This window comes from Apium graveolens, chromosome 6 (assembly GCF_009905375.1).
Source record: "Apium graveolens cultivar Ventura chromosome 6, ASM990537v1, whole genome shotgun sequence".
In the NCBI taxonomy this organism is placed as follows: domain Eukaryota; kingdom Viridiplantae; phylum Streptophyta; class Magnoliopsida; order Apiales; family Apiaceae; genus Apium; species Apium graveolens.
In genome coordinates, this window is record NC_133652.1 from 301,361,868 (window position 1) to 301,433,956 (window position 72,089).

The 72,089-nt window shown below is 36.5% G+C and overlaps 3 protein-coding genes across 4 annotated transcripts; 1 reads left to right on the forward strand and 2 right to left on the reverse strand.

Annotated features, from left to right (window-relative positions):
• Positions 1-20,256: 20,256 nt before the first annotated feature.
• On the reverse strand, positions 20,257-20,692 carry LOC141666318 (protein RADIALIS-like 4). The gene is made up of 2 exons (XM_074472308.1): positions 20,421-20,692; positions 20,257-20,314 (listed from the first exon to the last, which is right to left on the reverse strand). The coding sequence occupies exons 1-2, from the start codon at positions 20,690-20,692 to the stop codon at positions 20,257-20,259; spliced, it is 330 nt and encodes a 109-aa protein (XP_074328409.1).
• Positions 20,693-38,563: 17,871 nt separating this feature from the next.
• Positions 38,564-46,651, reverse strand: LOC141668556 (uncharacterized). Of its 2 annotated transcripts, XM_074475486.1 has the most exons (5): positions 45,352-46,651; positions 39,480-39,614; positions 39,261-39,386; positions 38,992-39,012; positions 38,564-38,860 (listed from the first exon to the last, which is right to left on the reverse strand). In XM_074475486.1, exons 1-3 carry the CDS (start codon positions 46,574-46,576, stop codon positions 39,274-39,276), a joined length of 1,473 nt encoding a protein of 490 aa, XP_074331587.1. In that variant the 5' UTR covers positions 46,577-46,651; the 3' UTR covers positions 38,564-38,860; positions 38,992-39,012; positions 39,261-39,273. The 2 variants fall into 2 exon arrangements, with proteins under 2 accessions (XP_074331587.1, XP_074331586.1); XM_074475485.1 differs by lacking the exon at positions 38,992-39,012 and having other exon boundaries at positions 45,352-46,650.
• A 7,745-nt stretch (positions 46,652-54,396) lies between these two features.
• Positions 54,397-55,092, forward strand: LOC141666319 (uncharacterized). Its single transcript, XM_074472310.1, has one exon. It carries the CDS (start codon positions 54,397-54,399, stop codon positions 55,090-55,092), a length of 696 nt encoding a protein of 231 aa, XP_074328411.1.
• Positions 55,093-72,089: the final 16,997 nt, after the last annotated feature.

Below are 72,089 nucleotides of genomic sequence, written 5' to 3' on the forward strand. Positions count from 1 at the left end.
AAATCTCTTGCTAAAGAAAATAGTAGGATTAAAGAGAACAATCTGTTTTTAAGTAATAGAAATGCTATGTTAGAAGATAAGTTGATTGACCTAGAGAAAACCAAGCTGCATTGTATATCTGTTGAGAATGAACTAGCTGAATCTATTAAGAAAGTAGAAATACTTTCTAATCAATTAAAGAGAGAGCAAGAGGTGATTAAAGCCTGGAAAACATCTAGGGATGTTAGTGCTCAAATTACCAAGGTCCAAGGAATTGAATCATTCTGTGAAACTGCCTGGGATAAAAACAAAAAGAAACTGGAATTAATTGATGGGCTGTCAATGGATGTGGAATCAACGGATGATGAAGGTTATCCGTTGAAGGAAGAAAATGAGCATCCGTTGAAGGTTCCTCAATTAAAACAGGCAGATGTTTCTAATAGTGAAAATCTAAAGAAACTCAACAAAAAGTTTGGTTCAACTTCCAAGAACTTTGTTAAAGAAGAAGCAAGCACATCCAAAGATGTCAGTAAGGTGAATATAGGGCACATGACCTTAGAACAGTTAAATAATAGGCTCAAGATGGTTGAGGATAAAAAGGAAACTAAAAGAAAATCTAACAGAAATGGGAAGGTAGGTGTTAACAAACATAACAATTACACACCTGATAGGTATGCTCCTAGAAAAAGCTGTGTGCATTGTAGTAGTGTTAATCATCTATCTGCTAATTGCAAATCTATTAAGAAAACCCCCATAACTGTACCCTCTTCCATACCTAACATGTCTGCATCATCTCTACATGCTATGCCTACTATGTCTCAACAGAATCCTTATGCACATTTTGCAAACATGCCATATTTTAACAATCCTTATCTTGCTGCATTTAGTATGCCTCAAATGCCATACAATATGCCTATGTGGAATAACATGTATGCACAATCCATGCCTTATCATATTCCAAATGTGCTAAATGATTCCGTGACTAACCCTACACCTCAACCAACTACATCCAAGACCAAGGTTGACTCAAAGTTACCTAAGTCTAGAGATGCAGGAGGAATAAAGTCTAGGAGAAAGGCTAACAAGAATGGACCCAAGGAAACTTGGGTACCAAAATCAAATTGATTGATTTTATGGTGTGCAGGGAAATAGAAGAAATCTATGGTACTTGGACAGTGGCTGTTCAAGACACATGACAGGAGATTTCTCCCTGCTCACAGAGTTTAAGGAAAGAGCTGGCCCTAGCATAACCTTTGGAGATGACAGCAAAGGGTTTACTATGGGATATGGCTTGATTTCAACAAGGAATGTCATCATTGATGAAGTTGCATTAGTTGATGGTCTCAAACATAACTTACTGAGCATCAGTCAACTATGTGATAAAGGGAATACAGTTTCCTTCAATTCTGAAGCCTGTGTTGTCACTAGTAAGAAAGACAACAAAGTGGTTCTAACTGGAGTTAGAAAAGGAAATGTGTACTTAGCTGACTTCAACTCTGCAAATGCAGAATCTATTACTTGTCTCTTCAGCAAAGCAAGTTCAGTTGAGAGTTGGCTATGGCACAAGAAGCTATCCCATTTGAATTTCAAGACAATGAATGATCTAGTCAAAAAGGACCTAGTAAGAGGAATTCCTCTTGTTGAATTCTCAAGGGATGGTTTGTGTGATGCTTGTCAGAAAGGCAAACAAAGGAAAACATCATTCAAAAAGAAGCTTGAAACAACAATTGATGAACCATTACAGCTGCTACATATGGATTTGTTGGACCAGTCAATGTATTGTCAATTGCAAGAAAAAGATATTGCTTAGTGATTGTAGATGATTTCTCAAAGTTTTCATGGGTCTATTTTCTTGGATCAAAGAATGAAGCAAGTGAAATCATTATCAATCACATCAGGCAAGTCAATAATCATCCTGACCTGAAGGTTAGGAATATCAGGAGTGACAATGGAACTGAGTTCAAGAATTTATCAATGAGGCTGTTCTGTGAAGAAAATGGAATCATGCATGAGTTCTCAGCTCCAAGAACACCTCAGCAAAATGGGGTAGTTGAAAGAAAGAACAGATCTTTAATTGAGGCTGCCAGAACAATGCTTGAAGAATCAAAGTTACCAACATATTTCTGGGCTGAAGCTGTTAATTGTGCCTGTTTCACTCAAAATATCTCTTTGATCAATCAAGCTAAAGGCATGACTCCTTATCAGTTGTTCAAGAGAAGAAAACCAACTCTAAACTTTCTTCATGTCTTTGGATGTAAATGCTTTATACTAAGGAATCAATCTGACCATAAAGGGAAGTTTGATGCAAAGGCTGATGAAGGGATATTTGTTGGTTATTCAGCTGGAAAATCTTATAGGGTCTACAATCTAAGAACCAACATTGTTATGGAATCTGTGCATGTTGTGTTTGATGATAAAAAGATTGATGGACTAACAGATGAGGGACAATATGAGAGACTCAAATTTGACAACATTGAGATATATTGTGATGATAGTGAAGAGGAGACTGATGGAGATAACACTTCAAAAGGGATTCAAAACATGCCCTTGGATAATGCACAAAATACTGCATCCGTTGAAAGTCAGAATTCTGCATCCGTTGATAGAGGCAATGCAGTATCCGTTGAAAGACATGGTGTATCATCCGTTGAAGTACTAAATGAAGCATCCGTTGATCATAGTTTATCAACGGATAATCGATTTACATCATCAGTTGATAGAACTCCAAGTTCCCTGCAAAGGACCAACAACTCAGGGGGAGTTTCAACTAGTCAACACTCTGTCTCACATCATGACAATACTGAGGCCACCTCATCTAGAGCACATCTTCCACTTCAAAGGAAATGGACCAAGAATCATCCCTTTGAACTGATCATTGGTGATGCATCATCTAAAGTGCAAACAAGAAGAGCTACTCAAGATGAATGTCTGTATAGTAGTTTTCTATCTCAGGAGGAACCTAAGAAAGTGGAAGAAGCCTTATTGAATCCAGATTAGATATTAGCTATGCAGGAAGAGCTAAACCAATTTGAGAGAAACCAAGTTTGGAAGCTGGTACCCAAACCAAAGAACAAGAGTCCTATTGACACAAAATGGGTATTCAGAAACAAGATGGATGAAAATGGCATTATCATAAGGAATAAAGCCAGATTGGTTGCTAAAGGCTATTCTCAGCAAGAGGGAATAGATTTTGATGAGACATATGCTCCTGTTGCAAGACTTGAAGCCATCAGAATTTTTCTAGCCTATGCAGCTCATGCCAATTTCAAAGTCTATCAAATGGATGTCAAGAGTGCATTTCTAAATGGGAAATTAGAGGAAGAAGTCTATGTAAGTCAACCTCCAGGATTTGAAGATCCAAATTTTCCAGACTATGTATATTATCTGTTGAAAGCACTCTATGGACTGAAGCAAGCACCTAGAGCCTGGTATGAAACCTTATCAAAATTTCTTTTGGAGAATCACTTCACTAGAGGTACTGTTGATAAAACTCTCTTCTTTAGGAATGTTAATGGCTCTAGTATACTTGTTCAAATTTATGTAGACGACATAATATTTGGTTCTAAAGATGATAAACTTTGTAAAAAGTTTGCTAAGCTAATGCAAAGTAATTATAAAATGAGCCTTATGGGAGAACTAACCTATTTTCTTGGTTTACAAATTAAACAAGTTAGTAATGGAATTTTCATTAGTCAAACTAAATATATTCATGATCTTTTAAAGAAGTTTGACTTAATGGAATGTTCATCTGCAAAAACTCCCATGGCCACTGCCACCAAACTTGAATTAAATAAGACTGAAAGGTCTGTGGACATTACAAGTTATAGAGGCATGGTTGGTTCACTTTTATATTTAACTGCTAGCAGACCAGATATAATGTTTGCTATATGTCTGTGTGCTAGATTTCAAGCTGATCCTAGGGAGTCTCACTTAATAGCTATCAAAAGGATTTTCAGATATCTCAAGGGTACACCAAATTTAGGTATTTGGTATCCTAGAGAATCTGGCTTTGATCTAATTGGTTATTCAGATGCAGACTATGCAGGTTGCAAAATAGACAGGAAAAGTACAACAGGCTCCTGCCAATTCCTGGGAAACAAGCTTGTATCATGGTTTAGCAAAAAGCAAAATTCAGTCTCTACTTCTACAGCTGAGGCTGAATACATTGCTGCTGGAAGTTGCTGCTCTCAAGTGTTATGGATGAGAAATCAACTCCTTGACTATGGACTTCATGTTGATAGAATTCCTATCTTTTGTGACAACACAAGTGCCATAGCCATAACAGAGAATCCTGTACAGCACTCAAGAAACAAGCACATTGATATCAAGTACCACTTCATTAGGGAGCATGTCATGAATGGTACAGTGGAACTACATTTTGTTCCAAGTGAACAACAAATTGTAGACATATTTACCAAGCCACTTGATGAATCAACATTCACAAGATTAGTAAGTGAGCTAGGTATGCTTAATTACTCTTAAAATTCATGTCCTTATTGCAATTTGAATTGAAGTCTGAAATATATTAGTTGCTAGAACAAATTTGACTTTTAACAAAGTTTATACCATCAACGGATGTTTCCTATCCGTTGAAAGTCAAAATTGCTCTATCAACGGATATTCATTATCCGTTGAAAGACAAATACATTTCTGGAATTTTTATCTGTCAACGGATAAAACTGAAGTACCTTTCAACGGATGACAATTTGCCTTATCCGTTGAAATGTCACATCAGTCGATTCAGGTGTTTCACAGCCGTTGATTCTATTTTCTTAACCGTTGATACTCATACATACATATGTATGTATTGGTTTTAAAGGTAGTTGTTAGAATACTTACAGTTTATTCTTAAACGGCTGAAATTCACTAACATATACTTATTGATTAATCTTTTACTAATTTTTTTTTTTAAAGCATATAAGCCCTTCTGATTTTTCATTTTTACTTTACGCTTTCTTAAAATTTCAAGCATTTACCATTTTCTCTCTGCAAAACCTTCAAGTTATTCTCTGCAATTTCTACTCACAACAATGGCACCAGTCGTGAAAATTATGTCTCAATCTGGGTTCATCTATGAGAAGAACAATTTCATAGCTTTGGTAGAAAAGAATGAAGCCCATTCAGACTATCACAAAATGATGGACTTCATCAAAAACTGTAAACTTTGCTATGCAATGCTGGAAGCCCCAACGATTTACTGTGAAGTAGTTGAGGAGATTTGGACAACTGCTGAGTTCAACTCCATAGATATGACTATCTCCTTCACTCTCAAAGGTAAAATCACTGTATTAACTGTGATGATTTACAAGCATGTTTTAAATTACCTGAGAACAATGCCATGACACCACACACTGATAATGATGTATCCAGCATGTTAGATTCCATAGGTTATTCTCTTAACTCTGCTAGTTTAGGGAGTATTAGAAGAAAAGGCCTTAGGAAAGAATGGAGTTTTCTTGGGGATGCCTTTATAAAGGTTTTCTCTGGGAAAATTAGTAATTTTGATGCCATAACTTCATCTCTTGTTAATATGCTCTATATGCTTGTTTCTGATAGGTATTTTAACCTTAGCAACTATGTGATGCTAGAATTGGGTACTAGATTAGGTAACAAAGCTAATAGACCTAATAACATCTATTATGCTAGATTCTTTATGTTATTGGCTAACCATGTTGCTGAAGGTTTGGTCATAATCAATGAGAATAATAAACTCAAGTGCTGGGCACAAGAGAAAAGAGTTCTTGCAGATTTATTGAGAATGGATCTCAACAGCAGTGTGCCATTGGTATATTTACCAATCATGAATGCACCTCAGGTAGGTGAGGTAATTGCTTCTACAACTCCTACTTCTTCCAACCCCTCTATTTCTTTATCTTCTAGTGTGGCCATGAAATCTGTGACAATGCCCCAACAGATTTCTACCAAGGTCACCAAAACTAAACTTTCAAAATCAAAGACAAAGAAAACCACCTCTGTTGTTTCTCAAAAGACAACAGTTGTAACACCAACCATTAACCCTGAGGGGAGTGAACAGGGTGTGAGTGGTGAGGGGAGGGGTGAACATCAAAGAAACCCCCAGGATAAGGAAGGAGAGTTAAGTGCTTCCCAAGCTAGCCAAGCCACAGTTTCTCAAAAAGCTGTGGTGGTTGAAAAGGTATCTAGCACATCCCTAGTTGCATCCTCCCAAAAGGATGTTACTATTGAAAATAGTTCCCAACCAGGAACACAGAACAAACGAGGGAGGGACACTGAAGCCAAACACTCACCAACAAAAGCTTTTATTAGAAGAAAGAAGGCTAGAACCCAATCTTCTACACAGGGTGCACACACTGCACAGATACATCCATCTGTATCTATGCCTTCTCAAACTCAGTTTGATGTGGCTCCAATAAATGTGGAGTCACAGCCCCATTCTCTCACAATAATCACACATCAATCACCAAACACTTCATCACCATCTCTGGATGTGGATATGTTATTCCCATCAATTCCTGATTCTCCCTCTTTACAACTCAGGGAGGAGCCCCACTCAAATACAGGTGATCATCATCTCTTAGATGATTTGTTGGATCACCCGCAAATTCTTTCAGATATAATTGAAGGATCTGTGTCACCACATCTCAAATCAATCTACACAGATTCAACAGTTATATCACTTTCAATTTCAACTTCTTTTCCTTCTTCAACGGATATCACTCATCCGTTGACAAGTGGTTGCTCTTCAACGGATAAGCTTAACAGCAGTTATCCGTTGATAACATCAGTTTCACCTTCAACGGATATTCCACATCCGTTGATAGTCTCTCCACACATAACTGAATCAATTCCAAGTGTAGAAGACATGAATACTGTGCAATCACTCTTAGGATTGAGGGAAGGGAGTGAAAATTTGAGTGAGAGGCTGGGTTGCTCCCAGGCAAAAGGAGAGATTGAGAGCTCAAAAATGCATGCTATTTCTTCCAGCATGGCAAAAGTAAGTGAGAGGAGTACCACCTTGGTAGGTGAAGGTGAGGGAGTGAGTTGTGTGAGCCAGGGGGAGACCCTGATGCAAGAAAATAGAGAAAAAGAGAGAAAGGCAGGTACAGTAGATATAAGGGTGGAACCAGCCATTGCTATTGAGTCAATGATTGTGGATGATGCTGAAAAGGAAAGACAATTTCAGCAACATTACAAAGCTGTAATTGATAACATTTCCTTGGATGCTGACACTTTTACTCATCCTGTGTCAGCCTATCAAATGTTGGCTGCTCAGGGCAATGAGGAGGCAGAAAAGACACTACATCTAGTACACACAACAGAATCTCTTCAAAGGGATAAAGCTGCTATTAACAAGATGCCTTCTACAGCTGGTGAGCCATCTGAGGAATTTGGAGTAAATTCTGATGATGATGACTCTGTTTCTTTTGAGGGAAGCATGAACTTAGGGGGAGATGAAGGCCCTAGTTCAATTCCAAATCTACCTGAATGGGCTTTGACAAAGGAGTATAGATCAGGGGAATTCAATGTCTCCTTAGTCAAACAAAGCAACACTATTCAACAGGCCATTCAGAACACTTCACATGCAAGTATCAAGGCTATCCTTCAAGCTCACCTGGACTCACTGCATCTCATGAAGTTGCAGCAAGTAAAGCAGAATCTGAGTATGGATGATCTCAGGAAGGATATTGCTGACTTGAAATCCTACAGTTCTGAAAAATTGGATTCAGTCATGCCCTATGGTACATTGCAGGACTTGGTTTTGAGATTGAAAAAGGAATCAGTTACTGAGAAAAGGCTGGCCAAGTTGGAAGACAGAGTTCAAGTTATTGAAGATTCTGTGGCCACCATTCTTCACAACCAACAATCTCAAACCAGTCTCCTAATGCAGCTGGCAAAAGCACAAGGCTTAACCCCTCTCCTTGATGATAACAAAAAGAGGGAGAGTAAAAGGGAAGGGGAAGGAGAGCCATCTACAAAAATCAAAATATCTAAAGTGCTAGTTCCTGCCATCACTACTTCTCCAATCATTCAAATCAAAGGAAAGCCTGATGGAATTGATTTGATTCAGCTAGCAGCAGCTGAAATTCAAGTGAAAGAGCAAAGGAGGAGAATTGATGAAAGGTTGCAACTGTTGTTTGGCTCTACACAAGATAAATCAACATCTGTGAAATATAGCACAAAGATTGAACCAATCAACATGGAGCTCAAGCCAGTAGGGAGACATAAGGATGGAGAAGCTTCTTCCAAAGAACTACAAGCTATAATTCTCAAGCCCAATAAAAGATCCAATAAGGACTCTACAAAGAATCCTTTAAAAGAAATGGACTTTCCTCCTCCAAAAGCTGATGAGAACAAGCTTTTAGGTAGGAGTATTGCTTATCTCAAAGAGACCATGGATGAGGCTGTAAGGAGAAATAGGGCTATTATCTCTAGAGAGGGAAAAAGCATATGTGTGATGCAAGGACATCCCAAATTCTCAATAGCCAAGAAGGAAGAAGTCAAGCAACTAAAGGCTGACAAAAGAGCACAAGCAAAGCTTGAACAACAGCTAAAGTCAAGTCAAGTTGAAGAAGAGAAAGGAATTGAAGTCAGGGGTGAAGACAAGATTGCAAACCTAGATGAGGTTTTTGGGAGTATATTTGGTGAGAGTATGGAAGAAAGAGAGGAATGGCAGAAGGGAAACAGAAGAAAGGCCAAGGCACATAGAAGGAGTGAAGATAATACTGAAGTAACCAAATCTATATCTAAACCACTACCTTCCATACCTGAACCTCTTGTTGCTAATCCCACTATAAACATCCATGGTGAACCAATCATTCCAAAAGAGGAACCTATTGATTGGGACACCATCAAATTGCCTACCTTTCTAACCACTCTTCCACTACCAAAGAAACATAACAGAAAACCCAAATCTACACCTCCCATAACCTCTAAGAAATTCACTCAAAAACAAAAGCCTAAGCCTAAGCCATCCATTTCTAAAGATGATTATGTTCACATCTGTGACATAAAAGAAATTTCAGACATTGAACTCTATCTGGATGAGCTGGAGGATGTAAGAGGAATAGCTGCTTACAGACAGCTACCAGAGAGATTAGTGTTCAGATACAAAGGAGCTGGGGAAAGAACATGGCCTCTCCACAGGATTCTGAATGAAGGCTACTCTACCTTGATTAGAGTCTTTTCAGCTATACAAAAGGATTCTGGCTTTACCAGAACTGCCAAGACTGAAATTCTCAACAAGATTGCCAATATAAGGAAAACTTGGAGGGAGCCCAATGCTTTACCCAGGACTTTACTCATTCAAGAAAGGGGAATTACAATTCACAAATCACCTCATTGGTTGATGGAATTTAGAGATGATAAAGGAGTCAGAAGATTTTTCAGACTTGAAGACCAACTCAAGATTGCCAGCAATGAAACTCTCAAGGAAATGCAATCTAAGTTGGATATCAGTGTTGAAGATGAAGCTGAATTCTTCAGACAACTCCAACTCCAAATTGAGGAAAATGACGAAGGGCTAGGAAAGAAAACCAGGGAACAAAGAAGAAAAAGATGATTTGCTCAGGCTAAAGGAGTATCCTTGGAAATACTGTAAATCTTCAATTTCCTCCTAGTACATACATTTTTGCAGCATTTTCAAATTTCTACTTAGTTTCAATTCATATATCTGTTAAGTGTTTTGTTATCATCAAGTTAACCCTGAATTTATGCCTACAATTCTTATAGACATAAATAGGGGGAGATTGTTAGGAATATATGTGCATTAGTTTGATGATATGTTTAACAAAACACTTAAGTAGAAATTCAGTGTCTGTAGCCTCAACGGATAAGACCACTTTGGCTATCCGTTGATGGTGTAGCTTTACTTAGAAATAAGTCTAGTGTTGTAGCATATTTCAGTCTCTGTATTTAAGATGTAATTCTTAGAAGTTGAGAGAAACTATGAGTCATGTTGACTACTAGAAGATATGCAGATAGGAAGGCCAATTGTAAATATTTCATGCCTTGTAATTTTGTATAAATGAAGTGGTATCAACGGATGACTTAAAGACCTTCAACGGATGAGAAGCTAAGCTTCAACGGATGTCTCTAAAGCTTCAACGGATAACATCCTTCAACGGATGAGTGCATCAACGGATGAAAGCTTCAACGGATGTTCTGTTGATTAACCGTTGATAAGTGGTAGTTGTACCTACAAACAGAGGCACGTGGGTGAACAGAGATAACTGAAATGTGGCAGCCTAATTTCAGGAACATCAGAAAAAGCAGCCGTTCTACTCTAGTATAAAGAGACATTAAGTCAACAAAGTACTGGAGTGAACTGGAGAAGAAACAAGTGGAGATCTTACTTTATTATTTTATATATCCTTATCTTCACTTGTAAACTTGGTAATATATAAACCAAGTAGTAGCTAGTAATTAGATAAGAATTTTTCCAGAGCTGTTTAGAAAAATCTTGAGAGAAAAATTATCTAGTTTGTACTAGGATGCAGCTGTGATCAAATTCTTAGATCACAGAATTTCTGAAATACCATCTCTGGTGGAACAACAAATCCACCAGAAAAGTTTTTAAAGGTTTATTGTGTTCTTTACATTTGTGTTTGAATATATATCTGTCTGTATCAGCTTAAAGCAATTCACACACTTGTTCATCTTGAACACACAGTCTTTATAAACTGCTCAAAACTTGAAAAAGTTTTGAGATTTACATTCAACCCCCCTTCTGTAAATCTCATTGTTAGTTCTCTAGAAATAACAATCCCAACAACCGCAATCATCCTAATTTCAGTTGGAGAAACACTCAGAATGCGGTTCAACAGCCTTATCAGCAATATCCAGCTAAGTAGTATAACCCCCCCGGTTTTCAGCAACCACAATATGCACCGAGACAACAACTCCAACTGCAACAAGCTAATGAAAAATCTGAATTAGAGGAGTTGAAGCTTCTGTGCAAGAGTCAAGTTGTTTCTATTAAGACCTTGGAAAATCAAATTGGGTAAATTACCAATGCCTTGCTAAATCGTCAGCTTGGTACACTACCCAGTGACACTGAAGTGCCAGGAAAGAGGGAAGCTAAGGAGCAGATAAAGGCAATCACTTTAAGGTCTGGAAAGGTTGCGAATCCCAAACAAACTCAAGTGTTGACTGAAGAAGCTGAGGCTGAGAAAGAAGTAGAGCAGCAGGAAGTAGAGGTGGAACCAAGGAAGACTAGTGTTGAGCACACTCCTCCTGAGGGTAATACAAGGGAGAAACAGATCTATCCTCCGCCACCTTTTCCTAAGCGGCTGCAGAAGAAAAAGCTGGACAAGCAATTTGAGAAGTTTCTGGAGGTGTTCAAGAAACTTCACATCAACATACCTTTCGCTAAGGCTCTTGAGCAGATGCCTAGTTATGCACAGTTTATGAAAGGTATTCTCTCTCGGAAAATGAAGCTAGATGATTTAGAGACAGTCGCTCTTATGGAGGAATGCAATGTTGTACTGCAACAGAAGTTGCCTCCGAAGCTTAAAGATCCAGGCAGCTTCACTATTCTATGTACTATTGGAAAAGTGTCTTTTGACAGATGCTTATGTGACCTGGGAGCTAGCATCAATCTGATGCCCTTGTCAATCTTCAAGTAGTTGGACTTGCCTGATCAAAAACCGACTTATATGACCTTGCAGTTGGCCGACCGTTCTATTACATATCCACGAGGTATTGTGGAGGATGTCTTGGTCAAGGTTGATAAACTCATCTTCCCTGCTGATTTTGTAATTCTTGATTTCGAGGAGGATAAGAAGATTCCCATAATTTTGGGAAGACCTTTATTGGCGACTGGCCGAACCTTGATAGACGTGCAGAAGGGTGAGCTCACAATGCGAGTGCTGGATCAGGATGTAACTTTTAATGTGTTCAATGCTATGAAATTCCCTATGGAAAATGAGGAGTGTTTAAAGGTGGAGTTGGTCGATTCTGTAGTTACTTCAGAACTTGATAAATTGCTAAGGTCCGATGCCTTAGAGAAAGCCTTGTTGGGGAATTCAGATAGTGAAGATGACGAAGGTGAAGAACAAGTGCAATATTTGAATGCTTCTCCCTGGAAAAGGAAGATTGATAATCCTTTTGAATCTCTTGGAATGGAGGAATTGAATAAAGCTCCTAAACGCCTCAAGCCATCTATTGAGGAAGCTCCCACTCTTGAGCTTAAGCCTTTACCTGAGCATTTGAGGTATGCATTTTTAGGCGATGCATCTACTCTGCCTGTTATTATTGTGTATGACCTTTCAGGTAGTGACGAGAAAAAGCTTCTGAGGATTCTGAGAGAGTTCAAATCAACAATTGGCTGGACTAGAGCAGATATCAAGGGAATCAGCCCTTCTTACTGCATGCACAAAATTCTGCTAGAGGAAGATAGCAAGCCTACGGTCGAGCAACAAAGAAGACTTAATCCAATCATAAAGGAAGTAGTGAAGAAGGAAATTCTTAAGTGGCTAGATGCAGGGATCATCTACCCTATTTCTGAAAGTTCATGGGTAAGCCCGATTCAATGTGTGCCAAAGAAAGGTGGTATTAATGTGATAGCAAATGAGAAGAATGAGCTTATTCCTACAAGGACAGTCACAGGGTGGAGAGTTTGCATGGACTACAGGAAGCTGAACAAAGCCACTAGAAATGATCACTTCCTCTTGCCCTTCATTGATCAGATGCTTGACAGGTTGGACGGTCATGAGTACTACTGTCTTCTGGATGGTTATTCGGGTTATAATCAAATTTGTATCGCTCCAGAAGATCAGGAGAAAATAACCTTCACTTGTCCATTTGGTACTTTTGCCTTCAGACGAGTTTTTTTGGTCTGTGTGGTGCACCAGCCACATTTTCAGAGATGTATGATGGCCATCTTTTCTGACATGATTGGCCAGAATGTGGAGGTGTTCATGGACGACTTCTCAGTCTTTGGCGATTCTTTTGATGAATGCTTGCAAAATCTTGGACATGTCCTCAAGAGGTGTGTTGAGATCAATCCGGTTCTCAATTGGGAGAAATGTCACTTTATGGTGCGTCAGGGCATTATTCTCGGGCACAAGATTTCTAGTAAGGGTCTAGAGGTGGACAAGGCTAAGGTGGGGGTCATTGAGAATCTTCCCGCCACCCATTTCTGTTAAGGGAATTCACAGTTTTCTTGGACATGCGGGTTTCTACAGGCGTTTCATCAAAGACTTCTCGAAAATTTCAAAGCCATTGTGTAGTTTGCTAGAGAAAGATGTTCCTTTCAAGTTTGATGACGAGTGCCTTGCAACTTTTGAGATATTGAAGAAGAATTTAAAGACGGCACCGGTCATAACTGCGCCTGATTGGAATGAACCTTTTGAGATGATGTGCGATGCAAGCGACTATGCAGTTGGAGCAGTTCTTGGGAAGAGGAAGAACAACATATTTCATGTGGTCTACTACGCTAGTAAGACCCTAAATGGTGCTCAACTGAATTATACTACTACGGAGAAAGAACTTTTGGCTATTGTCTATGGTTTTGAGGAATTTCGATCTTATCTCCTTGGGACCAAGGTGACAGTTTTCACTGATCACGCTGCAATTCGATATCTCGTCTCAAAGAAGGACTCGAAGCCTAGATTGATTAGATGGGTTCTTTTGTTTCAAGAATTTGAACTAGAGATCAAGAACAGAAAGGGAACTGAAAATCAAGTCGCTAATCATCTCTCGCGTTTAGAGAATCCTAATGCTACTTCATTGGATAAGACATTGATAAATGAATCTTTTCCCGACGAGCAGCTGTTTGGAGTGCAAGAAGAAGAACCGTGGTTTGCAGACATTGTGAACTACCTTGTGAGTAATATCATGCCTCCTGACTTATATTATGTTCAAAAGAAGAAGTTTCTTCATGAAGTAAAGTGGTATATGTGGGATGAGCCATTTCTTTTTCGACAAGGAGCTGACCAAATCATCAGGAGATGTATTCCTTACAGCAAAATGGGGGGGGGGATCTTGCGATATTGCCACTCAACGGCTTATGGAGGACATTATGGTGGAGAAAAGACAGCAACTCGTGTTCTTCAAGCAGGTTTCTTTTTGGCCAACATTATTTAAAGATGCTCACCAGTTCGTTTTCAAATGTGATCGATGCCAACGTGTGGGTAATATTTCTAAGAGGGATGAGATGCTTCTTAATGTGCTTCTCGAGGTTGAGGTCTTCGATGTTTGGGGAATTGACTTCATGGGGCCATTTGTCTCATCTTGTAACAATCAGTATATCTTGTTGGCGGTTGATTACGTGTCGAAATGGGTTGAAGTTAAGGCGTTGCCAACGAACGATGCGAACGTGGTGCTTAATTTTCTTCACAAGCAGATATTCACTAGGTTCGGAACTCTAAAAGTCATAATCAGTGATGAGGGGTCGCATTTTTGCAATCACAAGTTCAATGCTATGATGAAAAGGTATAATGTGAACCATCGCATTGCCACGGCTTATCATCCTCAGATAAATGGTCAAGCTGAGGTATCTAACAGAGAGATCAAGCGTATCTTAGAGAAGGTCGTGTGTCCATTAAGGAAAGATTGGTCTTTGAAGCTTGATGAAGCTGTTTGGGCATATAGAACAGCATACAAATAGAACAGCATACAAGACTCCATTGGGAATGTCGCCGTTTCAGTTGGTTTATGGTAAGGGGTGTCATTTGCCTGTGGAGCTCGAGCATAAGGCATATTGGGATTTGAAGAAGTTGAATCTTAATTTGGATGCGGCTGAAAAGAAGAGGATGCTTCAATTGAATGAACTCGACGAATTTTGACTTCAAGCTTATGAGAACAACAAAATGTATAAGGAGAAAGTCAAGAGGTGGCACGATCGGGGTCTAGTGCTCAAGTTATTTGTGCCGGGGCAACAAGTTCTTTTGTTCAACTCTCGTCTCCGTCTTTTTCCTGGAAAGTTGAAGTCAAGGTGGTCAGGGCCCTTCATAATCAAAATTGTGTTTCCACATGGAGCGGTGGAAATTTTTTAGAATGATCCAAGCCAATCATTCAAGGTAAATGGTCAGAGGTTGAAGCATTATTATGGTGACACGGCAAACCGCAAGGTGGTTAGTGCCGTTCTATTGTTCGTTTGAGCTCAAGGTTCTACGTCGAGCTAGTGACGTAAAAGAAGCGCTTCTTGGGAGACAACCCAAGTATGTTGTACATTAGTAGATAGAGAAAACAAGAATAAAGGAGAAAAACACAAAAAAATCAGAAAAAGGAAAAAATTCAGGGCCAACTACAGAAGCTGGGCGTGCCCGCGCTGACCAAGCGCGCGGCCGCACTGTCCAAGCACGCGGCGACGCTGGTTTTCCAGAGAGTGAGCGCGCCTGCGCTGTCCTAGCGCGCGGTCGCGCCGGGTCCCTGTTCGAAAAAAAACATATTTATAAGGTAATTTCAGGACTTTTAATCAAACATCAATTCCAACCCGATTTTTACTCTTCCACATCCCATAATTCCCTTTCCTGATCAATTCCATTATTCTCACGATCCCCACAATCAATTCCCACTTCTATTTCTTATCAAATTTACACCGCTCCACCTATAAATACATACACTTATACATAACTTCTCCACCACATCACAAATTCTCAAACACAAATCTCTCTCAAAAACTTAAACTTTTATTCTCTTTTCATCAATCCCAATGGCACCCAAGAGATAAAGAACGCAAGTTGGCAGCAGCACCACCGATTCTTCATCTGCGGGTGGTGTGAGGCCCAGGTTTTCTACTCCTGAGGCTGAGGAGGAGTACACGGGGCTTCTCTCGAAGCCTATTGCTAAGGAGCGAGGTTTTATGCCATCAGGGAAGGATGGTAAGCTGTTAGAGATGATTCTCGAGATGGGCTGGGTTTCTTTTTGTGAGGCGCGCTGCTGTGCCTATGAGTGCGGTGCGGGAGTTCTATGTGAACGCCAAGGCGGAGAAGAATGGCTTCACGGTGGTGGGGGGAGGACTGTAGAGTACAGTGCTGATGCTATCAGGACGGTGATTGAGCAGCCTGCGAGGAAGGTGGGTCAAGACACTTGGAACGATAAGACTCCAGAGGACTTTGATTTGGATCTCATCGTTGCCACTCTGTGTGTGTCTGAGACTCATTGGAAGTTCAAGAGGGGCACTAATGATTACTCCACGTTCCCTGCTTCGTGCATGAACAAGTTTGCACGGGCTTGGAACTCGTTTATTTATGCTAACATCATGCCATCTTCGCATGTGCATGAGATTATTGTGGAGCGTGTTCGTCTGCTTTGGGGGATTCTGCAGGGTGATTACATTGATTTGGGGATGGTGATATATCAGGGGATTCTAAGATTATTGAGAGGAGGTACTACAGGTGCTCTTCCGTATGCGTCCGTTGTGATGAAGTTGTGCGTGGCAGTTGGTGTTCATTGGCCTGCACATGAGCAGCTACAACTTCCCAGCACTCCTATCGACAGTTCTACACTGTTGAGCATGCAGGAGTGGTATGGAGGGAAGCTCGATCCTAAGGGGCTTATGTACTCGTATGATCATCCTCCAGGTGGTAGGCCCATGGAGGCAGCTACTGCGGGAGGTTCTCAGTATGCCCGTCGAGCAGCTTGGAGAGCTCAGTTAGGAGAGGAGGCTGGACCGTCAGGATCACAGCAGCAACATGGGGCAACAGAGGTGGGAGCTGGTTTGAGTTCGACGCAGTATAGGCGTCTCGCGAGGAGGATAGATGCTATGCATGACATCCATAGTCGGTTTGCACACGAGCTCACCCAGGCACTTGGGAAAGCATTTAGAGCCGCCAGAGTTGACATCCAGTGGCCAGTTTTTGGTGAGGATTCCGTGTATCCGCCTCCAGACACGCCTGACACTCCATTCATTGAGGGTGAGGACTCCGATTCACAGTAGGTATGCCTGAATTCCTTACTATTACCTTCACTGAGGACAATGAATATTTTAAGTTTGGGGGTAGTAGTTGAAGGAATATAGTTTTGTGTGAGTCACATATAGTTGCATATTGCATAATAGTTTAGTTCATATAGTTGCATATTTTGCCATGTAGTTTTTTTATTTTTATTTTTGGTAGTTTTATGATATTTTGTTCATGTAGTTTCATGCATTTGCATTATAACATGATCCCTTAGATAATTTTCTGATTAATTGGTGATATTGATGCTAGTGTAATGATGTCGTATTTAGTGATGTTGAGTCTTATTGGATTGATTTGCATGCTGGAGACACTTGTATTTCACTTAGTCTTATAGGTTGCTAGAGTGCTAGATCATGATCATGGTTTGTTTGTCAAGGTTAATCGCTTGTTTATATTTAGAATTTAGGACATTCTCTTAATAATAAAAGACATGGACATTTAGAAATTGGAGAAATTTGGATTTTATTGCTAGTTGTGTGGCTAGGTGTCAAATGGCTAGTAGCCGACTCATATTTATATGAGTAGTCTAGGGTTGAGCGAGATGGAGCGAAACACACTCGTTGAGAAATTCGTTGAAAAAAAAGAGAAATACAAAAAAAAAGAAAAAAAAATAAGTGTTATGTAAAATTGATCACGAGTGGGCTCTTTAGTACTCGATTAATTAAGTTCTTAAGGGACTTTGTGCCTAGTGACCTAAGGCTTTTATAGTCTGGGATTCGCTAACCTAACGCTCGCTACATGGGTGCTATTATATAAGTCTTTTGTGGACCTCACTCATTGCACGATCAAATAAGCATACTTGTGTTGTTTTAGTGTGAATAAAAGCATGAATCCATGTTAAACTCCGATATAAGAATTGAAGTGTTAAAAGTTATTTTGAGTCTAGCTTTTATTCTATTTATAAACTTGCGATTGTTTTGATAAGTAGTGAGTCATGATTGCCGATCTAGTTGCGATAGTATATCTGTAAGCATTTGCACACACGCACGTCTCTGGTTTGTAGGTTGATTTGTGAGATTTGATTGATCTTTATGCGAATAATTGCATTTGCTGAGGTGTTGCTTGTTGATTGGTTTAGTTATTCTTTGGGGATCGTTGCATTCATTTAGTTGCATTCATGCATTTTTATTTTCTTGTTCTTTGAGTCTGTTTATGCTTGAGGACAAGCATCGATTCAAGTTTGGGGGTATGTTGAGTGTCATTTATGACCCTTTATAATGCTCTAATAAGCTTTGAATTGATGCGTTTGTACTCAAGTTGTTAAGTATTTTAACGTGTTTTCGAGTGTTTTTGTATTTCAGGCATTATCTAGTTAATCAGGTGAATTAACATTATTTTGGTGCTAATTTGGTGTCAAGGTGGTGTTGGAATAAAAGCTCGTTGAAAGTCGGCTCGAATCTTCAAGAAAAATGAAGAAAAAAAATTCTGGCAGAAGCCCAGCGCGCCCGCGCTGATCAAGCGCGCGGCCGCGTTTGAAGTACAGAAAGCCAGCGCGCCTGTGTCGGGATGACAGATTCCTGTTTCTACTTGGTTTATGAGAGAAATAATTCTACACTGCATGGGGCTGCTATATAAACATCTCTAGGTCATTTTTAATAAAAATAATCAAGCTATATCAAGCCAGAGACATATCAAGGAGAGCCGTAAGAAGACCGTTTAGCACGATTCAACGAAGATGAAGAATACCTTGTTTTTACTTGTGAACCTTAGTTTTAAGTTGTATTTGGATGCTCGTTTTCTTACTTGTGAACCTTAATCTTGTTTTGTATTTGGTTTTATTTATTCGTTATAAAGACGACGTTTGTTATACCATGCTTTCATCGGAACCCACGTTGATGATGAGTCCGATTATGGGCTAATCGTTATCATGGGGTTCTAGCGGATTTATTTATGAATTTCTTTAGTTAAATTGTTTTGATGACTTAGTATGTGGTGATTGATTGATATCCTAGTATTGGTTGTGCGTATTCGTCTTATGAGTGTCGTGAACTTATAAGATAGCCTGTTAGTTCTTAATGAAGTGAAAGTGAATTTAAGGATTCAGAACTTGCCATGCTAGCATAGGTTCATGTATTTATTATGCATTATTCGTAGGTAAATTTAACCATCTTACTTGCCCTATGTAATCACGATAGATAACTTGCGCATTAAATCGTTATGTTGTCAAATTCTATAGACATATAGGGTCTCAATATAATTGGTGTCTATTTAACTTCTATCTCTTTTGTGGATGTCTGGTAGTATGGTACTCGTGCAACGAAAGTTGGCGTTTATCAGTTTCGTGTTGTCTGATTAGTTCATCACTATTGCATGCTAAGATTAAGAATAATAAGGCTATTGAATGAAGTATTTAATGAAGTTAGAATCCCATGTTTGTCATATATATTTATTCAACCAATTTTATTCTCTTAGTTATAATTGTTAGTTGTTTCTTAGTTATAAACAACCTCAAATTGTTATCGTCTTAGCATTGAATAATAACCATACATTGTTGCTTAAGTGCGTGAATTAATTAGTTACCAATACAGTCTCTGTGGGATGAACTAGAAAAGATTCTATACTACTTGCGAACTCGTATACTTGCGTGTATTATTAGCGCGTGTTTAGCGAGCAACATATGGGCCGAGACATCCCAGGCCCTTTTATTCTCTTGATGTTTATGCCTCCGCTCCTTGTTCATGGATTATATCCGCCAATAGCCGTAAAATGTGAGGCAAGGAAGCTGCTCCTAGCTAAGGGGTTTACCGTATTCTCTTACCGGAAATTGGCTTGGTAAAGGCTTAGCAGACCAACTACCTAATACTGGGATCGCCCAATAGAGCAAACGAAGAATGTTACGTAAATAGGTCTGTCCATTCGTGTAGCTAATACAGCAGCAAGTGTAGCGTCGGAATCCACTGGTGTGTTATATCGGTATAGTAGAATAGCATAGCAAATAGTTGCCTTCTATAGCTAGACAGTATAGTCTCAAGTATTGTAAAGAAACCTCCGTCAAGTCTAGTTGTATAGTCTTATATGCAAGTAGTTAGTAGTCGCGCTCTCTAGCAACCCTACCAGACTTCTATTCTAAGTAAATTTATCTTTATGCAAGCATCATAATCAATTATCAGGTACTGCTATGTTATATAGAGTCTTGCTAGCAACAACCAGAGTAGCCATACAAGCTATGTAACTAGCTTTTGGTCTTGGCTTATAGTTGTGCAAATAAACTAGAAGAGTCTTGTATATAATATAGTCAAGTAGTAACTAACCTGGTAAAATATAGCAACTAAACCAGAATATAGGTAGCTTCTATAGTACTATTAGAGTGAAAGCAAGTAAACTACCTGTATAGTTTTATCATCCAAGGTATTGCCTAGATGCCAGGTGTTTACCTATAATGTTAGATGAACATTTAACTAAATCCATAAGCATCATGCACTAAATCTACCATCAACTGGCCTCGTCTTGACCTGTACAATAAAGTTAACATGATACTTACGTATCGTGGTGATCATTAGCTATATTATGTGATAAAACTGTAGTTAGTTGGATACGAAATATAGATCAAAAGTCTACCTCTCCTCATTATCATGCATGGAGACTTGGCTACTGCCTCCAGTGGTTCGGTACATAGGGAGAGGCACTTTGCCATTCTCAATTCTTTTAACATCCTCCACAAGGATTTCATAATGCCTCTTCACTTCATCCGCTATCTTGTCGCCAACAGCCTTGGCGACATTCTGCCAACGATCAGGTGTGTCCTCATCATACACAGCCAGAGCCCTTTCAAAGGCTTTATTCTGCTTTGCTGTCCAAGAGACAGTGCCACGCGAAGACATAGCTACCATGTAAATGAAGAATGAAGTTAAAATTTTAAGTACAAGTAGAATGTTTGGAAGGAAAAAAGAAGAGAACTCTTTGAGTTTGAAGAGTTGATATCTGCAAAGAAGTGACAATTCTTGTTCTTATATAAGCTCCTGGAGTAGAGGATGTGAGATGGGGTCATGCGGCTCATACCAGTGTGCTTATACAAGATCTGACTTTCTAAAACACTGTTAACCTACCCATAATTAATGTATGTGTCTTATAACCATACGATAATTAATCATTAATCTTTTAGATCTGATATAAAATCTTGATTTTCTATAAAAGGTAGTAGCTATGAGATAATGACAATAGCATAGAAACTAACTTGTGAATTTACTTCTCTATTTTTATTATTTAATATAAATACTATGTACCCAAACTTATCAAAATTCTCCACATTTGTCTAGTTATATTCAATAGGATCACAAACCTAACTCAAATATCAACAAGTACATATTCTTTTGGAGCCCTTGAGGATAAGCCTCCAATGAAAAATATACTTCATAAAAAAGCTCTCTTATCTGTAAGGTTAGTAGTCAGACTCTCAATCTCTATTTTATGAGAACACTATCTTATGTGGGCCGATATCCAGTGACTGTTCATGAACAACTCTTAACAGGGTGCCTCAATCTGATATTATACGAGTAGTGCTAGAGGTCTCAAACAATTCTGCCAAATGATGTACTAAATGAAACATATATATTTTTATTAGAAATTATAGTCGTCTGACGCATTACGCAACTCATTCAGCTTTGGGTTGAACCTTCATAACTTGTTCAAAATTATACAAGAAAATAGCAAATATAACATGATAATATTTAAATTTTTATTCTATTGTATTTGCATGTATCCTTGAAATAGAGGTCAGATCTTTGAAGTACTTAGTCCTGAACAACATTCCAAGCTATTATAGCTGGTTATCTGTGTCCGTACAACGATAATGCTATGTTTTTTATAAAAAAATAGTGTACACGTTACCTTTCTCTTTATCATCCGGGACCCTGTTCCTGGATCTTGTGTTTTTTAGCTACAGAAAAGTTCTCAGAATTTACTATTTATCTTATTCATTGGTTGTTTCTGTTGTTTTTAAATCTAAGATTCAACATGTTACTCTGAATAGGACTCATCCTAGGTCTAGAATTAGGGTATTTAGCTGATATACAGCAAATTTGAATACAATTAAAGTGTTCTTATGTTACCAAGTTATACAAGTCACATTCTGCGTAAGGTGGCCACACACTACCTCTATAAAGGTGGCCGCATGAGATGGGGTGGAGAAGCCGGAGCCCTTATGAAAAGGAAACAGGTAGGGGAATAATAACATTTGAGGAAGCTTCAAGGTAATCCCCATAGTTGGTAATCTTAACCTCAACAACTTGAATTAGTGAGTGTTCTAAAGGTGTGAGCGAGGCAATTTAAATCCCATTTCTTGGATTATCGTACAAGTATTGTCCAACATAAGGATAATTATGGACCTCCGAATCCCCCGCGGCTCGCAACAGGAAGAAAGCGCGGGGTTTTACTCTCTGCCAGGCCCCGCCTTGCCCATCTTCATTGCCGTGTCTGGGATTGTGGAACCTGCTGAGACATTTCTAGTTGGAAATGAAGACGGTGATACTTTATTATCTAATAGAGCTACCCTTTCCTTGTAACCTCTTATTATTAAAATCCAACGCTTTTGGAGTCGGATTCGGCTTTAAACCGAACTGCCCTACTTACCTTCAACAAGGAAGGATCAGACCCCCAGTAGTTCGTTTTCTTTAAAATTAGAGCATTCTATCTTCTTAAATCCTATTCCAAATTGTGTCAAACAACTCCCCGCACTTCTTTCTCTTCTTACGCCATAATATTAATATTATGATAGATAGAACCGCTACCAGAATTATCAACAGGAGTAGAATAAAAAAAGAAGGCGCACAATATAGGTGTTCACTAAAGGAAGGGACAAAAGAACCGAATTGCCCCACATACCAATCATGGTGTGGTGTGCCTATATCTAGAGTATGTGCAAAATCGACATACCAATTCTAATATTCACGAGACAAGATGTAATTCAGATGAGCGGGTAGTAATTCTGGAAAAGCCGTAGTAGTCATGTTTAGTTCTCCTTGAAGCCTCCCTATATAGTCTGGTTGTATGATGCCATTAAAGAAATCATGACTCTGTATAATTAAGAATTTGTTTAAATTAGACAGCCTCGATATAGTATGAGGATCACTAATTTCACCTGGGATACAAACGGTGAATTTAGGTGCGTTAGAAATTTGGGTTAAGATATCCGGACGAACTGGTAGCTCCTGCAGAATAACATTACTTTTTACGACTGGCATGATTGATCCTTCCTTTTACAAGTCTTCTCGGCTGGAATATCATAAAGAGAAAGGGGTTGTATCCTTTCTGATGATCTTTCGGGTCACATCAAGGTGACAGGATTCGAATCTATGGCTCTCTGTACCCAAAACAGATGCGTTGACCAGACTGCGCTACACCTCGTCTTACCACCCCGTAGTATATAGATCCACCCGATCGATGAACATTCAAACCGAACTCGCCCGTCCTTTTGGGCGCAGGGACGCGGGAACCAATCTGAGCGATCAACCGCTTTTTTATCTGCCTCTAGCAAGATAGGGTGACGCCAAAAAAGCCTATAGTGCAGGAGTGCTCACATTTTTTGGCTTACTCTTTAACTTTCATTTTGAAATCCGGCTCGCTCCCGACCTTTGGACCCTTCGCCCTCTTAGAAGTGGATTCGAACCACCGACACAAGGATTTTCAGTCCTTTGCTCTAACCGGCTGAGCTACCTGAACCACCTTCCTAAAGTATGTTTTCTTCAAGGATATTTTCAGTGCTTTACTCTAACCAGCTGAACTACCTTACCACTTGACTAAAGTATGTTTTCTTCATCGAATAGCGCCCTACCTTACCAGTAAGGGAAAAACCTTAAACTAAAAAGAAAAGAATTGATATGCTTTTTCGTCAAGCTTTCGAGCAGCTCTTTGCCGCCTAATCCCTCAACCATGCTCAATAACCGAGAGCCGTCCAGGGACTGGACTCCACCAAGAGGTTCTCTCTCTCACGTAATTTCGCCCGCCCGTTTCACTTCCGTGCCGGAGGAAATGGGATTCAAACCCATGATACAATCTTCTTGTATGTCGATTTAGCAAACCAATGCCTTAAGCCACTTAGCCATACCTCCAAGTTGTTGATCGGAATGGAATTTGATGTGCCGGGGTTGCCCGAAGGGCTATCTGATCCGATCCGATCAACTGCGTAAGTCGTAGCGCGCTAGCGCGCGTACTCTTCCTCTATCTATAGAGCAAGACTCCACCCAAATCTGCCATTCGTTGGGCGACGCCTTCTTTTTAATGAACACCCCGCCGCTGATTGATGAACTTTTCCAGTTTTCTCCTGCGACCCGACCGGGGGGGGGAACACACAAGCCCTTACTCGCCTGAATGGAATGAATATCTCCCTCGTCTGGTCGAGAAGGGAGAAAGCCCGGGGAACTGGACTGTGACTCTTCTATTATATTACGAAGAAGTCCATTCTCGTCATGATCCATCCACGTCCTTAAATTTTTAATTTAGTTAAATATATATATTCATATATATATATATATAAATGAAAAATGACCTCCTTTAATTTTTGCAAAAAGAATTGCCCCTACTTAATGTTTTTTTATTGGGTCAGCTTTCTAACGATACAATATGAGAATCAAAACTGATCATTTTCATAATACGAAGGATATCCCTGACCTCACACAAAAGATGGTTGAAAAACACAAAGATATTGAATATTTTTGGATTTTTATCTTGGTAAAATTTAAAGTGATTCTAACGGTTGCAAATATAACAATTAAGAGAGAATTTTCAACAGAAAATATTTCCAATAATTCAATGTATAAAATAGTATTTTTGAATTTTTTTTCGAGCCAAGCTCGAGCCTATTTTGAGCCGAACTCGAGCTGAACATGCCAAATGCTCGGTTCGAGCTTGTTGAAAAAAGTCCGACTCCCCTTATATTCGAAGCCGGATCCGCCACCGGTTGCTAATCGTTATTGAAAATACAGAGAACCGTGGAGAGTTGGCTAATGAAAGAAAGAGATAATGCTAGAAAGGTGAGGAAGGAAAGGGAAACATAAATATTGCAAGTGTTAAGGTAGATGAATTACTCTAGTAGATAACATATTATCGATTGAACACAATCTTGGAATTGCTCTGTAATCCTGTAAACAAAATAACATGCATGAAACAATCTGAGATTAGGAATATAGATATTTTTATCAATTCTGCAAAAATTAGGTTATGTTTTCCGAATTTACATAAGGATTAGAAAATAAGAATTTCTCATAAGCATACCACTAATACGCAATTCATAAATTAAAATTCATAGAATAGTACGATGGCAAGGTCATAAATGAAAATTAAGCGTGAAGGGCAAAGTTCATAAGAACTTAACAAAAGTTGTTCAAGCTACTTTAACACTTACTAGAGCATGTCCAATGCAATGCTATAAGTGGTGCTATATTTATAATTTGACATCAAAGTAAAACACATCACTCCAATACGATGGTAAACTTGAAGTCTAGAATTTAATATACCATCAAACTAGACTTCGTTTTAAATATAGAACCAAAGATAGATGTTGTTACAAGAGACACATAAGCATGCAAGTGGGAAGATGGACAATTAAAAGCCAGCATACATTGATGCAACTTATCCTACTTAGGGTTACGTGATTATATCTTAAAACTATGAACTGAACTTCAATTGCATTATAACACCAAAATCACTTTTTGGTTCCGTAATATAGAAATAACTAAATGCATATTGGCAGTAGCACTGGACATGCTCGAAGAAACTTAAACTTAAAAGGACAACTATGATGACAATGAAATTTTACAGTGGACGAAATGAAGCAGATTCAGATGTTGAAAACTTGTATCTATAATGTGTGTTATATTAGACCACGTTAATGTACATTCCTTAAAAATATAACTTTTACTGAGATCAAGTATAGAAAACATATAAAAATGATAATAATATCCTCAATATATGCCTGTTTGATGGTAAAATGTTGACTGAAAATGAATGAGCGCAATAATTGCATGTATCAAAAGGGGCCTTTTACAGCAAATAGCAAATAGCAAGACAATAATTGAACTCCATATATTCTATTAAATATTCCAGCCACATACATAAAAACCCACATTTTTTCCCGTCTCTTCCTCTCTAATTCTTTTCAACACGCAAATTGAATGCGCAAGAAACACCACGCTATACTAGTACCAGTGTATAAAAGAACATCAACATATTTCAATTATAAAATTCATAGTTCCAACTCGTAACAATTAAGTTCAGATATTCAATATTTCAATGTCAATATTCAATCAGATGTAGAATGACTTAATATCTTTGGTAACTATCATATATCCACTAAAAATTTTCACATACCGTCAAATCTTCTTACTTACATTTTATACTTCTTCAGGAGAACTCGAACTGTCCTAGTTGACAGAATATATCAAATTTCAGATGCTAAGATAGAAATTACTTCAAATCTTTAACCACAGCCAACTAACCTAAAACAAATCATGAAGTGCAAAGTTTATCTAAAAGAATTCTCTTTCAAAATTCTGTAAATTTCGACTTTTAGACCCCCCCTCCACAGTTAATACTTAATGGGGATAGCTCAAACTTTCATAACCGCCTGTATTAATCAAACATCATATACTAAAAACAAAAGAAAAAAAACTTGAAACTTTTAACCACCGCCAACCCAAAACAACTCACAATAGTACAAAAATCGGTCAAGTTGTATACACGTGTTCTCATAGTCAAATTTCTATAAAAATTCGGCCTCATATCCTCACAAAATAACAAAGCTACCATGTTGCATTCATTTCAAATGACATAGCAATTACTGACTTAAACAACAAAATAACTAACACTAGTCATGTCAGAGAGTTTCTTAGATATGGAAATGGCAAAACCTGATGAAATTAATATTCGAAACATTGTCATTATAAATCTAAAACCCAATTAGCAAAGATTACATTATAACCAATACTTGGACATTTTTATTGCCTGATCCAACTCTTTATTAAAAAAGATAAGAAATGATCGACAAACTGCTCCATACATTTTTTTCATCAGCATCCCGACAAGTATAATACAAACACCAACTTTTTGAACAATACTACAAACAAACTCAACAGCCATGTACAGAACACGTATCAATCAAAATCGATAACAACTACTTTTCCAATAAAATTCCTAACAAACTCAACGGTCGTACAAAGGGGACAAAACACTTATCAATCAAACTTGATAACAACTACATTTTCAACAATATTCCTTACACACTCGACGGTCATGTACAAGGGGAAAAAACACTTATCAATGCAACTCGATACCTAATATTATTCCAAAAATATTCCTTTTTTTTTGCTATATACCAAAAATATTCCTAACAAACTCAAGTCATGTACAAGTGGGACAAAATACTCAATAACTAATACTCCACTTTTCCAACAATACTCCTAAAAAAATGTACAAGGGGGACAAAACACTTACCAATGTAACTCGATAAGTACATTTCCAACAATCCTCCTAAGTTCTAACTCAACATTCGTGTACCAAACACTTTTCAATGCAACTCGATAACTACCACTTCTCCAACAACATTCCTAACAAACTCAGAATGGGGACAAAATACACAACTCTATAACTAATTTTCCAACAATACCTCCTAACAAACTCAACGGTCATGTACAAGGGGGACGAAACAGTTATTAATACGACTCGATAACTAATTTTCCAACAATACTTCTAACAAACTCAACGGTCATGTACAAATGCAACGGTAATTTTAAATTACTGTATATGTTAAGGGGCAGACATACATGTTCAGTGTGACCGTTTGTGCATAAAAATAATCCTATTTTCACTTTGCATTTACGTTTAAAATATAAAAAAAATCTGGTATAACATTAATTTTCGAAGTAAACATTCTAAAAAATGTAGTCCAACACATATTAGGTATAAATCTTGAGCCAGTATCAAACTTTTTAATAGGCCCATAACATTTATTGGCCCAATTTTAAAACAATACAATTACTTGTAGTATAAGATCGGGGGGTGATAAACCAGGGTTTAGGATTCTGAGCATGGGAGGATACTTGTGAAGTCCCCGCAAGAGTTGTAACACCTGCATCATAAGAAAGCCACTCTCGAATATTTTGAGGAATATACATCGACTTACCCCGATGTTTATCCTGATTAGCAATAGTAACAACTGACTTAGTTTCCATACTAATACATGCAGACTTGGGACTCTTAGCAAATGCATACCTAAAAGATAAAGCATTAGCATACACTAGATGATTAATAAGCATTTGCATAATAGGAGGAAACCAACAGACAACATCATTGGATGCAATGTCTCTGCTAGCGGCTGATCCTATTTTGCTCACAATTTCGCAAGGGATACAGCAAAAATTTGCATGGGAATAGAAATTTGATGAAAACCTCTTTCACGAGCACGAAAGCATCTAGTCACAGCTTCGAAAAAATAATTCCATTCCACATGAAAAACTGTTTTTGAATTCCAGAAAATATAATAATTTTCCATCCGGGGGATATCATCCAATTTCCTCAAAAAATTTCAAGAGGTCAGCCTGTTTTGGTTCAGGTCGTAAAAATCCTTGACATGGAATCCAAGGACTCTGTTAAATACCGACTCTGTAACCTCAAACTCGTGACCCTCTAAGGTAAACGTAAAACCATAGAGGGCTGATTTACTCCCATAAGGTACAACACTTGTCCATAATTGCTGCAAAGCATTATGGACCAGTGTTGGACTCGCCGTAAAAGCTGTGCTAGCATTGGAGTATATATTGAGAAATCGTACCCAAAACTTAAAGCGCAGGAGCCGTTCACCAATTTCAGTGGGAATATTAGTAAAATTGTTTCTAGGAAGTGAAAATTGGTGAGACATTATTTTTGAAATTTTTTTTGAAATTAATTGGATTTTTGTGGGAAAAAAATTAAAGCAGACAATTAATCACAGAAAATAAACAAATAAATCCGTCTTAAATTCCTTTTAATTACGGAAAAGATTAAAAAACAGAGATGATCGATGCAATTAAACTACGGAATCAATAATCAAACGAACACAGGCAAAGGACATTAACTACATATCGGATGCACAAACAGTAATCAAACAAAGGATTTATGCAAGTTAGACACAACCCATGGCAATAATGCAAGAACAGTGAAGTACTGTGTGTATAGTCGTGTGTATATCACAAAAATGATGATGAACAAAATGACCCAAAACACAAAACCCACTATACGAATGATGCAAAAAAAGACTGGGATATTATAAACGGGCAGTAATTCGTGGTATGTATGAATATGAACACGTGAATGTACGGAACTGTGATTGTTTGAAAAATGTTGGGAGGGACGGTGGGCTGCTGTAAAAACTAGGTTAAAACAAAATTAGGTAAAAGTGAAAAGAAGATCGGATAAGGATGTGTATTCGACTTAAGTATCGACATAGAGCCTAACTCGAAGATAAAAGAACTTAATTGTATTATATAGTACTTTTTTGTATTTATATTATATTAAAAATACTTAAAAATAACCTTACGGGATGATGAAAATTTAAATTATTTAAATAATATATAAATATATCACAAATATATAAATATTTTCATGTAAATTTATGTATTTTGTAAATTCTGTTACTCCCACGATAGTAGTACATTTTGAAGGATTTTTCTCCGATAAACATTCATTTTCAATTTACGATATTAATATTTGAACAATTTTCTCATTTTATCCTTTTTAAAAATTATATAAGAAGTCTAAAACAACTACATTTTTATGAAATTACTCCCACAATATATTTTGTATACTCCGTTAGTAGTACATTCTAAAAAACAGATGAAAAAGTGAAGAATGCATTGAGAATGATTTGCAAGTAGTACCGAATGCATGTAAATTACTGGGCAAGGACTCACAATAAATGTATGACTTGTAAAAGTGTCTTCCAAAATTTGATGCGCATAGCATCTCCTTTTCCTTGTGCTTCCCTTTGTTTTTATTTGGTTTTTTCTTCATTAAGTACACTACATTTATATTTTAAAAAAATATACACTACTCAGACTCACAGCTTCGAACCCCGCCAATAACAAATATCTATATTATTATTTATATAATACTAAAATTCTCAGGTTCGAATCACACCAACAACAAATATTTATATTATTATTTATACACTACCCAAAAATTTAGGTTCGAATCCCGCCAACAACAAATATTTATATTATTATTTATAAATATAATAATAAGGTAACGATACAAAAAGAAATTTATTATAATTTTAAATAATATAAACAATATTAATGAAGAACCGTGCATCGCACGGGTTGTAAAACTCGTAATTGTAAAACAACAACACATCAACGCTCGCATCTGCTCAATATCAACAGACCATTGTGACTTCGTCTTCTCCGGCGAGAAGAACGAAGAACGTTGGTGGACCCTTCCAGATTCCGACGAAGTCGATTTCGGCCAAAAGCGGTACGATTTAAATGTTTTACAGGGAATCGCTTGCAAATTCAATTCTAAATATTAATCGACCATCAATTCATCCAATAACCCTCTGAACAATTATCCGATCAAAATCAAACAACTTTCCGGTCAAAATCTGTTTTGCTTCATTCGTACGTAGAAACTTATGATCTATCGCTTAAAATAAATCTTAAAGCATATACAATTAAACCACTAAGTCCATACATATCTCAGATATATCTAAAATCAAAACCGATTTAACAAAAAAATCACATAAACCCTAGAAATCGAATTCAACTATCTAGCAATCATATGAAGCTATATCAATCATCAACTCAATCAAATAACCCTAGAATCAAAAAGGCCTAAAATCAGTCAATAACCCTAAAATTACGAATCTAAAATCCGTGAATTAAGACATGAAATTGATCATATAATTAGATAGAACATCTCAAATCCTTCAATTTGAGTACTTACGTGATATGATTTGACTTCCAGAAACTTTCATAATCACAGATTGATTCCCAGATCTCAAGATTCCTAATTTCAGAGAATTTAGGAATTTTGCTGATTTTTATGAATATTTATATAATTAATTAATAAAATTTAGGATATTTATAGTAGTAAAATAATACCCATAATTAAAATTAAGGCCCCGAATATATCTCTTAATAAAATTAATTGGCCCTAAATTAATAATTTTTGGGTAATAATTTTTAATTTTTATATATCCAATAAATATAAAATATATGCCAAAAATTCCCAAAAATTGTGAATAATCCAAAAATGCAAAGAAATGGAATATTTGAAAGTCCCATGATTCTATAAAAATGAAAATGTGATTTTTGTGGGGTTTTTAACACCCGAAGGGGCCCGAAAAAGTCATTTTTCACAAAACGAGAAAATTCCTAAATTAACTGGATGTTCAGAATATCGATATGGTATAGGCCATACTATGAAAAATAAGGCCAATTATTTTATATGAAATATCAGCTAAGAAAACGAAGTTTGCGCCCTATAACTTCTGATATATAAAAGCATTTAACTTAAAATAAATTATTCGAAAAATATCCCGAACTATACAGAACGCATACAACACATAACAACTAAGATTGTACGACTAATCACATGTAACAATATAATAAAACACATAATATTCTCTTATTATGATATAAAACTGTCAGAATTTCTCATTCGTTACACGAGATGTCATTGTAATAATTTTTAGATCGAAGAATTTGCATATACGAGGTGTTAAACGATATGAAAACAAGACAACTATATGTTTAGCTTGTTTTTTGTTTAACATTCAGATTATATTGACAGTTCGTAGATTTGTTACGACTGTATGTTAATATTTTAATGAAACTATCGCTTGTTCGTAAAAAAAGATGATTTCCATTATCAAATTCGATGTAATCTCATCAACCACATCAATACCAATATATATTTCTTTATTTTTTTATTATATTTTATCATTTTATTTTTTGACAAAAATAAATATAAATTATTTTATAAAGAACATAATATACATTGAGATATGACTTTTAAGTGGGCATTATTCAATGAAAAATACGTATTTTAGTCCAAGTTATGAAATAATTACTAGTTTACTTATTAAAACTAACTCTATAGCCCGTGCAATGCACGAGAATGTTCTAGATTGCGCTTATTCATATTATTTAAGAAGTAATTGTTGATGGTATATTTATGTTGTTGCCCGGTGAATGAATACATATTTGTTTGTGAGTTCTGAAAGGTGTGATGAAGTTAGTGTTGAACATGTTCTTAGATATTTGACATTAAGCTGAAACAATAGAGTCAGTAGCGGAGTTCCTTGTTGTCCACCGCTAAGTGCGATCCATGGGTTGTTATAAAAATGTATGTGGTTGTTTGAGCTACTGCAGAATATAGTATTTTGTAGACTTATAATTTTGTTTAATAATTGTTATTTGAATTTAAGTTCTCTTAAATTTATATTCTTGATCTCCCGTAGCTTATTAAATATCAACAAATACAAATCTCTAAATATGCTTAACTCCTCCTGGTTGCTTTTGATACACAAATTTTATCAAGTTTATCCGTTTTAACCGATACAATTTTTTAAGTTGTGACGTGTAAAGGCACATCCAAACACCAATATAAACTAATATGATCGGATATTTTATGAAGAATAATAGCTAAAGTTGTGTATGTATTCATATCCTACCATACATTTTAAAAATGTAAGTAACAATACTTGAGAAAGAGAATGAAGTATTAATCAGTCTGAGCCATAGAGAAAATAATAATAAGAAGATATCTTCGAGATCGACTACTTAGACACAATGTAATCTTTAACCAGAGTTATGCACGAGTATCCTCTAAATGTGTAAAATATTTATTTGTTCATCATTATTTTTTATCGTTTGTATGTTAGAAATGTGATCGAAAATATTTTATATGTTTGTTGTGTTAAAATCCTGATTAATCAGTCATACAACACTTAGTGTGAATACAAGTTTGTATTTTATTTTTATACATGAAGTTTTTTAATTTATTATCTTTTTGTAAATTTGTACCATTAAAATATATTATTAAATTATGACAAGAGTATATATAAGTTATTCAATTAGGGGTATAAATGGTTACAATGCACGTATGCATGCTTTAACACATATATTTTTTCAGTTGATATCTTTTCCGGTATTTAATTAGTAAATGCTTATAGTGGATCTAAATGTTAGTATCAATAGGATACATGGTGTTAGTTATATTAAATTATAATAACCGAGTTATAATTTGGTTCAACCTCCATTTTGGTTATCTTATATCACAACCGGCGAATCTTCTTAATCAAATGATCTGAACTGTTAGATCGAAATATTAAAATAATGCACTACCCAATCTTGCAATTTCGAATCTCCAACAACAAATATTTATATTATTATTTATAAAAATACAAGTAAGATCCCCCGTTTGAATCACACCTATAACAAAAATTATCTAAATATTAAAATGGTGCACTACCAAAATTACCATGTTCGAATCCCTAAAACAAAAACATTTAAATCATAATTATAAAATATAAATAAGTTCTCATGTTCGAATCATACTAACAACAACATTTATATTATTATTTATAAAGTTACAAATGAAGTTACTAGTTCAATTTTCAATCATATATTATTTTATAATATTAATATAATTGTTTAATTAGTATACTTTATTCTTAATATTGATAATATATGAGTATTTATACCTACTATTCAAACATAAATCTAAGTTCTATTTATGTATATTTTGATATTTCAGTGAAATTTAAAATTATAAAAACTAATATACATTTTTACCTAAAAAATTATATATGTTCTTCCAGTAAAATAGTATAAAAAATTTTGTCAAACGTATTATAATGTATATCATGTTCTACAAATATCATTAATTTAATAAATATCTTGCAAATCTAATATATTTGACAAGTTGAACATTACAGAACATATGATTTTATAAATATATATAAATATATATGATTTAAATAAGAGATATGGTTGGTGTTGGTGTGCTTTTAGAAGCAGCATCTATTGGCAAAGGGAAGCTCTCAAGTATCACACACTTGACCTGAAATACCTAGTGGACAAGCATGCTCTTAGCTTACAAAAGGTGAAATTATTTAGTTTTTAACTGGAGTTCAACTAAGCAAAGCTAAAGCTGGTGATCTCTTCTGGGAAGCAGTTTGGCCTCGCCTGTTAGCAAGAGGATGACACTCTGAGGCTCCTGAGAATGAGGTCTATACTGGTTCAAATACTTTTTTGGTGTTTCTTGTGCCTAGTATCAAGAAATTTTCAAGAAGAAAACTTAAAAAAGGGAGTCACTATTTTGATTCTCTTACTGATGTCTTGCAAAAAGTTGCAGAAGAACCTAAGCATCTTGAACTTGAACCTGAAACAGAAAATATTATTGAAGACAAGGAAGAAGGCGGGTCAGAGCCTGACGTAGTACCCAACAAGAGACGTCGTTGTTATCTCCAACCAGTCACTTCAAAATGTAAGTAAGAATCGATCAAGTTTACCATTGTGGATACCGGCCTATTTTCATGAGATTATGAGAAATTCATGTTCAAAAATGTTGACATTTATTTACTTACAATATTTGTTTTGTTTTTAAATTAAGATATTGAATATTTATATTTGTAACAAAATAAATACAAATCGATGTATGTCTTAGGAAATTTTCTTTAGATCTCCCTAAGAATTCTTAAACTAATATTACAAAATAAGATATTATAGAAAATACATTTATCAATTTATTTCAAAAATACGGTCTCCTTCTTTATTTCGTTGCTATAGTTTGTCCTCTATTTCCTACATAGAAATTTTGAGATAGCTTCCCTCTTGGGTAAAAATATTTCCAACTCCAGAATTTCTACTTAAACTCTGTCTCGAACATTAAGTTGAACTTCTACATAGAATTTTCATATATAGGAATTTTCTAAATAGCCCTTGCGTGCAATTCGAAGCGATAATATTTCCTCTCAACATTAGGAGCAGATTTCAGCTAATTGAAAAAAGGTAAGAGTTTAAACAAATTATATATAGGATTGATTTATAAAAATTTATTTTTTCCCTATTAGTTCTAATGTAAATAAGGAATTTAATTTTATTTGATTAAAATAGGGGAGCACTAAACAAATAAATAATTTTCAAAAGATTCTGAAACTCCGGATTTTTTCAGCTAAATAACCTTTTTTTATTAAAGGCCGCCTAAAATGACCACGCACAAGAAAGCTGCCCAATTTAACCAAACATATGCGCATACAAGAAATGCGTGTACAATACACGCATATGACAAATGCAAAAGCTGCAACACACGTATACATAGGGGTGAGAAGAAAAAACCGAAATCGAAAAAATAACCGAAAAAACCCGATAAATCACACCGAAAAAACCAAACCGCTGGAAAAACCGAAAAAAACCGAACCGACAAAAACCGAATTAACGGTGCGGTTTCGGTTCCGGTTTTCAATCAAAACCGAACCGAAATAAACCGCACCGCCATATTATATTTATTTATATATATAATATTATATATATATATTCTCATAAAATATTTTGTTAAATAAATAAATACTTACCATTAGTATGATAAATTGTATAATATAACACCATAATTTTAATTAGGATCAATATGTAAATACTCTTAAATTATATTTTTTTTAATATGTATATAATCAAATTTATCATATGTTTTGATATATACTCTTTTTTTCATTGTTATGAATATATATTTTTATTATATTTCGTAGCTATTATTTAAGATAATATAAATTATACATTCAAGAAATAACTTTATGAAATATATCAATTTTGATTAACGAATACAAATCTCTAGTGATTAATGTAATATTATCATTTAACTTGATGTTATTTTTTATCAAACAAATTACCAACAAAAAAATCGTACAAATAAAAAATGTACAAAAAACCGAATAAAAACCGAAACCGATGAATGGTTAACCGAAACCGAAAAACCGTTTTAAACGGTTTGGTGGCGGTTAATAGTAATTAACTGAACCGAACCGAACCGCATGTATTGGTTTGGCTACGGTTAATACTAAAAATCGCACCAAATCGCACCATGCACACCCTTACGTATACATGATATGCGAAAGTAAGGTCACGCATAATGCGTAAGGTCACGCAAAATGCGTATGCGCGTCCCACACATACATTAAGCAATTGTAGTTTGCCAGTCACGTGATTAAACAATATAAACTAGTGTCTTAACCCGGAACCACATATATCTATACTATATTATTATAATCGAAACATAATTTAGTTTGGTCGGTTTCTTCATAAAAAGTATATTAACACTTTCCAAAATAAAATTTAAACAAATATAAAAATTAAATCATGTATCTAATATAAACTACAAACTCTATAAATTATTATTCAACTTAATCTATATTGTATTATTATAAGCGAAACATGATTTGATTTGGTCGGTTGGTTACCATCTCCATAAAAAGTATATTAACACTTTCTTAAATAAAGTTTAAACAAATATAAAAATTAAATCATGTATCTAATCTATCTATACTATATTATTATAAGCGAAACATGGTTTCGTTTGGTCGGTTGGTTACCACCTTCCTAAAAAGTATATTAACATTTTCCAAAATAAAGTTTAAACAAATAAAAAAATTAAATCATGTATCTAATATAAACTACAAACTCTATAAATTATTATTCAACTTAATTTCTAACCGCGCTCAACCTCTTTGGTACCACTTTTGTGTGGAACCCAACACTTCCAAAAAGCGAAACATGTTTTCGTTTGGTCGGTTGGTTACCACCTTCCTAAAAAGTATAATAACACTTTCCAAAATAAAATTTAAACAAATATAAAAATTAAATCATGTATCTAATATAAACTACAAACTCTATAAATTATTATCTAACTTAATTTCTAACCGCACTCAACCTCTTTGGTACCACTTTTGTATGGAATCCAACACTTCCAAAATTAATTTTAGTAATTCAAATTATAATATAACAAAATAATTAATAAATTCAGAAAAATTAAAAAGATAATAATATTACTATTCTATTATAAGCGAAACATATTTTGCTTGGTAGGATGTTAACATTTTCTTAAAAAGTATGTTAACATCTTCTGAAACAAAGTATGTTAACATCTTCCGAAACAAAGTTTAAACAAATATATTTTAATTGAAAAAATAAATCATGTATCTAATATAACTACAAATTCTATGAATTATTATCCAACTTAATTTTTAATTGCACTCAACCTCTTTGTTACATCTTTTGTAGGAAACAAAACACTTCCAAAATTAAATTTAGTAATTGAAATTATAATATAACAAAATAATTAATAAATCTATAAAAAGTTAAAAAATAATAATATTAAAAAAATATCAAATCACCCTCTTACACCACTGTTCCTCAAGACTTCCACTTTCCCTCTGCACCTTTTTAAGATTTTAACTATCTAAATTTTACATTTTTCAATAATATGTAAATATTTTAACTTCATTAATCTCAATAATATATAATTATTGTTTTTATAAATTATTTTTATAAAATATTAAAATAATAAATTAAAAATATTATAATTAGTCCGTGCATTGCACGAGTTATATGCTAGTATTAATAATAACGATACATACAAGTAAGAAATAAAAACGAAGATGCAAGACATAAAAATTAAAAATTATTAAATTAGGCCCCAAAATTTAAACCCTAAATCCTAAATCGGTGTAGGTTTTGTTAATTTTATTTTTAAAATTTCAAAAACCCAAAAAGGGATTGTTAAACCCTAAAAAATTAAAAATTATTAAATTAGGCCCCAAATTTCAAATTAGGATTTGGTTTCTAGGATTTAGGGCCTAAATAGATTAAGTTAGGGTTTAGGCTCTAAACCGTAAATATGTTTAGGTTTTGTTAATTTTATTTTCAAAATTTCTTAAATCCAAAAAGTGATTGTTGAACCCTAAAATATTAAAAACTATTAAATTAGTTTTCTTTTTAATATTTCTAAATCCCGGAAGGGGATTGATGAATTTTAAAATGTTAAAATTTTTTAAATTAATTACGTATTTTATTTAATTTTTTAATATTTCTAAAATCGAGATAAGAAATTATTAAATTCTAAAATATTAAAAATTATTAAATTAGGGTCAAGATTTAATTATCTTGTACGAATTAAATTAAATGGCAATGAAAGTGAGTGTAGATCACGGGTGTGTGATCAGAGGAGATAGGAAAGTGTGGGGCCGGCATGTATAAATTACAGTAATGAAAGGAGAGGCGGAGGGCAGACGAAGGGCAGACGAAAGCAGAGGAACTGAGGAAGTATTGAGATCGGAGGATATATAAAACGGATTTTCTATGGTGTGCCCAAATGCACACAATAGTCACTAAATTTTCATATAAATGAGCTCTAAATAAGGCACACATCCCGACATTGGTTATTTTGGGCATGCAGTATGCGAACAATAGTTATTTTGGGCATCATCTCCTAAATGATACTAAGCTCTGTGAATACTCTCTTTTATAAGTGTTTCTCTCGAATATTGCTCTATGTAAAATGTTACACAAGTACTTCTATTTATACTAGTTGTAATCTATGACTTGGGTACTTTAAATATTTCCCTCCAGAATTTCTACTTAGACTCTATCTCGAACATTTAAGTTGAACTTCTGCATGGGAATTTTCTAAATAACCCTTGCATGTGTGTTTGAAAATTTCCCATCACACGATAATAGACATCAGTACAATAGAGTACGGTAATTCTTAAAGTCAATAAATGTCCAAATTTCACTACATCCACAACCACAATCAACGCAGACTTCAAAACAGAGAAGTGAAAAGACCAAGTCACAAAACATTTGAGTCATTCGACAGAGTACAAACTTATGTTTTTTAAAATTAAAAGCAAAGTATAACTTCAGAAATTAAACATCCGGAAGCCAAAGCATTTGTATTGGCAACTTGAATAGTCTTGTCATCTTTGTTCAAAAATGCTGTTACCGGAGTTCTTTCGGCTCCATTATCCCCAATGCATTCTAACAAGATCAGTAAATAAAATCTGGTTAAACTTGTTTGAAACAAAATAACAAGTTCATAAAAAACATCCATAGACACTAACATGTAAAACTTATATTAAGAATGCCAGTTACTCAGTTTTGATATATACCTTTCTACAATGAAGGGTGTTCTGTCAATGAAAAATAATAAGAACATGTAAGGGACATCGTTAACCATGACAAAAGTTCATCTCATAAACATTTTATGTAAAATGATAAAAAAGGAAAGAATGCTGTAAGCTCGTCAAGACATCGAACTTGGTCCGACTCGAGCTGTCCGCACAAACGGAGTCTACGGTACAATTTCGAAAAGAACCCACAAAAGACCTAAATATTTTACATACTTCAAAAACTTCATACATGTCAATTTGTTACTTACTGAGCAGTGTCGATCAAGTTGCGGAATATATCGACTCATAGGTTTTTAAAAGCTCGTCCTTCTTTGCTATTTCAACCTTCATCTTTGCCAACTGGGCTCTTAACCAGATAATTTCATCACTTTCAGCTGCAATTGATAAACGATTTTATTCAGTTCAATTAGGACTAGAAGTTCTAGCCTCCTATAGGCTATATATGATCATGTGCATTTCAGCTTTACCTGCAACAATTTTCTCCCGGATGCAATCTCCTTCTCCCTTACTCCCACTAGCATGATCAAGCTGGATCTGCTCCGCGTTGAAGGTCTTTCTCTCTTTTGGGACCTGTTTTTTCTTCGAAGGTTCCTTAACCCATGCTGCATTTCAAAGGTAAAGAACAATTAATACATCAAACAAGAAACTTCTGATTTATAAGTATCATGAATGTAATCTGACTTCAGACAACAAACTGCTGAATTCCTAAATTTTATATTTGTAATCTTACGTAGCTGGCATTATATCCTATATAAGTAATATCTTATACATAAGAACAGTAAAAGAAATCTTATGAAAGTGCTGCCAAAGGTCAGGTGTTTGATTCTCATATACAATTCATATAATATTTTTTGGTAAATATAAAGGTAATGTACATTCAGAAAGTAAAAAAGGATCGTTGACTCTACAAATAAGTTCATTAAATATAATATATTTTGAAATATTCAAATATTGTTTTCCCGGAATATAATAAGCAAACTCCTCTTGGAACATATTTTGATAGGAAATGGCTAGCCTGGAAAATTGATCATTAACTAATCTAAAATTTTTCAAACAATATTAAATAATTGTAAAGAGCTACGTATAAGAAACTTTAATTATTATATAGATTTAAGATCTTAATCGCAATTCCTTATGTTTCATCAATATGGTATGAAAGCTCGGTTTAGGGAGATCTATGATTAGGAACCTCCATATGATGTACTTAATTATTTCTCTCTTTATCTTGTCATGCTGTTGTCTATTCATCCATAAAACTGAAGAGGTGTTATATTGTATATGACCAGTTTAAAGCCTCCTTCTAACACCTCAAGGTTTTAGATTAGTTCGTACCAGTAAGTATACTCAGCATGATCTTACCATTGCACTACGCAAAGGTAGCCCTACGTGTATTTCATCCTCTAATATATATATATATATATGTATGTATATCTCCGGTTTAATCTGTTAGCATATCTACTTTGGATGCTTCTCCTCTTCTCAAGACAGCTAGAGAAGCTCATCAAATTATTATTGGGGGTAATCTAGTTTCCTGGAATAGCAAGAAACACCAGGTTGTTTCGAACTGTTGAAACCCGGCTTATTTTTTTATGTATAGAAGCTAAGACACCAATTTATCAAAGATGTCACTCTTATTTGTTTTTTAACCAGCCAAGATCAATCAGTTAAAGCCACTAAGTTCATAAATAAGCAAAAGATATAATTTCAGTGTAATTTTATCCACATATACTCTTTCTTAATAAGTTAGTCAATTACATGTGAGGCTATGCATTCTCCAAAATAGCTTTGACATATTACAGAGAAGTGATGGAGGCGCTATGGCACATTTATGAACTTCCGACAACACGAGTGAATACACTATTATATTAAACAGACTGAAACCAGTCAGGGGCGGACGCAGACTTGGCGCATGACAGGGGCCAAAAACTTTTATAGAATGTATTTGGGATCCTTCACAGATAGCCATTTCTCGCTGAGCATATCCTGCTATCATAGCATTCCAGCTTATTAAACTTCTATACAGCATCTTATCGAACACCTGAGCTGCTTCATATATTCTATCACACCTTGCATACATATCTAGCAAAGAGTTCCCAATAACAGGATAGCATTCAAACCCTTTTCTACAACACAACCCATGAATCTTCATCCCCGTATCCACAACCCCTAAAAATCCCACACGCTTTTACATTCGTGTACAAAGTAAACTCATTCGGATTCACTTCCGAAGAACCCATTTCTTTAAAAACATCCAATGATCCTTTGGCATTACCTTGCTGTAAAAACCCACACATTAAAGAAGTCCAAGAAACCACATTCCTATCTAGCATTCTGTCAAACACCTTACGTGCCATATCCATTCTTCTACATTTTCCATACATATCTATAAGATCATTGTTTATTATCGCAAAATTGAAGAAAATACATGCCCAAATAGTCAAATGGACTATAAGTGGGAGGGGCCATTTTATAGAATGCAGCTCATTTATATACATCACACCCAATAGGCCAATACTACTACAATGTTGTTGAAAAAATGGGGGGGGCCAAGGCCACCCTTGGTCTTACATTGGGTCCGCCCCTGAAACCAGTGCTTTGCAACCTGGATATTAAAATAAAATTTAACTTTTTAACAGTAAAAATAATTATTGAGTAGTTTAAATTTAGTGCACTTGCAAATTTTTTAAAATCTAATAAGAATTCATGTATAAATTGCATACAGAAGAGTAATACATTGTAATTCTAGGGTAATTACTGCAAAAGGATTATTAACTTTGAGGATTTAGTATATTATCGAAGGGTTTGAATAAAATATATGATAAGAACGTTCCTTTCGACAAATGGGGAATTTTGTTATTTGATGCGGGAAATGGAATTAGTAAAGTGATTTGTTATACTATATTTTATTATTTACGAAAAAAAATTGTACTCCCTCCATCCCTCCCATTTGTTTACATTTGGGTTGGACACAGAAGTTAATAAAAACCATAAAGTAGTGGAGGAAAATAAGAAAATTGAGTAAAGTGATGAGATCAAAATTTTTTGTATAACGTGAGTATGGTGGAGAAAAGTAGTGGATGTAATTATTTTTTATATTAAAAAACTTTACTATTTTCGAAAATTTTTGAAATGTAAGGAACTAAAGAATGGGTGTGACAAAGAGAGTAGTTAATTAGTTCTTTTAAGTTATATGAAGTAATTATACTATTAGGTCATTCTAGACTGTAGTAATAAAATAAAAAGAAGGATTTGTTTCCTTTATTTAAAAGATTTAGTTTCTTATCATTTGTTTATTGATTGGCTTCAAGTAATGATTTTAACTATATAAACTTTGTTAATCCTTTATTCTTCGGTAGAGATAAATAATATAAATTGAATATGAGAATTTTGTGTGTTTCTAGTTGATTCTCTGCGAAGATAGTTATCCCCGGTTTCACCATTTTCGCTGCCCTATCCTACATCAAAATTCCTAGTTCCTTTATTATAAGGATGCTCAATCAACGCATAGTATCTTTTAAATTAATTAATAGTATAATAGTGGTGAGAGGATCATGAAATGAATAAAAATATATTGGGATTATACACATATATGTAACTAAAATTATATTTGAAGTACCATATTAATTTAATAAAAATATAAAAATGAAATATGTACGTCCAAGTACGAAGTAGGACTTTGCATTAAAGTGAATTTTTCAATGAATATTGTCATAGGACCGTATAGTACCTAAATGGTATAAAAATAGGACTCAAGATGGGACTGCCATTGTACACGCTTAGAGCTAGGAGGGTGATTGGTTGGGGTTTAAATCTTAAAGTGATTTTTAACTTTTAAGAGAAATGTCTGTTTGTGTATTAAGTGATTTGGAGTTTAAAAAATAAGTTAAAGCCAAAAATTGATATGAGCTACTTTTTTCGACTAGCTTATTTTTTCTTAATTATATTTGACAAAAGTTAACACTATCATCTGTAAGTACAACTCATTTAAACTATTTTCATTTTTTTTATTTTTAATAACTCATAAGTTATACAAAATAATAAAATTAACGGAAAGGAAAGTTTTAACATTATACTTTTAGCAACTTTAAGCTATAAGGAAAAAATTTAATTAAGTGTTCTAAAATTTTTTAATGTAAAAATTCGTTAGTTTCTTTTACCATCCGTTTCGTTAAATTCTAGTTACAATAATAATTGTTAAACCAACACTAAATTAAAATTTATTTTGTGAGTTTTACATGTGTGGCAAAATTGTGCAAATTTATATTAGATTACAAGATAAATATTAATTATGTTTAAAATTTAAATATAATCATAGTATCATACACTAATAGAATTTTAATGCAATGCATAAGCTAGTAAAAAGAAGGTAAGCAACAACATAAATGGATCGGGACTGTTTGAATAACTATTTCATACTATATAAAAAAGTGCCTTTTGTAAAAAAAATTGTAGACTTGTTAAGTTATCAATGAGAACATGAATAAATTGATGAAAGAAGAAATGTCAAGATCCCAATAGATTACTCCGGAATCTGTTATAATGCCCACATCACGACCCACTAGCACGTGTGTACTCACGGCGTGGAACAAAGGGCAAGAAGGTAATAACAGCAAATAATGAAGGGTAAGACAATCTTTTCAAGAGGAAGGGAAGAGATAAAAAAATAGGGCAAAAAACGAAGAGGGGGCATCGAGAAAATTAGGTTTATCATATTATTGTGGGAGACTCTGGCCACTCGAACGCCAGTAAAATTATCTACTCTTTTCAGTAAATCGTTGTAAGAACTTTTATTATTAATTAGGTGCGTTATTAATTAAGTAAAGCACCGTGTGATTGTTGAGTTAAGTTTAATTATTAGTTGCTTGAGTAATTGAAGTGATACATCACATAATTTTATCAAGCACCAGTTTACATATAGGTATTCAATAATATGGTACAATTTCATTAGGCATTACTATTGGAATATGGAATTGTCACATCAACTTCTCTCTCTTATCTCTCTACTCTTTCTCTTTCCAAAATTCTCTCACAATCACTGCACCATTCTATACCTTTTATAATCTCTCTATGTTTAGTATTAATTCCCTCCGTTACTATCTTTAATTTGTTGACTTAGCTATATCTATGAAAAAATACACAAAAATGGCGAGATTGCAGCAACTTAACCAAGTGAGTTTATTCACGTATTAAAGTGTGGTTTTAAACAATAAATGGGGAACATGTGAAATTAAAAGACCGGAAATTCATTCTTAATGTAGCAAAATTATAAACAGTATAAACGTAAAAAGGTGGTAAAAATCAATCAGACGCGGATAAGATATGGAGTGAACTACCAAGTGAGGAGACCACGTGACTAATGCATGGAGGGAAGACTAATAAAAAAGAAGATAGATTGAGAATTTCCACTCAAGGTCAGAAACGCCATCAAAGCCTTCTTTCCAAAAGAATTTGGGGTTAGATAAGTAGTAATAATAAAATCTGTTTTGTATAGTATGTAGGCGGGCCAAAGGAGATAGTTTGGGGTAGCAACTTTATAAAAACAAAGTCCCATATTATTCTTAAAATAATAAAAAAACATTCTATCAAGTCAATATTTGCTGCGCTCCATGTTGGTGAAAGTGTCTTTGTTGTAAAAGCATACAAGGCTATAGTATAGAGAATGCCACCACATAATATAATTATATAAGAATATGAACTACAATGAAGCCGTGCCTTGCAATTTCCACCAAAGAATGAATAATGTGTTAAAATTTTGAATTAGATTTTAATGAGACAAGGGAATACCATAGAATAATTTTACACAAGGAAACTTTTTTCTAAAAGACTACGGGAGATGAAATATAAGGATAATTAATACGACAATGAAATAAAGTAAGACAAGGAAACTTTTTCTAATAGACTTAGCTGCAGTGATGAGGCTCCAGAGTCATTCTTCCTGTTCAGCTTCATCAAATCTTGTAAAACCCCACTTAGTTTAAAACTACAGAGTTTAGACCATCGACTAATAGCTCAAATTTTAAAAAGTGTAACATCTACTAGTAAAACAGTAGAGATTGTACTTATGTAGTTGAATAAGCTGATAGTGTGGGTTTAGGCATAATCGCTCACACACAAACTTACTTAGGTCCCAGTTGTGTAAATTTTAGATCTTCTGTAGCTCCCCCTTTGACAGAGTAGAAAAAAAAAGGAGCCTAAGCCCCAGTACGAGTACTAAAGTGCCACATAGTGGTTGTGATTACCAAGTAGATTAAGCACCAATAGGCAAAATAAGACAGTAAATAAAATTAGGGGAAGAAAACAGAGAACTACGGAGAAAATAAGGAGATAGAGGGGACATACAGTCTGGAACGGAGCCAAAAACACAGCAACGGATGAAATTGCCCTTATTGAGGAAGGGAGTGCGGATTCTGTAGGAGAAAGAAGCTAAAGTCCGGAAATGAGTAGAATTGGAAGCAGGTAAATTGACCTCCTCAAGAACATCGATCCAAACACCACGGCAATAGGGTTGACTCTTGGTGCGTTGTTCGGAATTGATAAGCTGGGAGGTGACCAAGTAGCAAAAAAAGTGTCCCCCTAAATGGAATAGCTCTCTCCAATTGTAGGAATTTGAATGAGCCAACAAAGAGATGGGGTCGAAGCGAGCCATGAGCTGTTTATTTTGGGGACGGAAACAATGGCTCTTAAGCAAGCTAGAGGGATCCTGTAGAGATAGAGGGCCTCTTTTGATAATCTGTAGCCTGTGGTCCTCGTCGTATTCTTGTTCATCTTCATCAAGCCAGTTGGTTTTTGCTTCAAATTGAGTTCCATACTTAAAAGTGCCAAATCCGGTGAGATAGTAGAGGGAGTTATCCACACAGAGGGAACCGTATGGGAAATGGCTTGAAAGGAAGGATTCCGGGAAGGGAGTTCCCCACTTTTGGGCATCCAGGTCGAAGATGACATACACCTTGGGCACCGGATTTCCCACGAAAACGTACCTATCAGCTATGATGGTGGCAGAATCACACCAAGTTACATCGTTGGCTCGCATCTCCCCAAACGGCAGGGGTGGGTCAGGCAGGACTTGCCACGCGTCAGCTGTAGGGTCATACCTCTCAAAGATGCCTGTAGCAACACTACCATCAGGAAGACTAAATTTACAAGTAGGAAGTTGTTTAAGGGTGTAGGAACCTAGAGCGTAAATCATGCCACGAGCTGAGAAAACGCAAGGAGTCTGCTTTGGAGCGTTAAGGGAGGGTGCAGAGCACAAGCCAGACTCTAGGTTGTTAATGTCCAAATAACGAACAGAATAAAGTAAATCACGATGATGATGAATTATATTGGTGGTGTTTACACCCCCAAAAAAGTAAATCCGAGACCCTAACTTCACCATAGCACATTGATTCAATAATTCATACTTTTTGTCGATTGTAATTACAGGAGATATCACAGGATCTGTCATCAGTCCATCTGAATCAATCTCGTAGTCGTCGTCGTCTATAGGGGGTTCTATCATATAAATTGAGTTTCTCGTCTCCACACCACAGTGTTCCACCATCAAACATATCTTCATCCCCGATTCCATCCCCCCCTTTCCTGCTGCGGCTGCCCTTTCTCAATAAACCCTAATTTCTTTTTCTTTGCCTTTTCATTCATTGGATTCCCCCTTATATCTATATATATAATATATAATATCTATCTACAGATACACATTTTCTTTTCCAAAATATCACTTCTTACGATTAAGGTCCAAAATATCATTTTACTACCACCGTTCAAGGCATATTTTTTTTATTCCGTAAAATAAGCACCGTTTTTTATTTTTTTAATAATTTTAAAATAATGAAAAACGTTACTTCAAAGAACATTTTGACTTTTTTTTTGAAAGGTGACAAAACGTGAGTTTAAGTTGAGTTTTGGTTCCAAACATGTAGCGTTTTGGTTTCAAACACTACATCATGTTGCGTTATGCCCCCAAAGCACCACTTTATCTAGTATTTTATATCTATAATTTTTTTAATAAAAAATATTTTAAACTCAAAAAAATTTGTTAATTCCTAAAAAATTATTTAAATTATTTCTAAAACCTAAAAGGGGATTGTTAAATTCTAAAATGTTAAAAATTATTAAAATTAAGTTACACTTTTAAATTTAAAATTGTTTAATTTAAAAGTTACATTTTTGGTGCCTAGGACTTAGGGCCTAGCTTAAATTAGGGTTTAAGTTCTAAACCCTAAACCTTAAACCCTAAATCGGTATAATATTTATTAATTTCTTTTTCAATATTTCTAAAACCCAAAAGGATATTGGTGAACCTTAAATGTTAAAAATTGTTAAATTTCAGTATTATCTTAAATTTTAAAAATATTAAATAAAAAAATATTGAAAACGTAACATTAAGTGATGTTTCTGGGCCCCTAAATAATACACCAAAAGCAGCTCAAATGAGAAAAAAAACATAAACACAAAACGTTAGTTCATCTAATGTTTTGCACCTTGAAATGAAAAATAAAAAACATAAAACGGTAGACGGTTCTCCGTTTGAGTTTTATTTTTCAAAATAAAAAAATAAAAAACGGTAGATGATCATCCGTTTTACTATATAATAAAAATGGTACATTATATGCCGTTATGAAATGACAATTTGGGCATTAATATCCAATAGTGTAATATTCGGGAAAGTTATGTGAATATTTTGTGTTAAATAAATAAATAAGTGTGTGTTTTATGAGTTTAAAATGATTATTGCCATGATATAACGTGTTATAGTTGTTATCTGTGGCCCCGTAAGGACCAAAAAGTTTTTCGATTAAATAATATATGTTTAAAATACATTTATATGAATCGATCTGCAAACTGGACTCGTGTTTATTTAAGTCTTTATCGAGATATTCGTTTTATCTCGTTTTATGCGCGTTTGAATGTATTTTATATATTTTCGGGGTTTTCTGTTAATTTAGTAATCTTTTCGATTTTTCAAATTCAACGGACCGGGACCCCGCCGGGACGTCAAAACCCACAAAATTCATGTTTTTATTTTATAGAATCATACATATTTCAAATACCCAGTATTTTTGTATTTTTGAATTGTTCGCAATTTTTTGAGAAATTTTGATATAAATTTTGTATTTTATTGCTTTTAAAATTATTCCACATAATTATTATTTTTGGGCCTAATTATTTTAATTAAATGATAAAAACACCCTAAATTGATTTTGGGGTAGTTATTTTCCTAAAAATATATAGCCCAATTGTTATTTTATTTCATTTTATTTTTATTAAAACCCATATTCAAGAATTCATTTTGGGGATGAAATCTTTATCTTGAACTTTGATTGATGATTTTGGGAGAATCATTGATCCATGTTTGATGCTCGAAAACCAAATTGAAGCTCTAATCAAGCCCCTTCTATTGATACCAAAATCACAGATTGAGGTTGGCTTTTGTTAAAAATCGATTTTGGTGTTCTTGAGCTGAATTTAGCTTTTTAATTTATGTTGATTGTTGGTTGATTTTGATGTTGTAATAAGCTTTAACATATTATAATCGATTTATGATATTAATTCATGTTTTTTAGTCCAGGAGGTGTAAAACCGAGTTCTTGATCTTTTTGGATTTTTGATTCGATTTTTCAGAACTTTGATTAAAGGATTGTTGATGATGATTATTGATAACTGATTCTGGGCTTTATTTTGGTTATTGTTATGCCCGAAAATTGGTACAAACAATATTCAGATTAAGACTGGTAAAATAGTCAAAATGGAGGTGCAAGTCCCTAAAATTAAGGAACAGAAGAGATGAATTTCTCTTATGGAAGGAAATAAGGCGTGCCCTATATGGGGTAATGAACACGCCCTGAATTGTGAATACATAATGGAAATTTACACCTGCATTATGTGATGGCGCGCTCTCACTAGGATGAGGAGGCGTGCCCTGTTGATTATAAAGACACAACTGGAAGATTCCCTACAGGATTGGCTGATTTTGCCCTGGAAAGGCTTAGGGCGCGCCCTAAGTTCAAGAGTGATTAGAGCTTTTACAAGGTTACTTGGACGGGTTCTTTGGAAGATTTGAGGAAGATGGAGATCATTATTACTAACATATTTGATGCATGTACTCTATTGAAGAACTCTTTTCTGTAGTGCATCTACAGGAAGGCAGTGTCCGTGGTCAGAGACCTCCAGGGGTATGACTGGACGAAAGGCCTCCTCCTGTAGTCAATGAGTGTCCTCATTGGGGATGTGGGTAAATTCTGGTGTGTGCTTTGGGAGCTCTGTCTCTATAGTCAACGGGTGTCCTCGTTGGGAGACTTTGGAGTATCCTGCACTTTGCACCCAAAAGCTTGGAATCACTTGTCATGTAATCTGGTAGGGGCTCCTTATCGGGGGACAAGGATGCGTCCAACATTTGGGGTGAACCACGGCTATACCTGCGTCCTCGGTCTAGAGAAACAGCTGGTAGCGGAGGGTTATCCTTGGCCAGGGAGATGCCTTATCCGTGAAGTCTCGAAGCCGCGGACGAGCATTGGGCCTTTGTGGTTGGGCCTCATCGACGGACATTCCCAAAGCTAGTAGAAGACATTTTCCAGTAGGTTTCCTACTGGGCCTCGGGACAAGAAATCTAAGCCCATTAGGTTTTCTTGTTCCCCAAGAACTACGTAGGCATATTGTAAGGGGTCAGAAGCGAGAGCGTAAAGGAGCCACCACTAACCCTAAGCAATCTCAGCCACCAATAATCACCACCACCAAACACTGTACATACTTCCCGATGAACATTGTTCATCGAATCCACCGGTTACTATTCACGTTTCCGATAAAGAACCACCGTCACAGATCATGTTTCCGGCTACGAACCTCAAACTTTGTTGCTACCAGATTCCTCTGTCAACAAATTGGCGCTAGAAGGAGGGGCTAATCAAGATCTGCATCTAGGAGGAGAGATGTCTCAATATAACGATGGAAATTTTTATGAAGAAAGCTCTGAAGAAGAATAGGATCATGACTATGATCACCATGAGCCTTATGTTCCACCTATGACCGATCGCCCCACCCCGGATGTTGGGGGACAACCACCAGTGCTGATCAGTAACGCCGATTTACTGGAACAACTTTAGCGTATGGGAGATGCTCTGAATGGGTTCGACTCAAGGTTGAGCACCGTGGAACGACGAAAGACCGGAATGGGCCTTCGCCACAACTGTGTTGCCTACGCACCCGAGAAAGCTCCCATGACTGAGAAAGATGACTTGGCAGGCTGCGGCCGAACTGAAGGGGGCGCTTGCCAATAACCCCGCGGTGCCTCGACTATTCCAATGGTGTAATTCTAATCGTTGAACTGGTTGATAAGGACACGGATGGTCGGGTGATGCCACGGACAGATAATCAAGTGATTGCTCACCCTCATCGGTCTGAGCGTAGTTTTGAGGAGCGACGACAAGCAGAGTCTGTGCTAGAGAACGAGCAACGGGGATTCGCTGCTTTGAAAGATCGTTTGGGGATCCGCCTGACAGATGATGACCTAAGGATGCTATTGTTGGAATGGCAAAAAGAAGCCGACCGCGGAGATGTGACGCCCCATGGTACAACGCGTGTGCCCCTGACTTCCCTTGGGAATCAGGAGTGGCACCACGATCATGAGAGAGCTCCTCCTCGCGGGTCGTTGGATCGGTATGGCCGATGATACGGAAGTGACCGCTGGCGAAGATCCCAATGGAGGGGAAGAGGCGGAGGACGAAACCGATACTTGGATGGCTATCACCGCGACAACTATCGATGTTATAGGGGCACTCGCACCCACGACCTTGCTGAAAGAGACAATAACACGGAAAATCATGACCGGAGAGAAACCCGGAATCTTAATCCTGAAACGCCTCACATCCACGGCCAAGGCCAATGAGGAACCCAAGGAGGAAATAGAGGGCACGATCAGGAAGGGCAGACTAATGCCCATGGCACCAATCAGCAACAGACTCCTCCCGTAAGCGATCGAGTAGTGATACCTCCGCCTCAGCCCCAAGGTCCTCAACCTCACATGCAAGTTATCCCGGGCGTGGGAACTGTTAACGTGGATGACCTAAAGAGGCTGCTTAATCACCTGGAAGGAAGGGTAACTGCCACGGCTGAAATCCCCTCTCCATTCTCTGCTGTGGTGAGAGAGGCTCAGTTGTCGGACGGATATCGCAACACTACTGGTGATCTCCGTTTCCACGAAAACTCTGATCCCGTGGAATTCTTGGGCCGATTCGATATAGAGATGGACGTGTATCAAGTTCAAGACTTGGATCGATGCCGACTTTTGGCGGCAACTTTCAGGGAAAGTGTTCAACAATGGTTTCAAAAACTCGGGCTGAGGGTAATCACCTCTTGGGAGCAAATGAAGACTTTGTTCCTGACTAAGTTCCAAGCAGCTGTAAGGTACACCCCATCTGTCACTACTCTCGCCAATGTCAAGCAAAGGGAAAATGAAAGCTTAACGTCCTATTTTAAAAGATTCAACTCGGAATCCACCAGCGTGAGAGGTGCTTCGGACGAAGCTCTGAAGAGTTTTCTGATATCAGGACTAAGGGTTGGCTCAGATTTCTAGAAACATCTACAGGGAAAAGACATGGCAACTTTGGCAGATGTCTTTTCCTTGGCAGAATCATTCAAAGCCATAGAACAATCCCTGGCAGAGGTTCAACCAGTTTCACAAACAAGTCAGAGAGTCAAGGCAAGGAAGAGGGATAGATCTCCGAGTCTGAGATACCGAAAAAGTAGTCGAAGCCCAAACCGGATAAATGCTACAACTACAAGAAGGGAATGGAGCCCTCCCTCGAGTTGTGACAATAGAACAAGTGGGTACACACCTTTGGCCGCGTCAATTGAGCACATCTTTGACGTAAACAAGAACAAAGGGCTGTTTAGAAAGCCTGAGGCTCTATCATCTTGGCAAAGTAAAAATAAGAAGAAATATTGCGAATACCACGAGTCATCTGGACATAACACACATGAGTGTCGACATCTCAAGGATGAGATCGAAGCTTTAATCAAAGAAGGATACCTCGGAGAATGGGTATTGAAGGAAGTGAGAAGACATAAAAAATAATGCCGACAGAGGAAAAGAGACAGGAAGTCATACGCCCCGAGGGCCAAACAATGAAACCCTGGAGGAAAATAAATTCGTTAGGGATGGCAGCATCCGAGCAATATACGGAGGAGATCCTGGGATAGAGTGTAGCAATAGAGCCTTGGCAAGGTATGCGAGGGAAGCCCGGTTCAGACCTCTGACTGACATTTACAGAGTGAAGACTCGGCCACCCAAAGTATTCAAGGGCGAATCCATGGACATCACCTTCAGGGAAGTACATGCTCGGTGGGTGCACCATCCCCATAATGATGCTCTGGTTATCTCCATCCAAATCGGAACCAAGAACATCTACAGAGCTTTTGTAGACAACGGAAGCTCAGCAAACATCCTCTACTACAGCACATTCAAGAAGATTGGGCTACCTGACCGAGATATGTCGGGAGAAGACTCTTGGGTCTATGGTTTTTCTGGGGAAGGAGTCCGCGTCATGGGATCGATCTGATTGCCATGCACCTTAGGGGAAAGTCCGTTGACTGTAACGAAAATGCTCGAGTTCAAGGTTTTGAATCAGGAATCATCCCATAATGTATTGCTGGGACGTCCCTTCCTTAGGGAAATGAGGGTTATCACCTCAATCTACCATCTTAGCATCAAGTTTCCAACTCCAAACAGGGTCGGCAGTATAAAGGGCTCCCAGTATGATTCTAGAGAATGTTACAGACAAGCTATGAGGGGCTTCAGGAGAAAAGATGGACAAACTGGGGATGCGTCAGATGATGAACGAGAAAGAAGCATCGAACAGCCCATCAAAGAAATTCGAGTCCATTACCATGTTGAACAGGGAAATGAATGCTCCTCTAAATTGCCTTCGGCGACAATGTTCTTGGAAGATACTATCAGAATTGAGATGTTAGATGACGAAGAACCTCCAAACCAAGTAATCCAAGCAGATTTTAATGAGGAAAATCTCGAAGGAAGACTCGATGTCTTGCAGAGTCTTGGGATGAACATACATAAGGTAGATGCCTCTCCCCCTGAGAGCGCGCCCTTATCCTCAAGAAATCTGAAAGAGGTTGATGCCCCTGCCATACAGGGCATGCCCTCAATAAATGAAGAGGTTGATGCCCCTGTAATACAGGGTGCGCCCTCAACAAGTAAAGAGGTTGATGCTCCTCCCTGTGGGGATGCGCCCTCTCAAAAAATGATGAGGATCATAATCAGCTCGATTTAGACTACGAATACCCATGCCAACAGAAAAAATGGGTCCAGTGGAAGATACAATTGAAATCAAGGTCGATGGAAAAGATCCAAGCAAAGTTCTGAAGATTGGTTCCCAATTGGATCCATTATTGAGGGAAGGACTTTCTATATTTCTCCTGGCAAACCTTGATGTATTTGCATGGAGTCATTCCGATATGGTGGGAATTGATCCAGAAGTCATGAGCCATAGATTGAACATCGATCCCAAACATAAAGGGGTTCGATAAAAGCGCAGGTCTGTAAGCGGAGAGAGGGCTATAGCCTTGGCAGAAGAAGTGGATAGGCTCTTGGATGTCGGACTAATCAGAGAATCCTTTTACCCAGAATGGTTGGCCAATCCAGTGTTGGTGAAAAAGCCTAACGGCAAATGGAGAACATGTGTGGATTTCACTAACCTGAACAAAGCATGCCCAAAAGATAGCTTCCCTTTGCCAAGAATCGACCAACTGATCAACGCTACGGCGGGACATGCTCTGCCGAGTTTCATGGACGCATACTCTGGTTATAACCAGATTCCTATATATGAACCTGATCAAGAACACACCTTCTTCATCACAGACACAGGTCTCTATTGCTACATCGGGATGCCATTCGATCTCATCAATGCCTGGGCAACATACCAAAGGCTAGTGAATAGAATGTTCAAGAAGCAAATTAGGAAAACAATGGAAGTATATGTGGATGATATGTTGGTAAAATCCAAGAGAGCGGAAGACCATATAGCGGACTTGGCAGAAATGTTCCACATTCTGAGACAGTTTAGGATGAAGTTGAACCCGAAAAAATGTGTGTTTGGAGTCGAATCAGGGAAATTCCTCGGATTCATGGTAAACCACCGAGGAATCGAAGCCAACCCGACAAAGATCAAGGCTCTGCTAGATATGAAATCTCCCACGAGCGTTAAGCAAGTGCAAAGTTTAACAGGAAGGATTGCGGCGCTGAATCGATTTGTGTCAAAGTCCTCAGATAGATGCAAAGAATTCTTCAAGGCAATTAAAGGGATGGGAAAAGACTTTGTGTGGACCTCGGACTGTGAGGAAGCCTTTTAAAAAATAAAAGAACAATTGGGAAATCCTACCATGTTGGCCAAGCCAGAAGACGAAGAGGTATTGATCCTTTACTTGGCAGTCTCCGAATATTCGATCAGCGCAGCATGGGTAAAGGAGGAAGAAGGTCAACAGTCTCTGGTATATAACACAAGTAAAAGATTACAAGATACAGAGACTAGGTATACTAGCATGGAGAAGTTGGTATACACTCTTATCCCTGTGGCAAGAAAGTTAAGGCCATATTTCCAAGCTCACCGGATAGAAGTTCGCACTGCCTATCCTCTCAGGCATATTCTGCATAAGCTAGAATCATCGGGAAGAATGCTGAAATGGGCGATAGAGTTGGGACAATTCAACTTGGAATATTGCCTCTGCATGGCAATTAAGGGACAGGCATTGGCTGATTTTATACTCAAGTTTGACTCTGAGACAGATGGTAAAGCTATAGTGTTGGTAGAACCTTCCTCACAGGATGGTGCCCCTGCCAATGTCAGAGAAGAGTTCCCACACCCCTGGTGGATCTTACATATTGATGGGGCCGTAAATAACAGCGGAGCAGGGGCTGGAATCGTCTTAGTCACCCCAGAAGGGCATCATCTGATGAGCGCGATTCACTTCAAGTTTTACGTCACCAACAATGATGCTGAGTATGAAGCATTAATCAACGGCCTGAAGATAGCTTTGGATGTGGGAGTTGTGAACCTGATCGCTCGAAGTGACTCATAATTGGTAGTAAACCAAGTCAACGGAGGTTTTCAAGCTCGAGGACCTCGAATAGTGTTATATATGAGATGTGTGCGGCGTCTACTGGAGAAATTTGGAAGTGCCAAACTAGAAGATGTGCCTTGAGAAGATAATAGTAATGCTGATGCCTTGGCTAAAATGGGATCACAGATGGATAGCGTGCTACTCAGACAAATTCCTTTGGGGATCCAAGAAATCCCAAGTATTCCGGAAATAGGGGTGTTCCAGACTCAAGTAATCCCACAAGAGACTTGGATGACTCCCATTCATAATTATATTCAAAAGGGAACTGTTCCAGAAGATAAATCACAGGCTCGGCGCCTTCGCTATCAGGCTGCAAGGTATGTCTAATATGATGGAGTATTGTATAAAAGAGGTTTTAACCAACCGTTGTTACGATGTGTTGACTTGGAGGAAGGAAACTATATTCTTAGGGAGATGCACGAAGGAATTTGTGGCAATCACTCGGGGGGTGGTTCGTTGGCATTAAAAGTCCTCAGACAAGGATATTACTGGCCAATAATGAAAGAAGATGCTTTCAAGTTTGTTAGGGCATGTGACCGTTGCCAATGATTTGCTAATTATTCCAATGCACCAGCCACATCTATCACTTCACTGACTAGTCCTTGGCCTTTCGCGCTATGAGGAATTGATCTTATTGGGGAATTACCCAAGGCTAAGGGGGGGTGAAGTACATTGTGGTAGCCGTAGATTATTTCACGAAATGGGCGGAAGCTATGCCACTGGCCACGATCACAGCGAAGAAAATCAAGGATTTTGTCTTCAAATCCATAGTCTGCAGAGTTGGAGTTCCATATAAACTCATCTCAGATAACGGAAAACAATTTGATAGTAAAGAATTAAGGAAGCTCTGTGAAGATTTGAATATCAAAAAGGATTTCGCTGCAGTTTACCATCCGCAAGGCAATGGCCAAACAGAATCCATAAACAAAATCATTAAACATACTTTGAAGGCTAAGCTGGAAGAAAGGAAAGGGGATTGGCCGGAAGAGATGCCCATGGTCCTTTGGTCTTATAACACAACTCCAAGATCCACTACAGAAGAATCTCCCTTTTGCTGACTTACGGGTATGAGGCTATGATTCCCGTAGAGATAGGAGCTGGGTCTCTGCGAAGGGATTTGTTCAAAGAGGAAGATGCAGAGGTTAATCAGAGGCTCCACTTGGATCTGATGGATGAGGCTATGATGAATTCTCAATTAAAGCTCGCGGCATATCAGCAAAGAGTTGCGAGATACTTTAATAAAAAAGTGAAGTCTGTGCCATAGTAGGTGGGAGACCTTGTATTGCGAAAAGCCATGCCAAACACTAAGATTACTCAGCAAGGGGTGCTTGGCGCTAATTGGGAAGGACCATACAAGGTCAAGGCTATACTTTGGAAGGGGACTTATCGCTTGGAAGACTTGGATGGCAAGCTTATTCCCCGAGCATGGAATGTAGAGCACTTGAGGAAATATTATCAATAGGATGTGGCCTTGGCCCCCTCGTTTCTGCGATTGATTTTTATGTAATAGACTAATAGTAAATAAATTTCTCCTAGCCTAGGGGGTAGTATGTATGACTACTAACCTTGGCTCTAGCTGAAGGATAAAATTTTCAAATAATTTCCCTACAGAGCATAGTAGCCATGTGACTGGTGTAATTTCTACACTAGAACGCATTATCAATAAAAGGAAAAGTTGCTTCAATTGATTGTTTACTTGGCACATGTACTTTAAAAGAAGAGTCAGGGTGCGCCCTGATAAGAAAATACTTCAATGAAGGAAAAGCTATTTAAACTACACAGATAAAAGATATCCATTTTAAAACTCTTGCAAAAAATAGATTTTCATTCATGAGCTAAGAACTGTAAGGTACGCCCTACATTAAGGCAAGCCATACCCAATCTGGTTCTAGAAGAATGTTATGTTCTAAATTTATGAGCAAGATATTGGGGGGCGCCCTTTATGAAAGAATGCGCCTCATGCTTTTGTATGTTTAATAGACAGAAGTATACGATTATGAAAAGAGAACTAAAATAAAAAACCTGTATAAACAAGGCGCGCCCTAACGGTTGAGGCGCCTTGACAGATTTCATAGGCGAACTGAAAGAGATAAAATTAGTAAAACCTTACGGTAAGTCATAATGCAAAAATCAAAGGGTAGCAGAACATATAGTCATACAACTCTGCACAGCATCAAAAGAGGGCTGACACCTCAAAGTATTTGGAAGAAAACGGAATTAAGAAAACAAAGCCAAGCAAGGAGATTAGTGTTAGTGTTTGTGCCCTAGAGACAACACTATGACGTTTTAGTTTAAGACATTAGGATTATTTATGTTTATGTTCTATCGATTATTCCCTTTATAATTTATTAATTCTTAATTTACTGCAATATAAATGTTAGATTAATAAATGTCCTTGGAATTTCTATATCTCTAAGTACGTGACTTAGAAATGAGATTATGAGAATAGTATTAATATTCCTAAAGGTCACTAGTCGAGTATTATTATTAAGGGATAATAATAATGCATTAAGACTAGTGTGTTTGTTGACTGATGATCACATTTTATTGATCATAGGTATAGTGATACTAAAGTCAAAGACATGGGCATATGTATATGTACATGGTGCTGGACAGACCCGATGTGAGATTCTACATGTCTGTTGTGTCATAAGTAATTCTCACAGTGATAATGATGTAATGGTCCTTAGACCTGAAGTCATTATATTTCTATACGAGAATTAATATACATTGATTCCATTAAAAGTTATCCTTGACCGGGTAATGATAAAAGTGGACATTGGGTATATTATGAATCATATGAGAAATATGAATGATCTAGATGGGATTTAACCCTCCTATTTTAGGAGTGATATTATTGACCTCTTGTGTGAGCTAGACTATGAAATACGTGGCCACGCTCAAATGTTGATATGATATGATAGTCTACTCATTGATCAAGGAAACTTGGATTAAACTATGATGAAGATGACACATTACATGCCTCTAGTTTAATCTATAATATTTGGTTAAAGGGATTATATTACATTGTACATTATTCACAAAAGGTTTAATCAATCACCGATTCAATTATTATTACTTGGGTAGCAATGATGTATTACTAGATGCCGCTCATTGTTTACGATTTTAAATTAGATTTAAAATTTGTTGCCAACGTAATAATAATCTATAGGGTCACACACAAAGAATACTTGAAGGATTATTTAATTTAAATTGGATTTAAATTAAATTAAAGTAATTTGAATTATTTATAATATTAATTAAGTTTGACTTAATTAATTAGATAAATAATGATATTCAAATTTACTAATATTAATTATGAAATTTATTTGTTAAATAATTAAGTGAGACTTAATTATAATACAAATAGGAATTTCGAATTAATAATAACTTCTAATTAGTTAAGAGTTATAATTCGTTTTTCTACTCTTTATATATTATCTCTTGTGTGGCTGATTTTTTGGTAAGCAAGACTTTTACTAAAACCCTAACCACCAAGGGAGAAGATGGAGAGAGCTAGAAGAAACGAGTTTGTGGTAGTACACATCCAATCCTTGCGTTCAAGCATTCGTGTGAATACCGATAGAGCGTAGATCGCGAGAGCGGGATGCGTGGTGATTGAACAAGCTTTGGATCTCTATTAGTCAACCAATTTGTAAAGCTTCTTAAGGTAAACAATCTGATCTACGAATTAAATATCTATTTTTCACATGGATCCTGCGGTGGGTTTTGAATATTCTGGTTTTTTCACGTTTTTAATTACTGTTTCCGTTGCGTTTATGTGCTCGAAACCCTTCAATGGCATCAGAGCTACTTGCGAAAAGTATTTAATTCGTTTATGTGTTTACTGGTTTTATGATGATAACATGTATACAATATTCCATGACTGTTGTGTATGCGATTTTGTATGTTTTACATGTTGTTATGTTTATATATTCGTATGTATATATATGTTTTGAATATATGATATTCATGAGAGTTGTATAATCATATGATAATTATATAATCTGTATATATACTGATATATACATGTTTTGTGTTTGTTCTTATTAGAAGAATTGTATTTGATACGATTCTGAATCGGATGCAGCGGATTTGCTGAAATCTGGGTCTGGTGTCCGTATTTGATCTGTAAGGCGTTTGACGTCGTTTAGACCCTGTAATCTGCGATTTAATGTTATCAGATTTAATTTTGAATTTTCTGATTTTTGCTATATTTGGTTTTATGATTAGATCATGATGGGTATGATATATTACGATCATATTATGTGTTTTAACATGTTCTTATGTGTTAATTGAGCATGGTGGATGATTATGGCTTATGACCTTAGGTTAATGGTTTTGTTTTTTTTTTAAATACGGTTTGCATGTCGTTTGATCTTGTAATTATTAAATCTCGAATGTAACTCGAGTTCTTATTGTAAGTACATTAGATTATTTTTTTATTTTTCATTCGTGTAATGTACATGAAGACATGAAAATTTGAAGATCAAGGAAGGGTAATCTCACATGGAGGCCATCCAAGGAAGCAATACAAGAAAGAAGACGTAATAGTTAGCCTGTATTTATTTTTCACCTTAGATTGACCTAGATCTTTGTCATTTGCTTGATGAAGATCACATAGGATAAAGCCATAACCAACCACGTTTATTTATTGCACTTTACATATATATGAGCATATAATGAATGTATGTGTAGAGTAGTTTATAAAGATGCATGCTTAATTAGATTAAGGATGTATGTATTAGATACGACACTCATGCCATGTTTTCTAAACAAGATAAAATCTGTAACGACTCAAGATTTTAAAATGAACAAACGATTATGAGATTCTTGTGTTTATGAAACACGAAATAAAATACAAATTTTCTTTATTTCTGACTTGGGGCGATTTTGTCAAAAGCGAGTTCTTTGAACTTGTAAGGTTGTGGGTTTTAAGCGAGACCGTTGTCACTCCCTCACTACCTGGAAATCAAACCATTGACGAATATTAATTTGGAGTATTTTATTCAAGGAAAAATTGGGAATCTCTTTATGATGGGATCATGATCATTTTAAAATTAACAAAATCCTAAAGTTAATATTAAGTTGATCGGATGCCTTCTAATAAGTCTAATGCGTTAACCCTAGATCGATAAGGAGTGGGTTCGCCAAAGCAAAGTACTCTCATCTATCGTGGGAGATGTGTTGAAGTATATTGATACTTTTGACTATTGGGTTTAACTTAACTAAGTTACCACAATAGGATTGTGAACTTAGAGGCATAGAGTTTGGCGAGATTTATTAGATAAATATGAACAAATATTGTTCCACCAAGCTATGCAAGAGTTATATTGTTGATATAATTGACAAATGTTGTCTACCTAAATAATCATGTTTTAGGAGAAAAACCAAAGCTGACCTAACGCATGGTGAAATATGGATCTTGGCTCACTATAAAGGATATAGAAGATGTTCTTTCCGAATTAATAGTTAGGGCTATTGATTTGATAAAAATAGTGGAAGATATATATTGTGTATATATATATATGAATAATCACTTCAACATAATTTAATGATCATCTGTAGACTAAGTCATTTTATGCACTTTAATATTGTAGATATCAAATGACAAATAACTTCTCTATGTAATAGTCCTTGAGAAGGACAAACTGACATTAAATAATTTCCACAATTGACACAAGAACTTGAGGATTGTCCTCAGGTTCAAGGATGTCACTCAAACCTCTCCCTTATTTCTTCTAGCTGAGTATGAAACATGTGCTGAACAAAATGCTTACGAGAAGCAAATTGATTATGCAACTGATGTTTCATGTCTCATGCTTGTAATTATGAATGTTGAGCTTTAGAAGCAACAAGAGCATAATGATGCTTATGATATTATTGAGCACCTTCAAATGATGTTTGAAGAATAGGCTCGTCAGAAAGATTTGACAATAATAAGGTACCATACTTTTGCATTAATGGGAGAATGATATCCGGTTGGACCACATGTTCTAAAGATGATAGGTATATGTACCTTGATATTTTGGGTTTCAAGAATAGTCTAGAGACTCAACTTGATTTGATCAAACAATCTTTGAACAACTTCTATTCTTAGTTTGTTAAGAACAAAAGGAATGAGATAGACAAAACACTCACTGAGTTGTTAAGCATGTTTAGAACTGCTGAAAATAACACGGTAAAGGCATGAATTACGTCCATATTGTTGATGTACACATGGAATGTAAATGGGAAAGGAAAGTGGACAGGAAAGGTGAAGATTTGATCTCATTTGGTGCCAAACCAAAGTCTAATCCCAAAGAGCTTTTGAAGCCTGATAGTGGTGTTGCTAAAGGAGATGATTGTCATTCTTGTGGAAATAACCGGATGATTGGAAGTTAAATTGTCGAGCTTGTTTGAAAGATCTAAAGAAGAAGACTAGCAATGGTCAAGCTTCAGGTATCGGGTTAGAATTGGAGCAAAAGTTGTTGCTCTAGTTGAAGGAACTCGATACCTAATTTTGCCCATATAGGCGAGATTGAGAACTTGATAAATTGTTATTACGTTCTTGCCTTTAGGGGATACATTAAATCAATTTCTTGTAAGGGCAAGAAAGGTTTTCATTTTAATTAAATAAACAATAGCTGTTTATTCTATTTTAATGACAAGGCTTATAATATTGCACAATTAGCTAACAATTTATATGTTCTAAGATGACTCAAATCAAACATTCCCTCTACCATTGTCGTTAAGCCATATTAATGAGAAATGCATTTCTGAGTTGCATATAGATGGATACTTGGATAAGTTTGATTTTGAATCATACGGAAGATGCGAACTTTGTCTTATTGGCAAAATGACTAAAGCTTCTTTTACTTGATCAGGTGAAAGGGCCACCAAATGACTAGGACTTATACATAATGATGCATATGGTTGAATGCGTATGATGTCAAGGGGTGACTTATACTACTTTATAACATTTACTAATGATTTCAGTAGATATGGATATGTGGTTCTTATGAAGAATAAATCCGATTCTTTTGAAATGTTCAAAAAATATAAGGCCGAAGTAGAAAAGCAAACAAGGGAAAAGTATAAAAGTTTTACGATCAGATCGTGGAGGAGAATACTTAAGCCTCAAATTTGAGAGTTTCTTGAAGGAGTGTGATATTGTATCACAACTTACTCCTTCTAAAATACCTCAATAGAATAGAGATTCTGAGAGGAGAAATCGTACCTTGTTGGACATGGTGCGATCGATGATGAGTCAAGCGGATCTTCCAATCAGTTTCTAGGGTTATGCTCTAGAAACGACTACATATACACTTAACCAAGTTCCGACCAAAGTGATTCAAAATACTCCATACGAGATATGGATTGATAAACGTCATAGCATGTCATTTATGAAAATTTGGGGACGTGAAGCATTTGTAAAAAGTTTAGCCTCTGACAAGCTTGGACCAAAATTAGATAGATGCTATTTTGTGGGATACCCAAGTGAGACTAGGGTGTAGTTTTTATAATCCTTCCGAGAACAAAGTGTTTGTTGCTCGGGCCGCTGTATTTCTTGAGGGAGAACTATTTTCTAAGAAAATCAGTGGGAGGATAATACATCTCGATGAAGATCGAGAACCACATGATAACATTGAACCAGAGTTGGAATAAGATCAGGATGTACATCAAAATGTTGAAAGTAATCATGTCCAAGAAACATATGTTATTCGTAGATCTAGTAGGATTCACCATGAGCCCGTGAGAAATTATGAATTTCTTTTGACTCAAGATGGTGATGTGATGCTTACGGATAAAGATAAGCCTCTCACCTACTAAGATGCTATGAACAGTTCAGACTCTGAGAGATGGCTATAGGCCATGAAATCCGAGATGAAATCCATGTATCAAAATAAAGTACTGACTTTAGTTGATCCACTCGAAGGGGTAAAACCTATAGGGTGTAAGTGGGTTTTCAAGAAGAAAACTGACATGGATGGTAAAGTACAGACCTATAAGACGCAACTAGTGGCAAAAAGTTTCAAATAAATTCATGGTATAGACTATGATGAGACTTTTTCACTGGTTACTATGGTCAAGTCCATCAGGATTTTGTTAGCAATGGTTGCTTACTTTGACAATGAGATTTGGCAAATGGATGTCAAAACTGCTTTCTTATATGGGAGCCTTGAACATGATGTATATATGATACAACCTGAGGGTTTTGTCGATCTAAAGTTTGCTAAGATAGTTTGTAAGTTGCTTCTATCTATTTATCGATTGAAGCAAGCCTCAAGGAGAATGAATATTCATTTTGATGAAACGGTCAAAGAGTTTGGCTTTATTTAAAATGAAGATGAACCATGTGTTTACAAGAAGGTTAGTGGGAGCCATGTGACATTCCTAGTATTATATGTAGATGACATATAACAAATAAGGAATTGCATACCTTCTCTACAGGCTGTTAAGACTTGGTTGATAAATAGTTTCTCGGTGAAAGACTTAGGCGATGCTACCTATATATTAGGGATCAAGATCTATAGAGATAGATTGAAAAGATTAATCGACATAGTCGGAGTATATACATTGATAAAGTATTACATCATTTTATGATGCAAGAGACAAAGAAAGGATATGTTTCGATGTCTCATGGGATAGTGATCTCAAAAGATAATTGCCCCCTAAATCATTAGATGATAAGGGCCGTTTGAGAAAGTTCCAGATGAGTTAGCAATCGGATCTATAATGTGTACAATGATATGTATTTATCCAGATGTTTCGTATGCTTTGAGCATGACGCAGTCTAATCCGGGTGAGGGTCACTTGATAGTTTTCAAGAATATTCCTAAGTAGGACTAAACAACCATGGAGGCTGTTTGGGCATGTCCTTAGGCAATATCGCCTTATTAATGAGATTAATGATTAAGGATATATAAATATAAAGTGAATAGTAATGATAGTGTTGCATACCCACTGACTAAGGCTTTGTCGCAGCAGAAGCACGATGGTCATACTAGTTCCGTGAGTATTAGATACATGGGTGATTGGCTCTAGTGCAAGTGGGAGATTGTTAGTGTTTGTGCCCTAGAGACAACACTATGATATTTTAGTTTAAGACATTAGGATTATTCCCTTTATAATTTATTAATTTTTAATATATTGCAATATAAATGTTAGATTAATAAATGTCCTTGGAATATGATATGCAATTCTATATCTATAAGTATGTGACTTAGAAATGAGATTATGAGAATAGTATCAATATTCCTAAAGGTCCCTAGTCGAGTATTATTATTAAGGGACAATAATAATGCATTAAGACTGGTGTGTTTGTTGACTAATGATCATATCTCATTGATCATTGGTATAGTGATACTAAAGTCAAAGACACGGCGTAAGGCATATGTCATAGCCTATTTGTATATTCGAGGATTTTACTCAACTCAAATGAGAATGTAATAAGTAAATAGTGGATCTACCGTCAAAGAGATCTCGCAAAGTAATATCCGTCAAAGGATTCAGAAACAAGGTTCATCTACAGACTTGAGGAATTACTTCACTGGAAGAAGTTTAAGAAATTGATCAAGCCTCAGTGATATAAATCAAGATTATGGATTTAATCAAGTGACAGAGATCTCGTCAGGGTATCAGATAATTACAAGGATTTAATTTGAAGAAAATCAAGTTGTCAAAGTCAAGACATGAAGAAACGTCACGGAAGTTAGTCACTCATGAACCAGACAGTGCATTGAGTGTCAACATTGAAGTGGTGGAATTGATTCATAATTTTCAGTGATTTTCAGAAGAATGGTTGCAGTTCAAGATTAATATTAATTCTCTATTAATTAATTAAGTCATATAATTCAATTAAGAAAATAAATTATATCTGCAAAGATTAATTTATTTATTAATTGAATTAATTGATTAATTAATTCTGAATTAATATTAAGAATTTTCAGAATTATTATTGGATTAAAATCTGTTTTAATTCAGCAAGACAATCTTTTGTATTAGTATGACAATCGGTATGACAATCAATAGTCATACCGAAAGTCATGCCAGTTCATTTAATTGTCTTATCAGAATTATTATTGGATTAAAATCTGTTTTAATTCAGCAAGACAATCTTTTGTATTAGTATGACAATCGGTATGACAATCAATAGTCATACCGAAAGTCATGCCAGTTCATTTGATTGTCATACGAAAGTTCTACTGGTTCAGCAGATTGTCTTGCTAGTTCAACCGATTGTCATTCCAGTTCAATTCAATTCTGTTGAATGAATTAAAAAGAAGAAAAACAGCAGAACTCATCAACACAGAACATTAGAACACAAGTCAACAAACTAAGAACACAGCAGAAAAGAAGAAGCACAATATTTCATTTTCATCTGCATATTTCAAGATCACAATTTCTAGTTATTAAAGTTAAATCCAATCAACTAGAAATCATTCTCTTGTTCTTGTGTAACTATCTAGCGGATCAAAATCCCTAGAACTTAATCTCAAATTGCGTTTAGCATTTGAATCTTTTTATTGGAAAAATAGAAAAAGTTCCTGTCAAATTTATTCTAGATTTGTGATAATTAATTTGAGATTAATTCCTTGTAATCGATACAGTTGTTGTAACATCTTTCAAGTTTAATAATATTCTTATTTAACTTGAATTTTGTTTAACATTTTTATTCCGCATTAAATTCGATTATTCTGTATTGTTTGTATTCAACCCCCCCCTCTACAAACACATTGGGACCTAACACACGGGCATATGTATATGTACATGGTGCTAGATAGACCCGATGTGAGATTCTACATGTCTGTTGTGTCATAAGTAATTCTCACAGTGATAATGATGTAATGGTCCTTAAACCTGAAGTCATTATATTTCTATACGAGAATTAATATACATTGATTCCATTAAAGTTATCCTTGACCGGGTAATGATAAAAGTGGACATTGGGTATATTATGAATCGTATGAGAAATATGAATGATCTAGATGGGATTTAACCCTCCTATTTTAGGAGTGATATTATTGACCTCTTGTGTGAGCTAGACTATGAAATGCATGGCCACGCTCAAATGTTGATTTGATATGATAGTCTACTCATTGATCAAGGAAACTTGGATTAAACTATGATGAGGATGACACATTACATGCCTCTAGTTTAATCTATAATATTTGGTTAAAGGGATTATATTACATTGTACATTATTCACAAAATGTTTAATCAATCACCGATTCAATTATTATTACTTGGGTAGCAATGATGTATTACTAGATGCCGCTCATTGTTTACGATTTTAAATTAGATTTAAAATTCGTTGCCAACGTAATAATAACCTATAGGGTCACACACAAAAAATGCTTGAAGGATTATTTAATTTAAATTGGATTTAAATTAAATTAAAGTAATTTGAATTATTTATAATATTAATTAAGTTTGACTTAATTAATTAGATAAATAATGATATTCAAATTTACTAATATTAATTATGAAATTTATTTGTTAAATAATCAAGTGAGACTTAATTACAATACAAATAGGAATTTTGAATTAATTAGAACTCCTAATTAGTTAAGATTTATAATTCGTTTTTCTACTCTTTATATAATATCTCTTGTGTGGCTGATTTTTTGGTAAGCAAGACTTTTACTAAAACCTAGCCACCAAGGGAGAAGATTGAGAGAGCAAAAAGAAATGAGTTTGTGCTAGTACACATCCAATACTTGCGTCCAAGCATTCGTGTGGATACCGAAAGAGCGTAGATCACGAGAGCGGGATGCGTGGTGATTGAACAAGCTTTGGATCTCCATTAGTTAACCAATTTGTAAAGCTTCTTAAGGTAAACAATATGATCTACGAATTAAATATCTATTTTTTGTATGGATCCTGTGGCGGATTTCAAAAATTCTGGTTTTTCACGTTTTTAATTACTGTTTCCGTTGCGTTTATGTGCTCGAAACCCTTCAACTAGGGTGCGCCCTCGGCGTTTGTAGTTGCGGAAATGGTTTGAAGAGGAACTGTGGGATCAACTTCAGGCGAGTCCTGGGTAGTCTCATCAGTAGGCGCGTCTTCAGCTTCTTCCTCCAACCCAAGCTCAATCCTCTTTTCCTTGATTTTAGCAGCATGCTCTCTCTTGAACTCCACCATCTCAGCCATGGTCTCCTCCCCAAACTTCTCAAAAGTGTAATCAGGATCGTTGGCAACAAACCCGACCCTGTAGAAATGAAAGCCATTATCAAAAGCAGCATCTGTAACCTCCCTCTTCTCATCTAAGCCATCCTTCCTTCTGTTGCTCCTCAAGGTATTCAATCCTTAGATTGGCTCCACCCAACTCAATATGAAGTAAAGTGGCCTTCTTGTTAGCAATTTCAAGCTGAGAAGTTAAGTTGGCCACCTCACCCTTAAGGAAGGAGATTTAAGAATCTTTGGCTTTGATGTCCTTGGCATGAAGAAAGTCTTTGTCCTTCAAGGTGTTTTGCAGAATGTTGTTGTCACCTTGCAGCCTCTCATGGCGCGCCTTCTCCTCTAACAGCTTGTCCACCACCTGGCTGGAATGGATAACTAGTTGGAAAGAAGCCTTGATAGAAGCCCTGGTTGCCTCCCCCAAGCTCATGGCTTGCCATTGCTCCACATCCTCATCTGTGACATGTAGGGAGCCCAACGGGCCAAGAGAGTTCAGAGCAGCAGAAGATCCTGAGGGCGCGCCCTCCATCCTTGGCTTCTTGGATGCGCCTTGTTTATCAGTGAGGTCGATGACTGATCTCTTCAAAACAGGGGTAGATTGAGGGATAGGAGCTGGAATAGGTGTGGAAGTCTGGGCCTTGGGAGCATCTTTCTTCGTTTTGTGCTTGGGTTTGTCGCGAGGACGCGCCCCAAATGACTTAGGGATTTTGGGAGGAGCCATTTCTGCGCAAAACATATGGCAAACATCAGTAGAAGATAACAAGATTGCGCGCCAAGTTGTGAAGACGCGCCTAAATAAGTCTTGAAATAAAAATTCAAGATAACGAGAGAGATGCAGAGAGGTAGCAAGTAAAGATAAAAGCAGATATAAAGTGCATAATATAAATGTGCGATCTATAACTAAAGAAAATAAGACAGCAGCAACAAGAGAAAGGTATAAGGTGCCCTTATAGAGGGCGCACTCTTAGCAAGGAATATAAAATCGATGATATAATATGACATACAAGTAGTGAAACTGACAAGAAATTTAGCAAAAAAGAAAATGAAGTCTTTATGTAAGCGATAAGGACGCGCCAACAATGAAAGGCGCGCCATTAGTTGTCAAACCTGAAGGGACCTCGCCTGGAAGGGAGCTGTCCTCTACTTCTTCCTCTTCTTCTTCAGCTTCTTCGTCATTGTCTAAGTCCATGGCATGAGAGATAGGGACACCTTTTTTAAACCTTATGAATTTACGTCTTACTCCCACCTGGTCGTAAAGGATTCCGACCCTCATAAGGTTGGTCCTCTTAACCAAAATTTTTAAGTTCCATCTCTCAGCAGCCACTCTAATCAAAGCTTCAGCCCACCTTTTGGACGCGCCTTCAAGTTCTTTCACCACTGGTTTGTCTAAAAAAAAGAAGAAGGCTTTAAGAACCAAAAAGGAAATATAAGTAAACAAAAAAAGGAAAGTGAGGGCGCGCCCTTACTTGGAGATATGTTGAATCGGATCCTTATCCTAGACGTCGTACAAATAGAAAAAATTCTCTTTCCAGCCCTTCCAGTGGCTAAGTTTCCCAGAAGAGAACCATTTTTTATTGTGCTGTTTATCAGCCACCAAGTAATAGTATCCATGGTCAGACTTCCTTAAACTGAAAAAATAGCTTACTTCGGCCATTGTGGGTTGAGGAAAACCCAAGTCTGTGTAAAGGATGAACAGAGCAAAAATGAACTTGTAGCTGTTGGGAGAAAGTTGGAGTGGAGCTACATCATAAAGCTCAATCACCTCCCTAAGGAAAGGGTACAAATGCACGCCCATTCCCAATGAAACCAGCTTAGGGCTGGTCACCATTCTGGAAATCCTGAAGTTTCTCCCATAATTAAAAAGGTGGGGCCGCATCATACTTTAAGGGCGCGCCCAGATACCTTTCATATCGTAGTACTCCATAATCCACCCTAGTTGTTCATTAGAGCAGGCTGAGGGAAGTCCTTTGCAAAATAGTTTTCCATGTTCTTTCCTGAAGCGTTTCTTCACAGCTTCGTTGCATGGATCAAATTTATTCCAATCAAAGTCCAATTCACTGTCGGAAACTTCCCATTATTGGAAAGGGATGGGAGAAGGCTCAGGAGAAGTAGAGAACTGGAGGGTGTCCTCATCAAAAAAGTTGCTCTCATCGCGAAGAGGCGAGGTATTTTCTTCAGACGCGCCCCTTGATTGCTGGGACAAGGGCGCACCCTTAGACTGTTGTGGAGAGGGACTTGGATAAACAGCCCTATAGGAGACCTTGGAGGGTCCTGCCCCAATATTCACTCCATATTCGGTCCCCCTATACCTGTCTGTATTCAAGCTTTCCAACCAATCATCATCATCCAGCTCTGTATTAACAGGGATGGGAGATCTTTCCTTCTGAACTAACTTTTGTTCACCCCTTCTCTGACTCAGAAGAATGTGGTCTTGGGAGTCACTTGGTGATTCTGCCATTAAATCACTAACTTTGAATTCTTTAACAAGGTGCGCCTCTTGTTCCAGAAAGTGGGAAGTTCTGTGTGCGTCCGGAAAGTCTGGTTCGAAAGAGATGGATGAGGGAGAATAGATTTCTAGCTTAGTGCAAAAATCCTTGAATGGATGAAAAGGTGAGGACGCGCCCTAAAGGTAACAAACAAGTAATGGAGGGCCTGGGTATCCCATGTGTTGGGGGTGGCCCATGTTAATCCTTTAAGGCGCGTCCTATACTAAGAAGGCGTATCCTATCGAGGATAAGACTAATGTACTGCACTATGAAAATTAAGCGCTAAAATGATGAAAGGTTAATTGTGAAAGATGGCGCGCATTAAACAAAGAAGGTGTGCATACTACATTCTAATGACATCACCGATAATAAAGTGGGATGGCACGCCTCAGACAAATGGGAAGGCGTGCCGCAAACAGATTTCGCGGTGTATATATTTTTAAACCTAATTGGGAATTCAATGACAAACGATTGGAATTCTCAGAAATATAAATTTGGAAAATAGACCCTATGATTTTGGATCTGAACCACATAGATTCAAATATATATATATACACAAAAATACATACGAACAGATGATGTACTATGATCAGGAAGTTGAAAAGATAAATATGGCATGCAAAGAGATTTATTCAGTAAAATCCTAAGAAATGAAAAGCTTTACATACCTTTTTGATTGGATATGAAGATCAACCAGAAAACTCTAGGAAATGGTAGCAGAAAAGGACAGATTTCGGGCAAAATTTCTTCCTGCCGGTGTGGTAACTTTTTTGAAGAAAAGTAAAGTAAGAGAGAGAGAGTAAAAGTAAAAAGAAAGAGTTTGACTGATATTTATAGCTGAAAATGACAACTATCAATCACATCAATCACGTCGGTCACGATTCCCGAAAAATAAGGGGAACCGTTTCAAACCGTTTAAAATTCCAGGACACGCCCTCTTAAAGGCGCGCCTTATCTGACTATCGCAGCAACATTAAAATTTTGAGTAAAGAAAAATTGGAACTTTAAAAAGCACGCCCTGCTAAGGGCGCGCCCTGAAAAATAATATTAATGAAAATGTTTATACAAATTTTGATAAAGATAAGTAAAAATTCTAATCCCATTTCCAATGACATATGAAATTTGGGGGGTTGTTGTTATGCCCGAAAATTGGTACAAACAATATTCAGATTAAGACTGGTAAAATAGTCAAAATGGAGGTGCAAGTCCCTAAAATTAAGGAACTGAAGAGACGAATTTCTCTTATGGAAGGAAATAAAGCGCGCCCTATATGGGGTAATGAACGCGCCCTGAATTATGAATATATAATGGAAATTTACACCTTCATTATGTGATGACACGCTCTCACTAGGATGAGGAGGCGCGCCCTGTTGATTATAAAGACACAACTGGAAGATTCCCTACAGGATTGGCTGATTTTGCCCTGGAAAGGCTTAGGGCGCACCCTAAGTTCAAGAGTGATTAGAGCTTTTACAAGGTTACTTGGACGGGTTCTTTGGAAGATTCGACGAAGATGGAGATCATTATTACTAACTTATTTGATGCAGGTACTCTATTGAAGAACTCTTTTCTGTAGTACATCTACAGGAAGGTGGTGTATGTGGTCAGAGACCTCCAGGGGTATGCCTGGACGGAAGGCCTCCTTCTGTAGTCAATGAGTGTCCTCATTGGGGATGTGGGGTAAATTCTGGTCTGTGCTTTGGGAGCTCTGTCTCTGTAGTCAACGGGTGTCCTCTTTGGGAGACTTCAGAGTATCCTGCCTTTGCACCCAAAAGCTTGGGATCACTTATCCTGTAATCTGGTAGGGGCTCCTTATCGGGGGACAAGGATGCGTCCAACATTTGGGGTGAACCACGGCTATACCTGCGTCCTCGGTCTAGAAAAACAGCTGGTAGTGGAGGGTTATCTTGGCCAGGGAGATGCCTTATCGGTGAAGTCTCGAATCCGCGGACGAGCCTTGGGCCTTTGTGGTTGGCCCTCATCGGCGGACATTCCTAAATCTAGTAGAAGACGGTTTCCAGTAGGTTTCCTACTGGGCCTCGGGTCAAGAAATCTAAGCCCATTAGGTTTCTTGTTCCCCAAGAACTGCGTTAGCTTGATTCCCTATAAACAGGGATACGTAGGCAAATTGTAAGGGGTCAGAAGCGAGAGCGTAAAGGAGCCACCACTAACCTTAAGCAATCTCAGCCACCAATAATCACCACCACCAAACACTGTTCATACTTCCCGACGAACATTGTTCATCGGATCCACCGGTTACTGTTCACGTTTCCGATAAAGAACCACCGTCACAGATCTTGTGTAATA

Coding starts and splice junctions, on each gene's coding strand:
- LOC141666318 (XM_074472308.1), bottom strand. CDS start 20,692: ATGGTAGCTATGTCTTCGCGTGGCACTGTCTCTTGGACAGCAAAGCAG. Junction 20,315..20,420: donor ATGCATGATAATGAGGAGAG/GTAGACTTTTGA, acceptor TTTATTGTACAG/GTCAAGACGAGGCCAGTTGA.
- LOC141668556 (XM_074475486.1), bottom strand. CDS start 46,576: ATGGAATCGGGGATGAAGATATGTTTGATGGTGGAACACTGTGGTGTG. Junction 39,615..45,351: donor TTTTGGCTCCGTTCCAGACT/GTATGTCCCCTC, acceptor TTTGAAATGCAG/CATGGGTTAAGGAACCTTCG. Junction 39,387..39,479: donor CCGGGAGAAAATTGTTGCAG/GTAAAGCTGAAA, acceptor TATCAATTGCAG/CTGAAAGTGATGAAATTATC.
- LOC141666319 (XM_074472310.1), top strand. CDS start 54,397: ATGTTGGCCAAGCCAGAAGACGAAGAGGTATTGATCCTTTACTTGGCA.